The 72,089-nt window shown below is 43.2% G+C and overlaps 1 protein-coding gene across 1 annotated transcript; it reads left to right on the top strand.

Moving 5' to 3' along the window:
- The first annotated feature begins 19,540 nt into the window (after positions 1-19,540).
- On the top strand, positions 19,541-71,447 carry PAX1 (paired box 1). Its single transcript, XM_075341449.1, has 5 exons — positions 19,541-19,649; positions 52,809-53,438; positions 54,861-55,000; positions 55,513-55,726; positions 71,377-71,447. The coding sequence occupies exons 1-5, from the start codon at positions 19,541-19,543 to the stop codon at positions 71,445-71,447; spliced, it is 1,164 nt and encodes a 387-aa protein (XP_075197564.1).
- Positions 71,448-72,089: the final 642 nt, after the last annotated feature.

The raw sequence follows: 72,089 nt of genomic DNA, 5'->3' as shown, positions 1-72,089 counted from the left end.
TCTTCAATAAAAAGGTGCCAGAATCAGAACATGCGTGTACCGCAATATCCAGCACCATTTTATTGAAGACACTAGGGAGACAAATACGGCGCATGCTCATAGTCATCTCCACAGTGTTCTCAGCTAAATTGCGGCGGAGATTGCAGTAAACGCATGCGCCGATTATATCATCATTTTATTGAAGACAATGTCAAAATAGCAATGCACACGCACCATCAACTTTGGCAATGGCAGTGGTGGCACAAAATACAAATAAAGAAAAGGAACCAAGGCAGGAGAAGCAATCATTTCAGAGAACCCGACCCACAAAGTTTTGCACCAGTGCTCAGCCACTGCACCACTGACATCATTTCTGGAGGTTTGATAAAGGAATTTTCTGCAATGAAGCATCTAATCTCTAAACTGAAGGTATGATCTGAATCAGCATCCTAGCGCCAATATAGAGAGAGAGAGAGATGTTTCATTGACCAATAATTAGGCGGGCTTTGCACGTTGCGACATCGCAAGCCGATGCTGCGATGTCACACGCGATAGTCCCCGCCCCCAGTCGCAGGTACGATATCGTGTGATAGCTGGCGTAGCGAAAATTATCGCTACGCCAGCTTCACATGCACTCACCTGCCCTGCGACCATCGCTCTGACCGGCGACCCGCCTCCTTCCTAAGGGGGTGGGTCGTGCGGCGTCATAGCGACGTCACATGGCAGGCGGCCAATAGCGGCGGAGGGGCGGAGATGAGCAGGATGTAAACATCCCGCCCACCTCCGTCCTTCCGCATAGCCGCCGGCGGCAGGTAAGGAGATGTTCCTCGCTCCTGCGGCTTCACACACAGCGATGTGTGCTGCAGCTGGAACGAGGAACAACATCGTACCTGTCGCGGCACCGGCATTATGGAAATGCCGGTGAATGCAATGATGATACGATAACGACGTTTTTGCGCTCGTTCATCGTATCATCTAGCATTTACACAGTACGATGTCGAAAGTGACGCCGGATGTGCGTCACTTTCAATTTGACCCCACCGACATCGCACGTGCGATGTCGCAACGTGCAAAGCCGCCCTTACTCAATTTGTTGCCATTTAGGGCAGTATGTCTCCTCCTAGATCCCTTTTTTCTTGCATATTTATTTTGTACATTTTGGGTTGGTGCCTTTCCCTATATAAGTCATGTACTCCTCCCATCATTCCAAAATGACTTTTAAGTAAAGACTGAATCCTAACTACTTTGAGTTCATTTTGTAGGCCTAGGTGAAAGAGAAAGTTTCAACTTTAATGTTGAGGACCTTTCATGGCAAGGCATATTCAACTATGGTGTTTTTATAATTAATGTGATGTTTTTAAACAAAGTGAACCTTAAAATGTATTGGTTATGTTATCACCACAGTTATAGTTCTTTGGCCTAAAATAATGTAAAAAAATAAAATGGGTCCTCATAATGACGAACAGTAAGGGCACCCAGTGCAGAAATGGTGTTTGTTACCTCCTCCATTTTTTTGCCATGACTTTGGAGACAATTCATCATCCTTTGTTTGTTAATGATGCATTTCCTCTGGTGGAAAGAGTCATACACAGGTTCTCACATCTCATCCTAATGACCCCAAAACATCTGCATTGCCCATCTCTTTGGTTGAGTATTTGCTATGAATGGGATGAGTTTCTGAAGCAAGTAGATCAATGTTTAAGAAGTTTTTAGAAGTTATTAAATTATTCACTATTAAATAAATATAGAATACTGATAACTATTATAAAAGTATGTTTACAAATAGATAGATAGATAGATAGATAGAGTAAAAACTAATGTAACACTTCTTTTATTTATGAAAGAATTTATCAACAATTCCAAGACACACATCCTATTTTCGCAGCCAAGTTTTATCCAAATTTGTATTCCTTTTTAGGCTATATTTTTAGAACAAACATTTAAACTGGTTGTTTGAGATTTTGTTCAGTCTCTGTTATCATATTGTTTTGCTAGCATGCTGCTGATTAGGAAAAGACATAAAATCATTAATGCTATGTGCAGACAGTGTCTTTAAGGTGTCAGCAGACCTGCTTATAGTTTTCTTAGGCAAAACCGCTTCAGTGAAAAGCCTGCTATCTTTTCTTCTGCAGTGGCTTTGTTGGCAGTTTTGCCATTTCTTCTGATAACTGCCTTTTTTCCTAGTAGAAGAATTGTTGCTTCTTTTCAAAAGGGTCTTCATAATAGTGAACAGTCTGGGCTCCTAGGACAAAAAAGGGTATTGGTTATCTCCTCCATTTTCTTGTCTTGACTCCTGAGACAATTCCTTGCCCGTTGTTTACTAATAATAATGGGTTTTTCGGAAACTATCCCAACTGTGAAACACAGTGGTGGCGTGGCAGCATCATGTTGTGGGGTTGTTTTGCTGCAGGAGGGACTGGTGCATTTCACAAAATAGATGGCATCATGAGGAAAGAAGATTATGTGTCAATAGTGAAGCAACATCTCAAGACACCAGCCAAGAACTTAAAGCTTGGTTGGAAATGGATCTTCCAAATGGACAATGACCTGATGCATACTGCCAAACTAGTTACAAAGTGACTTAAAGATAACAAAGTCAATGTTTTGGAGTGGCCATCACAAAGATTGATCTCAAACCTATTGAAAATGTATGAGCAAAGCTGAAAAGGCAGGTGCGAGGAAGGTGATCTACAAACATGGCTCAGTTACACCGGTTCTGTCAAAAGGAATGGGCCGAAATTCCTACCAACTATTGTGAGAAGCTTGTGGGTGGAGATCCAAAATGTTTCACCCAAGTCATACAGAATACTAATGAAATGTATATAAACTTTGACTTTGCAGAAAGTAATGAAAATGCCTTAAAACATTCTCTCTCTATTATTCTAGCATTTGGCAAATATAAATAATTGTGGTTCCTAATTGTTCTAAAACGGGAAAGGTTTATTCTGATTTCATGTCAGATAGTGAGAAAAACATGCATTTGTGTCTTTTGGGCAGCATGGTGCCTCTGTGATTAGCACTGCAGTCTTAGCTAACTGTATAGGAATAAACCAGGAATTCCAGGTAAGGAGTTAACAGAAAACAAAATTCTTAAAATATCAATTTATTAAATATGCATTAAAACTGTCATCGGAATAGGAGCAAAAGGGTGCACAGCCAATATATAATTATAATATATAAATAACCTCCATGCTCACCCGTGCAGTAAGGGGCAAGACAAAATAAGAAGAAAAGTACTGCACAATGGGGAGCAGAGTCCAATAATGTTTATGAAAGACAATTTTATTGTAGCAAAAATATCCATAAAATCATTTAAAATGCAAAAAACACACTAACACGGTATGAGTCTCCCCAACAGCACATAGTAATATAGTGGTATACCATAACATTATATAATAAACAACCAGAGCCGAGATAACCCCTCAATATACATCACAATGATAAAGGAAGAGCCCGGACTGCTGACCCGAAGGGGCTTAAGGGAGGGCTACATGACTAGGAGGGATGCCAGGCCATAGGGTTAATAAGGGGTTAATGGAGAAAGTCAGTTTGGGCGCGAAATTTGGGGGTGGTGCTAAGGGGCAGTTAGGATCAGGGGTCAGTGTGATTGGTCAGGGGGTGGTGGCTATAGGGGGTCGTATATAGGGCAGGTCAGAGGGGGGTGGGCCATTCCTACCTGGACGTGACTGGAATCGTTGTGGCTGGATCCCGAAGATGGAGGACTTCATGGCACAGATGAAGAGGATGGCGGAGCAGCGTGGACAGCGTTGGACGGACGAGCAGCTCCAGCGATGGTCCGGCGTCGGCGAGGAAGATGGGACCCCCCTGCCTCCGAAGCGGCAGCGAAGAACTCGGCCCCCAGAGCGCCTCAGCCCGGAGATGACGCCGAGGAGCCGGCGGCGGAGACGGAGCCCGAGTGGATGTGCGGCGGTGGATCCGGGAGCCGGGACGTCGCGAGGCCCCGGCCGGAAGTCGGGCCGCGGGCGCCAAGGCAACGGGGCGGTGAGCGACACGGCCGGCCTCCCCTCCTCTTCCGGGTCGCGGCGCACGGCAGTGACGCGCGCGTCGCGGCCGCGTGACCCGGCGCGGTCACCTGACCCGGCGCGGTCACCTGACCCGGCGCGGTCACCTGACCCGGCGCGGTCACGGGGCCCGCTGCGCTCGCGTGACCCGGCGTCCCCCTGTGCTCCGGCGGCCTCACCTGACCGAGCGCGCTCACCTGACCCGCCGCGGTCACGTGGGGCGGCGCGGTCACGTGGGGCGGCGCGGTCACGTGGGGCGGCGCGATCACGTGGGACAGCGCGGTCACGTGGGGCGGCGATGTCACCTGACCGGGCGCTGTCACCTGACCGTGCGCGGTCATGTGACCCCGCGTACTCACCCGTCCCGCCGCGTCCTCGCGATCCGGCAGGCTCGCCTGACCCGGTGCGGTCACCTGACCCGCCGCGGTCACGTGGGCCGGCGCGGTCGCGTGGGTCGGCGGGGTCGCGTGGGTCGGCGGGGTCGTATGAGCCAGCGGGGTCATGGGGGCCAGCTGGGTTGCGTGGGCCAGCGGGATCGCGGGGCGCAGATGAGGCCACAGTGGCGGCGGCGGCAAGGTCTAGGAGCAGAGCGGGGCCCATGCAGGAGCATGGGGTCCCAGTGGCGGCGGGGGAGTCCGTACGGAGACGGCCCGGATCAGCGGGGCCCGGCCTGGGATCGCAGCGGAGGGACAACGATGGGACGGCGTCGGGATCAGCTGGAGCACGCGGGGATGCCGGACGGCATGCCCCAGGCGGCGTTTATGTGGCGGAGCCAGCGTCTGGATCGTCGCGGAGGATGGATGGTGCTGCGGGCGGACGGGGCCTAAGGTCGAGTCTGCCGGACGGCGGGCTCCCTGGGCCTGGGTCCAGTGAGGACGAGGAGGCAACCCTGGAGGAGGACGTCGCGGAGGACGGCAACGGGGACCAGATCGTGGAGGTCGGCGAGGCGGCTGGAGTGCGACGCGGAGAACATGTGACGGCTGTTTCGGGATCTTCTCGGAGTCAGCCTGGTAAGACCACGGTTTCTTCTATTTCTCGTGCACCTGGTTTGGCTATGGATGGTGTGTCTGGTGATACGGATGGCGTGCAGGGCGTGAATGTGGTTGGTGGTACGGGTGGTTTACTTGGTGGCCCGAGTGGCGGGCGAGTCGTGAATGTGGTGACGGGTGACGGCAGTGTGGCGTCCGAGTTGTTGAGGTTGGTTAGGGGTTTGTTTGCCCCTGTGGGGGGCCCTAGCTTGGTGTGGCAGGGAGCGACGGGGCAGGAGGTTGCGACTCCTGCGGTTGGAGGGGTTGCTGGTGGCAATGCGGTTGGTGAGCCGGTGGTGGCGGCTCCCGCGGCCCCAGCTGCGGCTCCCGCTGCCGCAGCTGCGGCTGCAGTGGACATTGTTCGATTGGATGACAAGGCGAGAGGGGAAGTGTATGTTTGCTTTGATGGCCCGTTGGGGGCGCATCTGAAGCAGGAGACCAGGGAAAAAATATGGAAGGATGAATATGTTGAAATATTCTCATTGCTTCCGTTGGAAAAGTTTAATCTGGATCGGGTTAAACCGGATGAGAGCAAAAAGGACGAGGAAGAACGGCGGCGTTATCGCCTTATTCCCCGCACTTTTCAGAACTGGTTGCAGGCCTTTGTGATACTGGCCGGTGTGGTGGGGGAAAAGGCTCCGGATAACTGTACAGCGCTTTTCTGTTATCTGGATTCTATCTGTGAGGCGTATAGGACCTATGGGGGGACTGCTTGGCTAAGATATGACGAGCAGTTTCGCCAGAGGAAGGCGGTCAGACCCAGTTTACGGTGGGACCACAAAGAAATTAGTCTATGGATGCGGCTGATGGCTGCGCCGAAGTCGGCATCACAGTCCTTTCCAGGGGGCACCGGCGGGGGATCATTTGGCACCTCGTCGGGGCCCAAAAAGGGCGTTTGCTGGCAGTTTAATGAGAAGGAATGCCGGTTTGGGTCTTCCTGCCGATTCAAGCACGAGTGTTCGGGCTGTGGTGGCGCCCACAGTCACCTTAAGTGCTTCCGGAAGGGAAAAGGAAAGGCCGCGGAGTCTTCGTCAAAAAGGGAGGACCCCGGTGAGGGTAGATCGGATGGCGCCGTTTCTAAGTAGATACCCGGACCGGGGATCGGCGGAATTGTTGAGTGACGGTTTTAGTTTTGGTTTCAAGATACCGTCAGTGGTTAAGACGGGAGAGATTCGTTTAAAAAATTTGCAGTCGACGCGCCTACATGGTGAGGTTGTTGCGGATAAGTTACGGAAGGAGGTGGAGCTAGGACGGATGGCGGGGCCTTTTGATGCCCCTCCATTGCCGGACTTGGTTGTGTCCCCGTTGGGGTTGGTCCCAAAAAAGGAACCTAACAAGTTCCGGCTCATCCACCATTTGTCCTATCCTACTGGCCGGTCGGTGAACGATGGTATTGATCCTGAGCTGGTTTCGGTTTCGTATGTCCGTTTTGATAAGGCTGTGGAATGGTTAAGGAAGTTGGGCTGTGGTTCGCTGTTGGCGAAAACGGATATAGAAGCGGCCTTCCGCCTGTTGCCGGTGCACCCGGACAGTTTTCACCTGTTGGGGTGTTGGTGGGAGGACAAGTTTTATGTAGATTGTTGTTTGCCTATGGGCTGTTCAATTTCATGTTCTTATTTTGAGAAGTTTAGTTGTTTCTTGGAATGGGTAATTAAGGAGGAGGCGGGTCTAGATTCAGTGTTGCATTACTTGGACGACTTCTTGTGCATGGGGCCTGCGGGATCCTCGCAGTGTTCCCTTTTGCTTCGGACAGTGGAGCAGGTTGCTCGCCGGTTTGGCGTTCCGTTGGCGCCGGAGAAGACGGAGGGTCCGGTTACGGTTTTGAAATTCCTGGGTATCGAGCTGGATACGGTTGCCATGGAGTGCCGCTTGCCGGAGGACAAGCTGGTGGATTTGAGGCGTTGTGTTCAAGGGGCCATTGAGGCCAAGAAGATTCGTTTACGGGACTTGCAGTCCCTGTTGGGGAAGTTGAATTTTGCGTGTAGAATATTGCCGATGGGGAGAGTTTTTTCCCGTCGCTTGGCTCAAGCCACCACCGGTGTGTTGCACCCTTTGCATTTTGTGCGTTTGAAGGTGGAGCATAAGGCGGACCTGAGAGTGTGGTCCCGTTTTTTGCAGCTGTACAATGGACGGTCATTGTGGCTTCGTGAGGTGGTGTCAAATGAGGAGTTGGTGCTGTATACGGACGCGGCGGGATCCAGTGGATTTGGCGCATATTTTGGGGGGAGATGGTGTGTCGGCAGGTGGCCTGATTCGTGGCGGGTTTGCGGTCTGACTAGGAATTTGGCCCTGTTGGAACTTTTCCCTATTGTCGTGGCCTTAGAGGTTTGGGGACAGGATTTGAAAGACAGGAAGGTGCGTTTCATGTGTGACAACCTGGGGGTGGTTCAGTGTGTTAACAAGCTGACAGCTGATTCCCCCCCGGTAGTGGACCTCTTGCGTCACTTGGTGCTGAAATGTCTGGAGTTGAACTTGTGGGTCTGCGCTGTACATGTGCCGGGGGTGCTGAATTCTGTGGCTGATGCTTTATCTCGCTTCCAGTGGGACCGCTTTCGAATGCTGGCGCCGGACGCGGAGCAGCAGGAGACCGTATGGCCCGTCTGGTTGTGGGACCTGGTTTGCAGCCGGCCTGGGAATTGATCCGACATTCGGTGGCACCCAGTACGTGGCGCAGCTATAATTCAGCGTGGGACCGTTGGCTCGAGTTGGTTGATGAGGTGGGAGGTCATGTATCTGAAGGTGACAGAGTTTATTTAGTTTTGTTTATGTTGGGCAGGGCTAAGGAAGAAGGCCTTTCGTGGTCGGCCGTGGCGGGCAGGTTAGCGGGCATTTCCTTCTTTTTCAAGTTATTGGGCTGGAAGGACGTTACGAAGGATTTCTGGGTGCGCCAGGTGATGAAGGGTTACCGGAGGGCGGGGGCGCGCCGAGACCTTCGGCGCCCGGTATCTTTTGAGCTGCTGGGCAAGCTGTTGTCGGTGTTGCCTCGGGTGTGCTGTTCGGAGTATGAATGCCAGTTGTTCGGGACCGCTTTTGTTTTGGCCTTCTTTGGGGCGTTTAGAATTAGTGAACTGGTGAGCAGAAACACGAGGAGTCACGGAGGTTTGTTGCTGGAGGACGTGGAATGCGGTATGGATGTGGTGCAGTGTTGCTTGAGACGGTCAAAGACGGACCAGCTGGGTAGAGGTCGGATGGTGGAACTATGGGGTGTACCTGGTTTAGCGGAGTGCCCTGTCAGATGGCTGTCGGCGTTTTTAGAGGTGAGGGGAGCTCGCCCGGGGTCCCTTTTGTCCCACCAGGACGGGTCAGCCTTGTCGAGTTACCAATTTGTCTGCATCTTTCGGAGGTGCCTGCAGTGTTGCGGTCTCAACGAGGCTGAGTTCGCGTCGCACTCCTTTCGGATTGGGGCTGCGACTCAGGCGGCTCGTTGGGGTCTGGGCGCGCAGGCTCTCCGTAAGATTGGACGATGGGACTCGGCCAGGTTTCGATCTTACGTCCGGCCGAACTTGTTGTGAGCTATGGGTGGGGAGGGGGGGGGGGGTCGGGGGCTGTACTGGTTTGGTAATCATTACCCATTTTCTTCCTTGTGCCCCCCCCCCCCCACCCTCCCCCTCTCCCCTGTTGTGTTGTCACCTTTTGTTTTGTAGGTTTCCCATTGTTGGTGTGGGTGCTCGGCCACTCATACGTGTATTGGGGGGCGTTCCGTGCGGGAATACGACCGGACGGCCGCCAGTTGGGGGTTCCCAGAGAAAAGGCTACTGTGCGATGGATCGGGGTCAGGGGCATGCTGTGGAGTGAGGTGTTGCCCACCTGGCGCCACCATTCGCAGCTGGACAGAGCACCGGACGTGGTAGTACTACACGCGGGTGGGAATGACCTGGGTCTCCGGGCTTCCAGGGACCTGATACAAGACATAAAATGTGACTGCCTGCGGCTCCTGTTTTCCCACCCGGGTCTAGTAATTGTCTGGTCGGATATGGTTGCGCGGCTGACATGGCGGCACGCCAGGTCGGTGGAGGCAGTAAACAGGGCGCGAAGTAAAGTGAATCGGGAGATTGGGCGGTTCATTTCCCGGGTTGGGGGTGTCTCTGTTCGGCACCCGGAGTTGGAAGCGGCGTCCGCCGACTTGTTGCGCCGGGACGGGGTCCATTTAAATTCGGTGGGAAATGATATTTGGGCCTTAGGGCTGATGGAGGGGCTTGAGAAGGCTTTGTTGGTGTGGGAGGACTCGCGCGCACAAGGGGTCATGCGAGCTCGCGGTGGCGGAAAGGAGGGGGGTGTCTGAAGGTGGGGGTTTGCACAGAGGAGAGGACGGAACCCAGTGCCGGAGCGGGTTACCTCTAGCGGTGCAATGGTTTGGTAAACGGGTCCTTGCTGGGTTGAGTCTCAGCGGGACGTAGTGGGGGCAACATCTGGCTTGGGCTCTCGAGTCGGTGTGTTGCGGCTGAGGGTCAGGAGACAGGCTGATGTTGCAAAGAACATTTTGGTTAACCTTCAGGTACCCCCCCCTTCCTTTTCGGGTTCTTCAATGAAGAGTTGTATTGTTACATGGCTGATGTTTATGTTATGAATAAATGGGGCTGCTGTGGCCTTTATATTCCAACGTCACACAGTGTTTGTGTTTATTTTAGATAAGAACCCTAGGGGGTAGGGTGTTGTTGGGGAAGGTCACAGGCCTTCAGTCAGACATTCCGGAGTCAAGGAAGAGCCCGGACTGCTGACCCGAAGGGGCTTAAGGGAGGGCTACATGACTAGGAGGGATGCCAGGCCATAGGGTTAATAAGGGGTTAATGGAGAAAGTCAGTTTGGGCGCGAAATTTGGGGGTGGTGCTAAGGGGCAGTTAGGATCAGGGGTCAGTGTGATTGGTCAGGGGGTGGTGGCTATAGGGGGTCGTATATAGGGCAGGTCAGAGGGGGGTGGGCCATTCCTACCTGGACGTGACTGGAATCGTTCCCGCCCGCCCGCCCTAATTGTGGATTCGACATCGATGAAGAAAAGAAGGAAGATCGTATTTGTCGCAGCGGCGGAAAGGAGGGGGGTGTCTGAAGGTGGGGGTTTGCACAGAGGAGAGGACGGAACCCAGTGCCGGAGCGGGTTACCTCTAGCGGTGCAATGGTTTGGTAAACGGGTCCTTGCTGGGTTGAGTCTCAGCGGGACGTAGTGGGGGCAACATCTGGCTTGGGCTCTCGAGTCGGTGTGTTGCGGCTGAGGGTCAGGAGACAGGCTGATGTTGCAAAGAACATTTTGGTTAACCTTCAGGTACCCCCCCCTTCCTTTTCGGGTTCTTCAATGAAGAGTTGTATTGTTACATGGCTGATGTTTATGTTATGAATAAATGGGGCTGCTGTGGCCTTTATATTCCAACGTCACACAGTGTTTGTGTTTATTTTAGATAAGAACCCTAGGGGGTAGGGTGTTGTTGGGGAAGGTCACAGGCCTTCAGTCAGACATTCCGGAGTCATGATATTGCATATACAAAAATGCTTGACCAATGAAAATATACACATTAAATCACAAGCAAGGACATGTGAAATTACACATAGTATGACAATCTATAATAATATCATATAGGATGACAGACCCAAAATAGTAGCAGGGAAGCACTAATGTGGCAAGATCACAACCCTATACATCCTGGCCAGGAGCAAGATGAAGATGGTATGCCATACCAATATAATGCAGGGAATCGTCCACAGTGCAAAGAGATTATCCCAGCAAGGGGTCAGGTGGAAGAGGGGAATCAAGGCTCCACAATGGTAAAGAGGAGGGGGAGAGTCAAAAAGATCCCGTGGGCAAAAACCCACGCGTATCGCTGCATCAGCAGCTTCCTCAGGACAAGTGTGTGCAAATACCAGCCACAACCAAATATAAATAGGTCTGATCATTAATCATAAATAGAATCACCTGTAGGTGTAGAGGTGGAGAGGTCCGGACGGGGAATCCATATGCAACAGCGTGCATGTAGGCAGCCATGGTTCTTCCAGATTCTGGAAAGTCCGCGCATGCGCGGTAAAGTCCAGGAAGGTGCAGTCACCATCAAAAGGGGACAACGTATACGCGCTGAGTACATGGAGGAAATCCTTAGTGAAAGATACAGCGCTGTATAAGAAATGAGATGGTGCAATCACCATCATAAGGAGACAGCGCAACCGCGCTGAATGCATGAAGAAAATCCTTAGTTTTAGATACAGCGCTATATGAAGTAGAATTTAGAAAGATATCAAAACAATTATAGGCAGCCAGAAGAAGTCAAATGCATATCAACCAAAGTGCCACATACATAATTAAATGCCCAATCTGTATGCATAGAATCCATGAAACCAACACAATATCAAAAATATATATATATATATAGCAAGCAGTTAGTGCATGTGTCGTGGGCGGAGAAGGGGACGCCGCGCTCTCCCACTGCTCGGGTCCGGCTTCCGCTGCTGCTGCGGCCTGTCGCTGCTCGGTGGCTCGAGCGTTGGGCCGGATCCCGGAGACTCGAGCGGCGCTCCTCGCCCGTGAGTGAAAGGGGATTGGTTTTTGGGATAGTTTGCTGACCTTGCTGTCACAGTCCGGGGCACACACCCGGACCAACTTCAGGCTTTACTACTCTCAGCCGCCATCGCGTCCCCCTTAGCTTCTTTCCGGCCCCTCCTCTATTGGGGCGTGGTTTTGGCCTTTGCGCCTCTGCTACTCGAGAAGACGCTCGAGCGGGAACTTTTCGCGCCAAAGATGGCGACTTCTGAAATTTTTCAGCCGGATACCTCCGGCGGTCACAAGGCGCACCTCTACCCAACGGCAGAGCGGTAAGATCCTGTTCGTGACGCCAAGTTGTCGCGGGCGGAGCAGGGGACGCTGCGCTCTCCCACTGCTCGGGTCCGGCTGTCGCTGCTGCTGCGGCCTGCCGCTGCTCAGTGGCTCGAGCGATGGGCCGGATCCCGGAGACTCGAGCGGCGCTCCTCGCCCGTGAGTGAAAGGGGATTGGTTTTTGGGATAGTTTATTGTCCGTGACGCCACCCACGGTTGTGGTGATTGTATGGACACCACCGCTGCTCTGTATGGGGATCCCGGGAGCGGTGACAGGGAGCAGCAAAGTTGTTAGTTCTCCCCTCCGTGGGTAGGGGTTGGTGGTCCCGGGGCCCAGTGATGAGGTGGGTGATGAGGGATGGCGGGGCCAGTGCAGGGCTTGGTGGGGTGCAGGGACGCGGGGGCAGCGCTGTGCCTTGCGGCACTGTGGTACTCAGCCTGAGACAGAGACACAGTTCTCGGTAAAACACACGGCTGGAAAGACAGTTCCCACGGACGGCTGCACTTGCTTTTCCCTAGTAGTTGACGGTGACGGTCCCTTTTCCTGCACCCAAGATGATGATGGTTGCGATGGGTTCCCACCGGTAACCCGCTCCCCGACTTGGTTATGGGCCGGAGGAGCCCTACTTTGCCCGCAGGCGCTGGCCCTGAGAAACTGGTGCCCTGGCGGTGGCGGTGTCTCTCTGTTACGGTTGGACTGTTGCCTTCAATCGGGACTTGGTTGTTGGGAGACCCAGAGGTCCCCTTCACTGACGGATTTGGCAAATTCACGGCGACTCCTAGTCTTGCCGGGATCCGAAAGGCCCCTGCCCTGGTGCTGACTGCTCTTCTTATACCGCTCCAAACCGCCGGGCCACCACCCGTCCGCGGGCCTTCCAGCAACCTCCAAGAAGTCACCCCTGCGGACTATCACCGCCGTCTGCTGACCTTGCTGTCACAGTCCGGGGCACACACCCGGACCAACTTCAGGCTTTACTACTCTCACTTCTCTACCACTTCAGCTTTTCTCCTTAGCTCCTCTACCACTTCACTTCCTTCACTAGACTGCCTGTGTTCTCCCGCCTCCAGGGCTGTGTACTCCTCGGTGGGCGGAGCCAACCGCCTGGCCGACCCCCTGGTGTGGACATCAGCCCCTGGAGGAAGGCAACAAGGATTTTTGGTTAGCCTTGGTGTTCCTAACTGGGGTGTAGGGTGTGGTGGTGTTGTGACCCGTGACTCCTGGCTTGCCCAGAGCGTCACATTCCCCCTTAGCAAAATGCAGACCGTCCGCGGGCTGCCCGTCCAACACCGGTTTTATTTTCTAAAAAATATATAAAAGGTAAAACGGTAAACATATAACAACTTATGACATCATCCCACATCGGGAGGTTCAGTACTTAAACGTTGCAAACGGTTTACGGTTACGGTCTCCGTTCTCTCCCACCCAAGTAACCTGGCCCTGATGCTGCCCCTAAAGCCCAGGCAGCACCCCTTGACCCCAGTCCAGCACAAGTTACCCGAGCAGGATCTGTCCTTCCCCTCCAGAGGGTAGCCACTGGTTCCTGTGGTGGCTGGGCCCCAGCCTGCTCTGCTGCGGGCCCTCCCTCCAACCTACCTCTCCGGAGGCAGTAATTGCGGAAACGGTAACGGTAAAACAACTTATTTACATGCCACTTAACGTTTGTGGTTGCCCTGCAAGTTCACGGGCTTGTCCATGAGCAGTTCCTCATGCAACTTTTTAAACGGTCCCCACGGGGACAACGGTGCCGGCAATGGCCGGTTCTCTCAATCACGGTCAGACAATCTGGTAACTGTTCGGTTATCATTTTTGCTTATCATCTTTAAAACTTTCAAACAAAACTCAGTGGTGGTCCCAACGGGGACTGGACAACGGTGCTCCGCTGCCTTACTCAGATTCTTCTGCTGAGGCGGACCCATCCTCTGCCACCAGCATATCAAACATGCACTGACATGCCTGCTGTGACAGGGGTACCCGGTACCCATTTCCACCGGTACGCGAGGTATGGAAAACCATGGGGTCTCCCACATAGCGGGAACGCTCAATCGCCTCTTCAAACTCAGCAGCGGACCCGGGGCTGGGACCGGAGTCATCATCTCTTGTGCCTGCACCAGGCAGGTTACCGCCAGCTGCCGCAGCCTCCTGGCCTCCAGCATCCAGCACATCAGAGCCCTCTGCAGCAGCATGGGGCAGCAGGTCAGGCGAGTTACACTGAGGCGCCCCAGAAGTAACGGCAAGAATGATGCATAGGTCGAGACTAGGCCGGGCCCCTCAGCCGCAGCGGCCGGTCCTGGTAGGACATAGGGACGTGGGTCACCAGTCGGTTCTGCTACATCTGTTCCCCCTCCGTACATCGGGGCAGTTGCAATCAGCATCTCCACCTCATTGGTCCACTGCTCCATCATCCTGAAGATCTGATCCTGCTGACGCTGGTGGAATTGAATCACCCGGGCTTTCATCCAGGCCACGGTCCCGGGCTCGGGGTCTGGCACAATCACTGCCGGGACTTCTGGCACCATGCTGTTAAGGGGCCGCGGTCCTAGCGGTTCCCCCTGGTGCACTTCAGGGACGTCCTGGACGTCTGCAGCCGGCTCGCCCGCCGAGGCGGCTTGGCAGGGTATCGCTACCGGGTGGACAGGTAGCGGGCCTAATGGCGGGGCGGCAGCAGCTATCACGGGTAGCGGGGAGAGAGGCAGGGTGAGCGGAAGCCGGCCGGGCCCCTCAGCACCAATGGCCGATCCCTCAGGAATACAGGGGCGTGGGTCGCTTACCCGCTCCTCCAAATCCTCTTCTACCTCGCGTCTCCACATAGCAGCCACCACGTCTGCCATGTCGGTCTCCCACTCCTCCAGGAGGAGTTGCATATGGGCCTGCAGACGATTACTCAGCGGGATGGTCCAGTCCCTCAACCACGTCGCCGTGCCGGGCGCGGGGGTCTCGCTGTTATTGATTGGAGCGGACATCTCGGCAGTCGTGCTTTCCAGGAACTAGCAACAAGATGGCCACAGGGTCCTGGCGTCTCTGCTTTTATAGCCACCTCACATGCTGCCAGCCGCCATCGCGTCCCCCTTAGCTTCTTTCCGGCCCCTCCTCTATTGGGGCGTGGTTTTGGCCTTTGCGCCTCTGCTACTCGAGAAGACGCTCGAGCGGGAACTTTTCGCGCCAAAGATGGCGACTTCTGAAATTTTTCAGCCGGATACCTCCGGCGGTCACAAGGCGCACCTCTACCCAACGGCAGAGCGGTAAGATCCTGTTCGTGACGCCAAGTTGTCGCGGGCGGAGCAGGGGACGCTGCGCTCTCCCACTGCTCGGGTCCGGCTGTCGCTGCTGCTGCGGCCTGCCGCTGCTCAGTGGCTCGAGCGATGGGCCGGATCCCGGAGACTCGAGCGGCGCTCCTCGCCCGTGAGTGAAAGGGGATTGGTTTTTGGGATAGTTTATTGTCCGTGACGCCACCCACGGTTGTGGTGATTGTATGGACACCACCGCTGCTCTGTATGGGGATCCCGGGAGCGGTGACAGGGAGCAGCAAAGTTGTTAGTTCTCCCCTCCGTGGGTAGGGGTTGGTGGTCCCGGGGCCCAGTGATGAGGTGGGTGATGAGGGATGGCGGGGCCAGTGCAGGGCTTGGTGGGGTGCAGGGACGCGGGGGCAGCGCTGTGCCTTGCGGCACTGTGGTACTCAGCCTGAGACAGAGACACAGTTCTCGGTAAAACACACGGCTGGAAAGACAGTTCCCACGGACGGCTGCACTTGCTTTTCCCTAGTAGTTGACGGTGACGGTCCCTTTTCCTGCACCCAAGATGATGATGGTTGCGATGGGTTCCCACCGGTAACCCGCTCCCCGACTTGGTTATGGGCCGGAGGAGCCCTACTTTGCCCGCAGGCGCTGGCCCTGAGAAACTGGTGCCCTGGCGGTGGCGGTGTCTCTCTGTTACGGTTGGACTGTTGCCTTCAATCGGGACTTGGTTGTTGGGAGACCCAGAGGTCCCCTTCACTGACGGATTTGGCAAATTCACGGCGACTCCTAGTCTTGCCGGGATCCGAAAGGCCCCTGCCCTGGTGCTGACTGCTCTTCTTATACCGCTCCAAACCGCCGGGCCACCACCCGTCCGCGGGCCTTCCAGCAACCTCCAAGCAGTCACCCCTGCGGACTATCACCGCCGTCTGCTGACCTTGCTGTCACAGTCCGGGGCACACACCCGGACCAACTTCAGGCTTTACTACTCTCACTTCTCTACCACTTCAGCTTTTCTCCTTAGCTCCTCTACCACTTCACTTCCTTCACTAGACTGCCTGTGTTCTCCCGCCTCCAGGGCTGTGTACTCCTCGGTGGGCGGAGCCAACCACCTGGCCCACCCCCTGGTGTGGACATCAGCCCCTGGAGGAAGGCAACAAGGATTTTTGGTTAGCCTTGGTGTTCCTAACTGGGGTGTAGGGTGTGGTGGTGTTGTGACCCGTGACCCCTGGCTTGCCCAGGGTGTCACACATGGTTCATGTATGCATAGAGAGAGGGCAAGGCAAAAAAAAAATAGGAGAGTTGTAAACAAGGAATGCAGGGAAACAACCCACCATATGTACAATATAACCAATATTATGCTCAAAAATTATTTTTAATAAAAAAACACCACCATGACACGATAACATCCAAATCCCAAGATTTGGGGAGGAGAACAATTTTATCATGGATCAAATGAGTCCATACACCGCCTAGTCCAAAGGATGTCTGTGGTAACGATAGATGACATATTGACCATAGATTCATCCATATTGAAAATTGAAGGAAGATGGAGCTTCAGGGAGAAGATCCATACTCAGCAGATTTCCATAAGTATATCAATATCCTGAGGGGAAAAAAAAAAAATTAGATGTTTAGCCAAGGAAACCGGTGAATAGTAAATCCTCATTCAAGCCCCTTGGTGCTATTGAATTGAGGTTACAAATCCACCTGGCTTCATTCTGTAATAGCCATTTGTGGCACGAACCACCCCTTCCGTGACCTATGAATTTCTGTAAACCAAGAATGCGTATCCCCGAGCAGGATCCTCGATGGAAAGTCAAAAATTGAGCCGCAACCGGAGTAATAGGAACACCCTTTTCTGTATCGACTGCTGCCAAATTGATGGTAGAGAGATGTTTTTGTGCCCTCTTCCTCAACTCCTGGGATGTCTGGCCAACATAAATTTTGCTGCATGAGCAGATCACAGCATAGATGATGTTCTTTGTTTTACAATTGATGTATGATTGTAACTTGTGTCTAGAGGAGTCCTGGGGATGACAAACGACATTTGAAGTTGCATGCATATATCTACAAACATTGCAGTTTCCGGAGGGGTAAGATCCTCTTAATTGAATACCACGATTCAATTTTTGCCTACATCCTGAGAAGTGGCTCTGAACCAATACGTCCTTCAAGTTAGGTGCTCTTCTAGCTGTAAGAAGTGGATTTGAACTGACCACCTGGGATGTCTGTGTGTCAGCTACTAGAATGCCCCAATGATTTTGCAAGATGTTCTTAATCGTATTCCATTGGTCGTTATAAGTAGTGATAAATCTTATACGACTATCGTTTTTTCGTGATTTTGGAATAACGAGTGACGATTGGGATTCAGGTTTGGCTCGTTGGAAAGCCTTTGAAATGGTTTTCTTGGGATAACCCCGCTGAAGGAATCTATGCATAAGATTTTTTGCCTGTTCTTTAAAATTGTGATCCCCTGTACAATTCCGTCTAATACGCAAAAATTGACCCACTGGTATACCTTGTCTCGTATGAGGTGGATGGAAACTCTGGTATTGAAGGAGACTGTTCGTGGATGTTTCCTTGCGATAGAGGTTGGTCGATATTGAATCACCTTTGCTGGAGACTTCCAAATCCAAGAAGGTCACTGCAGAGGAGGATATAGTATATGTAAGAAAGATGTTCAACACATTGTTATTTAGGAAAGTGAGAAAATCCCGACAGTCATCTTCTGTGCCCCTCCATACAAAGAACATGTCATCGATATATCGATGCCAATGGGAGACCCGGGTCTTAAAATCTGGCAAGGAATAAACAACTGTGGCCTCCCACCATCCAAGAAATAAATTGGCAAAAACAGGTGCACAACGTGCACCCATTGCCACGCCTGAGATCTGTTTGTAAAACTTTCTATCAAATAGAAAGTAGTTATGCTGAAGAATGAAATCTAACAGATCAATCAGGAAGGAGTCATGCATACGGTCAGATCCCACCTGGAGATCCAAAAAATAAGTGACCGCATGCATGCCATCCATGTGCCTAATATTAGTGTACAAGGACTCGACATCACAGGTGACCAGTAGATCACCTGGAGCCAATTTAATATCTTGACAGATACGGATGAAATGAGAGGAGTCCTGTACAAAAGATGGGAGACTGGTAAACAGTGGTTGCAAAAAGAAATCAACATACACACTGGCTTTTTCACACAAACTGACGATACTTGCCACGATTGGTCTTCCAGGAGGTTTAATGATAGATTTGTGAACCTTTGGTAGTAGGTAGAGAGTCGGGATGACAAGCTGGTCCACCCATAAATACTTTTTTTCGGTCTCATTGATAATGCCAAGATTCCAGGCTGAATCCAATAGACGATGAAGTTTAGACAAAAAGAGGGCAGTCGGATCTGATGGAAGTCTGGAATAAAAAGTATTAACACTTAATTGTCTATTGGCCTCTTCCAGATACATTTCAATGGGCCAAATAACGACATTGCCCCCTTTGTCGGCCTCTTTCACCAAGAAATTCTTGTTGTTTCTCAAATTATGAATGGCCGATTTTTCAGCCTGATTGAGATTAGGCGCTCTTGGTAAGTGAGGTTTCAATTTTTGGATATCAGCTTTGACAAGTTCGAAAAATATTCGAACAGCTGGTACCAAGGAAAATGGAGGGTTGGTTTCAGACTTATTCCTATAAGGAAATCTGGGCCTACTCACCTCATTTTCATTTTCTTGGAGAAGATCTAAAAGATCCCTAAAGACCCTCTGTTCGTCTGACATAAAGTGATCCCCTGAAGATGGCTTATTATAGATGACTTGAAAAATCAACTTTCTGCAAAAAAGATAGAGGTCTTTTATCAGGGTAAATTTGTCTAAAGCATGGGTGGGAGAAAAGGTCAATCCCCTTTCCAAAACAGATATTTCATGTGTTGTGAGTACATACTGTGATAAATTGATGATTTGGAGTTTATCCTTAACAGCCTGTGCGTCCACATGTGGGAGGGGAACCATATTCAAGTGAGGTCCTATTTCCTGGACCTCCCAATGTTCATTCGCTGGGGTGGTCAGGCTTTGGATCTGGTAAACATTGATGTGCGGTCGCCTACGGCGACGGCCTCTTCTGGGCCGGTGTCCAGGTCGCTGCCCGTTGAAGACAAAAAATCACTTGAACTGTCTCTTCTCCCTGCTGTTTGACCAGTACGTTGTTTATTATAATTTTTAGGACGCCCAGGTTGTCGGGGATTTCCTCTATGCTTCCATTTGAAAGCTGTCTTACTATCAAAGCCATTTTGATCACGATAGAATTTCTTCTGTTTTTTATCAACAATAGTCTTCTCATATGTGTCCTTAGACTCCTTCAATTTTTGTTGAAAGTTCAGGACACGTGTTTGATCCTCAAGTGTAAGTAGTTTACCCTCAAGGTCTTTAATGTTTGTCTTAGTTGTAGCAAGTAGGGTCCTGTCGTGCTCCAACAACATATTAATTAATATGTTGGAGCAACGTATGAGACCCTGTTCCCAGGTCTCCTGGAACACCAAGGATGGTTCCCAGGCTGGGAAAATTGTAACCCGAAGACCTCTAGGCACAATACCAACACGTAAGTATTCCTCCAAACAACGAATATTCCACCACAGTCTGATGCCAGTCTTGTGTGCTATTGTTAGATATGAAGTCAATAAGGTAAATTCATATTAGATTCAGAAGATGGACCGGGCCCAAACACAGCACCAGACTGTGCCAAGCCACATTAGTGCTTCCCTGCTGCTATTTTGGGTCTGTCATCCTATATGATATTATAGATTGTCATACTATGTGTAATTTCACATGTCCTTGCTTGTGATTTAATGTGTATATTTTCATTGGTCAAGCATTTTTGTATATGCAATATCATTATCATTGTGATGTATATTGAGGGGTTATCTCGGTTCTGGTTGTTTATTATATAATGTTATGGTATACCACTATATTACTATGAGCTGTTGGGGAGACTCATACCGTGTTAATTAGTGTGTTTTTTGCATTTTAAATGATTTTATGGATATTTTTGCTACAATAAAATTGTCTTTAATAAACATTATTGGACTCTACTCCCCATTGTGCAGTACTTTTCTTCTTATTTTGTTTTAAAACTGTCATCGGACAAATAAACAAAAACAAAAAAACACTCCCCTTAAAAGTAACACACAATAAGGACAGATTAGGGAAAGGCAAGGTAGATGTATAGGGCTGCCGGACCAGATCAATCTAATACTTCAGTTGCCCTGCTACTGCCCCTAATGAACCGCCCTACCTGCCCCTAATGAACCGCCCTACAACAACAATGGGGGGTTGTTTGTTGGGGAGCTTTGCAGGAAAGAGAGTGATGGTATTCGTGAAGGCAAGGAGTAGATTATGATACTCGCATATGCCTGCATGCTAGGGGGCTGTGTGAGGAATGGGGTGATGTTACATGTGTGGGGCTACTTGCTGAGCAGGCTGCATGCTGAAGAAGGGGGTGATGTTAAGATGGTAGGGATGCTTGCTGGGGGGCTGTATTGGGAAAGGATTGATGTTACTCACATGGGGTGGCGAGCTGGGGGACTGCATGAGGAAAAATTAGGGTTACTTGCATGGGCCTGTGTGCTAGGGTGGGGCTACATGGGAAAAGGAGGGATGTTATGTATGTGGGGAGGCATGCTGTTACATGTGGGGGAATGAATTCTGGGGAACTACGTGGGGAAGGGGGTGATGTGTGGTGGCTGCGCTTATAACTTCCTCCCCAATTCATTACATGCCCATAGAGCAACCTCCTCATGCCACAATTCATTTTTTTGGCCCTGATGGCATCCTCCTCACCCCAGAATTGATTATATGGGCCTGATATTGTCCTCTACCCGACCATTATTTCAAGCCGATTGTGTCTCTTCTCACCCCCCAATTCATTTTTAGGCTATTAGGGACTTATGATGAATTATGTGAGAAGGACACAGGATAAAGACTAAGGGCGGCTTTGCACGTTGCAACATTACACGTGCGATGTCGGTGGGGTTAAATCGAAAGTGACGCACATCCGGCGTCACTTTCGACATCGTAGCATTTAAATTCTAGATGATACGATGAACGAGCGCAAAAGCGTCGTTATCGTATCATCGGTGTTTTCTCCGACATTTCCATAATGCCGGTGCCGCGACAGGTACGATGTTGTTCCTCGTTCCTGCGGCCGCACACATCGCTGTGTGTAAAGCCGCAGGAGCGAGGAACATCTCCTTACCTGCCGCCGGCTGCTATGAGAAGGAAGGAGGTGGGCGGGATGTTTACATCCTGCTCATCTCCGCCCCTCCGCCGCTATTGGCCGCCTGCCGTGTGACGTCGCTATGATGCCACACGACCCGCCCCCTTAGGAAGGAGGCGGGTCGCCGGCCAGAGCGACAGTCGCAGGGCAGGTGAGTGCATGTGAAGCTGGGGTAGCGATAATTTTCGCTACGCCAGCTATCACAAGATATCGTACCTGCGACGGGGGTGGGGACTTTCTTGTGCGACATCGCAGCATTGGCTTGCGATGTCGCAACGTGCAAAGCCCGCCTAAGGCTGTGTGCACACATTCAAGATTTGCAAAAAAAAAATCTGCTGTAAATCTTGATCTATTGGGAGTTGTGACTGTAAATGTCAGGATCCGTGCGGTTTCAAAAGTATCCGGGTGCGAACCCGGGCCCAGAGTTCTCAGGGTACTCCGCCTAATGATCGGCAACTCTGGAAATAAAAAAATAAAATAAAAATGAAGCAAGTGCACTATACCTACCGAGTCTCCAGTGTAGCTGTAACTGCTTCCGAGTCGCTCACTCTTCTTGCCTCAACCATATTGAGTGCTTCACCCACCCAGTGGCAGTCCTAGTGTGGAGCCTAGGAGTGCATTACCTTCAGGGTCTTCAGGGACTCCACGTGGAGGGACAGTCTGGTCACAGGTAGGTAACCTTCAATGGGAATTCATGACGCCACTCTCGGTATTGCGGTCAGGGTGACCGCCACTGCAGATTAGGGGATGCCTGGGGCTGATGTTGCTTGCAGTTAGATGTAGTGGCCTCCCAAGAGTGAGGCTGGCCCCAGGGCCCGGTGTAGGTGTGTGGAACCACAGGTCGCAGAATGACTCACACGCACAACCAGAAAGTCTTTCAGGGTTTTTACTCACGTCAGGTTCTAGGGTGAGTAACCCGGGCATAGCTGTGATGCACAAAGTAGGGAACCAGGCTCCTTCAGGCTGACTTGTGAGGATGGCTGCTAACTTGCCTTCCTAGCCCTTGTGTTTTTGTGGTGATCCAAACTTGTAGTCCTACGGGGTCATCCAGGGAAGTTGCTTCTGCCTGTTCTCCCCTTTTTCGGCCCATCTGCTTGTAGCCTGGACCAGGTCACTCCAGCTGCTTGCCTCTTGTGAAATATGGGCCCTCTCGTTGCTACGTGGCTCCGGACTCTGTGGTGTTATGGTAGAGGGTATGAAGTACCCCCACCTGCAGGTTTGGCAGGCCAACTGAATGGGACCCTGCGCTGGCGACCTATAACCTCGTGTGGCCTGGTCCTCTCCTTGCAGTCCCCGTACTCAGCCGCCCCTTTGCACTCCAGCCTTGGTTGGATTTCGGGCGGCACTACCAGGTGACCGTTCTCCTCCGTCAGTAACCACTGCACCTGCGGTGTCTGACTAGTGACAGCCTCCAGGTCTCCTCCTTGTGACTGCTCTCCCTGAGCTTCACTTCAAACTGGCTCACTACTCCCTCCCCTCTGTGTCTGCCTCCGCAAATTAGCAACCAGGCTCTCTACCACACCCCTTGAGTGGAAATGGAGGCCGCGCCCTCTCCTGGATTCCCCAGGGGTCCCTTCAAAGGTCAATGTGGGAGACCTGATTACTATGCGCCTGTGTAACCACACCTCGGTCAGCCTTCTGGATTACCTGTGTTGTACTACCCCCAGCATGGGTGCAGTACTCAGTGGTGCCTGACCAGGTCATGGGCGCCACACTAGCATCTGTGATTGGTTGCAGTCAAACACGCCCCCATGCTGTGTGACAGCGTCTGACTGCAACCAATCACAGACCCTATCTGTGAGTCACTGTCGTGATATAAAAATAAAAAGATAAATTGGCCCAAGATAAAAATAATATGAACATATACCCTGCTGTAACTAAATAAAAGCATAATGCATATAAATAAACATAGGGTACTTAGTAAATACTGTTTTGATCAAAAAAGCGTAAAGCCATCCCACCGCAACAAGGTGTACCCAATTGGGACAGCACCTACACTCTCTAATATTAAAACCTGATCATGAGTCAAAACAGGCTTTATACATTTTTGATCAAAACAGTGTTTACTATGCTATGCACCCTATGTTTATTTATATGCACTATGCTTTTATTTAGTTACAGCAGGGTATATATCCATATTATTTTTACTTGGGTAATCTTTATCTTATGGCCAGTGTGAACATGAGCATACAAGTTGCTTTTACACCAACTCATACTCCGGCTCCCTTTTTTGTTTTTTTTGTAGTCTCTTGTACTCAGTACAAATAGGGTGTGACCACCTTTTCATTGAGCTGGGCATTTCATCTAGTGCTTCCCATGGCTGTGTGTCCAGTTGAGACCCAGCCACTCTCTGCCCTTAATTAGACTAAGGCCTGTTTTGACAAATGGTAAGGTTTTAATATTATAGAGTGTAGGTACTGTCCCAATTGCGTACACCTTGTCGCGATGGGATGGCTTTACGCTTTTTTGATCAAAACAGTGTTTACTAAGTACCCTATATTTATTTGTATGTGTGACGCCCTGACCTATCAGGTCATCACAGGACATTGTGCAATCTGCCCTTCTGCATGGTGTCCATCTCCTCCTTGGTTACGGGTCCCTGGCCTTTGGTGTTGTTAAGAACGAGCCAGTCAAAAATCCTAGAAACACTCTGCACCACACCCACCAGACACACCAATGGGTAACCTGAAGGGAATAGGGGCGCCCACTTGGGGGGTTGGTTAGGGAGGGTCAGGAGTGTCAGGAGTAATCAGTCGAGTGGTGACTCTCGTGAGGAGAGGTCACAAGTAGTTGGAGGAGGTTAGGAGCTGGGCTCCCCAGTTAATAGGTGGCAGATATTGGTCTGGGCCTGGTAGGAACTGGAACCCCGGTCGCAGGGATCAAGTCAGGGGGCACGGAACTGCCGAGCAGGGCAGCCGGCGGCCTTGAGCTATCTCCGGGCAGGGACCAGGGCATGGCGGGGTACGTGGACCCTAGGCCGGGAAGTAGCTTCAAGCGTCTTGGTAATTTACCCGACGAGGGAGAAGACTTCATGATTCATCCTCCACCCGCTCCAAAATCAGGGTACCAGCGCAACGAGGGGGACAGAACTTTCCCAATACATAGTCGAGAAAATCCCAAGCGTGAACCCTGGGAGCGAGCTCACTCCGTTAGCCATATGGGTGAGCGGGACCCGACTAGTTTCACACTACAGGGACCAACCAATAAAGACAGTGCCAAGGAAAAGGTCACAGGCTAAGAAGCAACACCATCGGGTATGGGATCCCAGCGTGCTCCCTTCCGGCTATAGAGGTGCTAAGAATTCCGTTTTACAAGTTGTCGGTGTCAGCATTATTGGACTGAGTGAGTACGCAGTGACCCTTTCCTCCACAATGGAGCTCCCCTATCACCATCATCAAGCCCCGGGGCACTCTCCCCCTACCCACAGAGGGGTTAGACACCTAGCTGCCATACCATCGCCATTGGGCGCTCTCCACAGCAGCGGTGGTATTACAACTTACCACACACCATGGGTGGAGTCACAAACTCTAACAACAATACCCCTTGTAAATATCCCCCTTTTATTTCAGGTGCCTGCGCGGCCCCTCATGGGTCTGGAGATCCCTCGAGCCACCGTGGATCCGGATCCGAGCAGCAGCCCAGCTGCTGGCGCTGGGGCGGTCATATGCATTATGCTTTTATTTAGTTACAGCAGGTTATATATCCATATTATTTTTATCTTGGGTTTTCTTTGTCTTATGGCCAGTGTGAACATGAGCATACAAGTTGCATGTACACCAAATCATAGTTCGGCTCACTTTTTTGTTTTTTGTAGTCTCTTGTACTCAGTACAAATAGGATGTGACCACCTTTTCATTGAGCTGGGGATTTCATCTAGTGCTTCCCATGGCTGTGTGTCCAGTTGGGACCCAGCCACTCTCTGCCCTTAATTAGACTGAGGCCTCTTTTGACCCATGGTAAGGTTTTAATATTATAGAGTGTAGGTACTGTCCTAATTGAGTACACCTTGTCGCGGTGGGATGGCTTTACGCTTTTTTTATCAAAACAGTGTTTACTAAGTACCCTATGTTTATTTGTATGCATTATGCTTTTATTTAGTTACAGCAGGGTATACGTCCATATTATTTTTATCCTGGGTTTTCTTTGTCTTATGGCCAGTGTGAACATGAGTTTACAAGTTGCATGTACACAAACTCATAATCCGACTCACTTTTTAGTTGTTTTATAGATAAATTGGCACAGGGTTCCCCCGTTTTATGATGCCCAGCACAGATAAAATATACGACTACAGGCTGGAGCCCCCACCTTGGCTGTGTATCAAAATAAAGGGAACCACATGCAACTTTTTTTTTTTTTTTTAATATTTAAATAAATAATTTAAAAAAATGGTGTGCAGTCCCCCTGAATTTTGATACCCAGCCATGATAAAGCCTGACAGCAGGGAGCTAAATTCTCAGACTGGGGAGACCCTTGCTTATTAGGCCCCCCCCAACCTAAAAATAGTAGCTTGCAGCCGCCCAAGATTGCTGCAACCATTAGATGTGGCAATCCCAAAACTTTACCCGGCTCCTCCCGATTGCCATGGTGCGGGGGGGGGTTAATCACAGCCCACAGCTGCCACTAACCTCTAGATTAGTAATGGGAAGTTCCTATGAGTATCCCCCCATTACTAATCTGTAAGTGGAAAGAAATAAACACAAACACCAAAAAAATCCTTTACTTGAAATAAAATTAAAAAAAAAATCTCCCACTTTCACTAAATTATTGACCTCAAAAACACCCAGGTCCGACATAATCCACACAAGGGTCCACGATGATTCCAACGCTGCTACATCTGAAGTGACAAAGAGCAGCCATAGAACATGATCGCCCGCTGTAACTTAAGGCAGAGACTGAGCTGCAGTGAGTGGACATCAATCAGGTTATTTACAGTCACAGCTGGAGGTTCCCATGGCCCGCCACCTGTGATCACAGGTAACCTGACCTGAATTCACAGACCTGCATCTCCTGGCAGAGAACCACAGGTTTTTTGCAAGGAGGTGCAGATTTGGTGCTGAAATTTCAACAGCATATTCCTGCACCCAATCTATACCTACTGGCAAAAAAAAATGCATCACTACCACATCATACCGCATGTGGTTTTGATGGGGTTTTTTGCCAGGAAGTATAGATTGGATGCAATCTGGTGCAGACATTTCAGCACTAAATTTATATTTCCTGGCAGAAAACTGCACAAAACCTGCTCAAAACAATTTTTTTGCATTTTGGGGCCAAGAAATGCTAATTTGGTGATGGAATTTTTATGCCATATTCATGCACCAAATCTATACATCCTGGTAAAAGAAAACACACCAAAACCGCATAAGGTATGATGCGGTAATAATGCAATTTTTTTTCTTGCCAGGAGGTGTAGATTGGATGCAGGAATATGGTGTAAAAATGTCAGCACCAAATCTGCATCTCTTGGCAAAAAAAACCCAAGAGATACAGGTCTGAGGTAAGGTCAACTTAGGCCAGCTTACCTGTAATCACAGGTGGAGGATCGTGTCAACCTCCAACTGTTACTGCAAATAACCTGAGTGACATCACCGCTCATCATGCAGCTCATTCTCTGACTGAAGCGCACAGCAGGTAGCCACATTCTATGGCCACGCGCTGTGCCTTCAGATGTAGCAGAGCTTGAATTCTCATGGGACATCGTGTGGATTACGTCGAACCTGGGTGCTTTGGGGTTAATTAATTCATGAAAGATGGTGTTTTTTTGTATTTTATTTCAAATAAGAGATTTTTGGGGTGTTTGTATTTATTTCTTTTTTCTTACAGATTATTAATTGGGGGTGTCTCATAGACGCCTCCCATTACTAATCTAGGGCAGCAGTGGGCTGTTATTAATCCATTATTACCCTGATTGCAACCACACCAGGGCTATCGGGATGAGCCGGGTAAAGTTCCGGGATTGGAACATCCAATGGATGCAGCTATCCTGGGCGGCTGCAGGCTGCTATTTTTAGGATGGTGGGGCCCAGCCTGATAATACCAGTCCCCAGAGTATAAAAATTTGGGAGGACCGCACGCCATTTTTTAAAATTATTTATTTCAATAATAAAAAAATAAAAGCTGCATCCAGTTCCACTTCTTTTGATAGGCAAAAAAAACGCAGAGCTGGGGGCTGTACCCTGCATACGTATGATTTATCTGTGATGGGTATCATAACATGGGGGGACCCTACACCAATTTATTTATTTTATACCACGATATAGACCAGCAGACAGGGTTTGTGATTGGTTGCAGTCAGACGCTGTCCCACATGTTGTGGGGGAGCCAACTATATCTGCTCCCCTTCTATATTTGTTGGCTTGATCCTTCCTTCTATGCCAGCTATAGTTTATATTAGCTGGCCTGATGAGGTGTTGTGATCCAGACTATCTGGTGAGTGTAATACTTGTTGAGTGTGGTTGTGACGTTAATCCTTGTTGCCTTTTGTTGCTACCTTCCTGCTCTTGTTTTTCTCCTGAGTGTGTATTCCTGTGAATGTGCAGAGTATTTGAGTTTTGGTTCCCCTTGTCTGTGTTTATCTGTGTTTCCATCTCACTCCTGCCCCTTCCTTCGATGGTGGGAGGGAAAAATTAGATTAGTTCTGTTCAGGAGCATAGCCAAGCATGAGACTCAGGCATCTCCATCATCAGGAGTAACCCTGAGGTTAGGGATAGCCTAGGGTCCCCTAGCATGAGGGAAAGCATAGGAGCCCTTGTGACAAGTGTATAACTTGCAGTAATGCTGTTATTTGTTAAATTCTTTAGGCCACATTCTCACATTTGCGTGATATGTCCATGTGCTCCCTGACTTTTTTTTATCAAGGACACAAGGACTCATAGAGTTTCATAGATCCATTCACATGTGTGGGAAAATTACAGAGCCAAGAATGAGATCTGCAAGACCCAGAGCATGTGCTATTTTGATTTCCTTATGAGGAATAAGACATACTCAATGGGTCTGTGCGCTGTCAGAGAAAAAAATCAGGCATCACACTGACACTTCACATGGATATAAGAATATAACCTTATTATGTATAGCACTGTCCATTAGTATTTAGTGCACTCACTATCTAAATTGCCATCCTTGTGTACACAGTTTCCTCTTGTATGACACTGTCCCTTATTAGTATCCTCTCTAGTTATGTATGCTGCTGTCTCTTATTATATAGCATCCTCTCTTGTTATGTATAGGAACATTTTCTACATAGCGTATCCTTGTTATTTTGTTATTCACAGCACCCTTTCTTTATTATATAATCCACTCTTGTTAGATATAAAATAACCAAAAGACCAGTCCATCAGCTTCTCCATTAGTGAAAAAGTTACTGAAAAAGCTTTACCATGTTCCATCAGCAGTCATCATTTTATATCTAACAAAGGAGAATGTTAAGAAATAAAGACAGAGTGCTAAAAATAACAAAAATAACAAGATTATCTGATAAGTAAGGGAAGTGTTGTACATAACGATAGAGCACTATCTATATATATAATTGCCTTATTCTGTCTGTCTGTCTGTCTGTCTGTCTGTCATGCTCCAAAATTGTGTCCTTACGGTGACATTGTGTCCTTACGGTGACACAAAGCTGATTGGCCGCTGGGCTCGCCATGGCCCCGCCCCCCCACACGGATTGGCCGCTCGCCCAGGCTGCGCCCCCACACGGATTGGCCAGCCGCTCGCCCAGGCTCCGCCCCCCACAGATTGGCCTCTCGCCCCGGCACCCTGCAGGCATTGGCAACTCGGCCACGCCACGCCCCACCCCCCTCACGCAATGCACGCTAGCTCTGGCCCCGCCCCCCCCGCGCATTCCCCGAACTGACACGGGAGCCACGACTCCCAGGTGAGTACTGTACTCCCCCCCCTCCCCCCCAACGGGAGCCCACATCAGCGTACGCCGCCAACCCAGCCGACACTGACCCTCGCATTGCTGGCCTTGCCGCCGTATGCTGGTGTGGGCTCCCATGCGAGCGGGGTACGGGATACGTTGGTAACCATGCTAGCATAGTTACCAGCTGGTAACCATGCTAGCATAGTTACCAGCACATCAAGGTCCTGCAGCGGCGGAAGATCCACACGCACACACATAACAGCACACACACACACATACACACACATCAGATCACACTCACTCTCACAAACACCTCACACACACCTCACACACATCGCATCCACACACTCACAGCATCCGGCGATATAGCTTGCTTCTCGGCCTCGATACTGTGCTGTTGTGACCTTCCAGGACCTGCCGGAGGATCACATGGCCAGAAGCATGTGGTATCTGCGGATGTTGTGAGTATGAGCGCGTATGTGCAATATCATCAATGTGTGTGTGCGTGAGTGTATGCGATCGGGTGTGTGTGAGTGTATGCGATCGGGTGTGTGTGAGTGTGTGTGAGTGTATGCGATCGGATCTGTGAGTGTCGGCAGAGGAGCATGGCGTGCTGGAGGAGGCTGGGAGGAGAGAGGCTGATCCTGGGGAAGGCTGGGATGGGGAGGCTGATGCTGGGGACAGAGAGGCTGATGCTGGGATGAGAGAGGCTGATGCTGGGATGAGAGAGGCTGATGCTGGGGACAGAGAGGCTGATGCTGGGGACAGAGAGGCTGATGCTGGGGACAGAGAGGCTGATGCTGGGGAAAGAGAGGCTGATGCTGGGAGGAGAGAGGCTGATGCTGGGGACAGAGAGGCTGATGCTGGGGACAGAGAGGCTGATGCTGGGGACAGAGAGGCTGATGCTGGGATGAGAGAGGCTGATCCTGGGGAAGGCTGGGATGGAGAGGCTGATGCTGGGGACAGAGAGGCTGATGCTGGGGACAGAGAGGCTGATGCTGGGATGAGAGAGGCTGATGCTGGGGACAGAGAGGCTGATGCTGGGATGAGAGAGGCTGATGCTGGGGACAGAGAGGCTGATGCTGGGATGAGAGAGGCTGATGCTGGGGACAGAGAGGCTGATGCTGGGGACAGAGAGGCTGATGCTGGGGACAGAGAGGCTGATGCTGGGGACAGAGAGGCTGATGCTGCGGGGAGAGAGGCTGATGCTGGGGACAGAGAGGCTGATGCTGGGATGAGAGAGGCTGATGCTGGGGACAGAGAGGCTGATGCTGCGGGCAGAGAGGCTGATGCTGGGAGGAGAGAGGCTGATGCTGCGGGCAGAGAGGCTGATGCTGCGGGTAGAGAGGCTGATGCTGGCGCAGCATGGCGGATGGAGCACGTTTGGGAGTGCGCAGCATGGCGGATGGAGCACGTTTGGGAGTGCGCAGTATGGCGGATGGAGCACGTTTGGGAGTGGGCAGCATGGCGGATGGAGCACGTTTGGGAGTGCGCAGCATGGCGGATGGAGCACGTTTGGGAGTGCGCAGCATGGCGGATGGAGCACGTTTGGGAGTGCGCAGCATGGCGGATGGAGCACGTTTGGGAGTGCGCAGCATGGCGGATGGAGCACGTTTGGGAGTGCGCAGCATGGCGGATGGAGCACGTTTGGGAGTGCGCAGCATGGCGGATGGAGCACGTTTGGGAGTGCGCAGCATGGCGGATGGAGCACGTTTGGGAGTGCGCAGGAAGGGAGATGGAGCACGATGGGGGGTGTGCAGCATAGGGGATGGAGCACGTTTGGGAGTGCGCAGCATGGCGGATGGAGCACGTTTGGGAGTGCGCAGCATGGGGGATGCAGCATGATGGGGAGTGCGGAGTATGGCGGATGGAGCACGTTTGGGAGTGCGCAGCATGGCGGATGGACCACGTTTAGGAGTGCGCAGCATGGCGGATGGAGCACGTTTGGGAGTGCGCAGCATGGGAGATGGAGCACGATGGGGGTGCGCAGCATAGGGGATGGAGCACGATGGGGAGTGCGCTGCATGGGGGATGGAGCACGATGGGGAGTGCGGAGTATGGCGGATGGAGCACGTTTGAGAGTGCGCAGCATGGCGGATGGAGCACGTTTGGGAGTGCGCAGCATGGCGGATGGAGCACGTTTGGGAGTGTGCAGTATGGGGGATGGAGCATTATGGGGAGTGCGCAGCATGGCGGATGGAGCACGTTTGGGAGTGCGCAGCATGGGGGATGGAGCACGATGGGGAGTGCGCTGCATGGCGGATGGAGCACGTTTGGGAGTGCGCAGGATGGGAGATGGAGCACGATGGGGGGTGCGCAGCATAGGGGATGGAGCACGATGGGGAGTGCGCTGCATGGGGGATGGAGCACGATGGGGAGTGCACTGCATGGGGGATGGAGCACGATGGGAAGTGCACACCTCCCCCCAACACACACACACACACACAACACACCACACACACACACTGGGAACCACAAACAATTGCCCTACACAGACACCCACACACAGACAACGCTGCACACACAAATATACGCACATACCGCACAACACCCACATTGCACAAAACATACCTCCCCCCAAAACACACCACACACACAAACCGCGCAACACACACACAACGCTACAGACACACAGCGCTCCACAAACAACGCAACACACAAACAACACCGCTCTCACCCCCCATCACACCCAGACAACACCCAGAACATGTACAGCGCCCTACACAAACACTTGGTAACTACACACAACAACATCTATATATATATATATATATATATATATATATAACAAAAATCATACATGAACTACACAATACGTAAATTCTAGAATACCCGATGCGTAGAATCGGGCCACCTTCTAGTGTAATATATGTATCTGTAGCTATCTCACCATAAAAGGAGGGGGACCCAGGTATAATTTCTTGCACAGGGGCAACAAGCTGTCAGTGTCCGCCCCTGGGAAAGACAAAACCAAACTGGAAATGTTTGGTCATAATTTCTTGCCATATTTAGAAAAAAGCAAAACCAACTTGTCAGCACAAACACCTCATACCAACTGCCAAGTCTGGTAGTAGACAGGAGATTGTTTGGGTTTGTTTTGCAGCCACAGAACCTGAAAACTCATTTAAATGACCATGAATAATAATAGAGTCAAGTGTAAGGCCATGTGTCCAAATGCTAAAGCTTGGGCAAAACTGGATCTTCTGACAGGACACTGATCCTAGCAGCACAGTGGCAAATCTACATCAGAATGGCTAAAAAAAAATAAAAAATAGAATTAAGGTGTACAGTGACCCTGTCAAAGTCATGACCTCCTGTCAACTGACATGCAACAGCAGGAAATTATGATAACTGTGCATAAACGAATCTCCACAAACCTCAATGGGCTTAAACAACTTTGATTGCGCAAAAGTAAGCAAAAGTAAGCCAAAATTCCACAAGAATAAGGGGAGAGACTGCTCAAGTCATGCAGAAAATGATTACTTTAAGTTATTGTTGCTACTGGTGGCTCCACAAGTTACAGTATATACTCATGAAGGGTACTTAACTTTTGAGATGCTATTTCTGGATATTCTACTTTTTGTTAAATATATAATGACACTGTGTAATTTGTTCATTAAAAGAGGCTTTCTACTATTAATGTGACCTTCATTCTTTTAACCTAATGCTGGGTTCACACATAGCGACGCAGCAGCGATCACGACGGGCGACCTGACCTTATCAGGATCGCTGCTGCGTCGTTCCATGGTCGCTGGTGAGCTGTCAAACAGGCAGATCTCACCAGCAACCAGTGACCAGCCCGCAGCCAGCAGCGACGGGTGGAAGCGGTGCTGCGCTTGGTAACTAAGGTAAATATCGGATAACCAAGGACTTGGTTACCCGATATTTACATTGGTTACCAGCGCACACCGCTTAGCGCTGGCTCCCTGCATGCCAGAGTACACATCGGGTTAATAATTAGCAAACCCTTGCTTATTTACCCAATGTGTACTCTGTCGTGCAGGGAGCAGGGAGCCGGCAGCACAGGCAGCGTGAGAGCGGCGGACGCTGGTAACGAAGGTAAATATCGGGTAACCAAGGAAAGGGCTTCCCTTGGTTACCCGATGTTTACCTTGGTTACAGCTTACCACAAGCTGCCAGAAGCTGGCTCCCTGCTCCCTGCTCGCTTCAGTTCGTCGCTCTCTCGCTGTCACACACAGCGATGTGTACTTTACAGCGGGAGAGCAACGAGCAAAAAATTAAGCAGGACATGGGAAAATGGGAAACCACTGGGGAAATCAGACATGGAAAAAGACTTAGGCATCTTAGTCAAAAAGAATCTAAATTGGAGTGCCCAGTGTCAGGCAGCAGCCACCAAAGCAAATAGGGTGATGGGATGCATTAGAAGAGGTCTGGGGGCACGAGATGAAAACATCATTCTCCCTCTGTACAAATCACTCGTCAGACCACACTTGGAGTATTGTGTGCAATTTTGGGCACCGGTGCTCAAGAAAGACATTACTGAACTTGAAAGGGTTCAGAGGCGGGCTACTAAAATAATAAATGGAGTGGGTGCATTACAATACACGGAAAGGTTATCAAAATAAGGTCTATTTACTCTAGAAAAAAGAAAACTTAGGGGAGACCTAATAAATATGTACAAATATATCAGAGGGCCATATAGAGATCTCTTCCATGATCTGTTTGTACCAAGGACTATGACAAGAACAAGGGGGCATTATCTTCGATTGGAGGAAAGAAAATTCCTATATCAGCATAGAAGAGGGTTCTTCACGGTAAGAGCAGTGAGGCTCTGGAACTCTCTTCCTGAGGAAGTGATGATGGCCAACTCACTGAATGAATTTAAGAGAGGAATGGATGCTTTTCTTGATAGCAAAAGTATAGAAGGTTATAAATAGCATAATCTTACAGGTAGATAGAAGAGTGACCTAGATTATTAGAGGAATGGGTGGACTGCAACACCAAAAGAGGTTATTAAACTTGGGGTTATTTAGTTTGGAAAAACAAAGGCTTAGGGGGGATCTAATCACAATGTATAAACATATGAGGGGACAGTACAGATACCTTTCCAAAGATCTCTTTACACCTAGGCCTGCGACAGGAACACGGGAGCATCCGCTACATCTCGAGGAAAGAAGGTTTAATCGTAACCACAGACGAGTATTCTTTACTGTACGAGCAGTGAGACTATGGAGCTCTCTGCCGCATGGTGTTGTAATGAGTGATTCACTACTAACATTTAAGCAGAGCCTGGATGCCTTTCTTGAAAAATATAATATTACCAGTTATGTATATTAGATTTTATGACAGGGTGTTGATCCAGGGAACTAGTCTGATTGCCGTATGTGGAGTCAGGAAGGAATTTTTTTCCCCATTGGAACTTGTTTGCCACATTGGGGGGTTTTTAGCCTTCCTCTGGATCAACATGTTAGGCTACAGGTTGAACTAGATGGACTTAGAGTCTCCCTTCAACCTTAAAAACTATGAAACTATGAAACTATGACATTCAGCAACGAGCAGCGACCTCACAGCAGGGGCCAGCTCGTTGCTGGATGTCACACACAGCGATAGCGTTGGGACGTCGCTGCTACATCACAGAAAATGGTGTGCCGTCGCTGTGTGTGACACCACCTTAACTCTCCTTATATAACACTTTCCTAATATACTTCTATTATCTACTCTGCTCCTGTAAGCTTATCTCTTATCTCTGAGGTTTGTAAATACCTTAATTAATGTTGTAGCTTTGATGCTTCCAGCTGCAAACCAGATTCGGACAAACGGAGCTGGCATGTCACTGGTGGTGGTGGGTCTGCCTCTCTGTGAGTGATAGCAGTCTGGGCAAACATGCCCAGATCACACTTCACTCTCCTCTCAGCACCAACCAGTGATATACCCTGCTCTGCTTGTCAGATTCCGGTCTGCAGCTGGAAGGATCAAAGTTAGGGGTACTTCTCACATAGCGAGATCGCTGCTGAGTCACAGGTTTTGTGACGTACCAGTGACCTCATCAGTGATCTCGCTGTGTGTTACACTAAGCAGCGACCTGGCCCCTGCTGTGAAATCGCTGATCATTACACACTGTTCTGGTTCATTTCTTGCTCGATGGTCTCCCGCTGTGCAGCACACATCGGCGTGTTTGACGGCGGGAGACCAACGAGCACCTACTCTGTGTAAGCAGCGTACACTGGTAACCAGGATAAATATCGGGTAACTAAGCAAAGCGCTTTGCTTAGTAACCTGATGTGTACCCTAGCAACATATGCAGGGAGCCAGCGCTGGCAGCCTGTAAGCGGTGTACGCTGGTAACCAGGGTGAATATCGGGTAACCAAGCAAAGCGCTTTGCTTAGTTATCCGATATTTACCCTGGTTACCAAGCGCAGCATCGTTACACGAGTCGCTGGTGGCTTGTGGCTGGTGGCTGGTCGCTGGTGAGATCTGCCTGATTGACAGCTCACCAGCAACCCTGTAGTGACGTACCAGCGATCCTGACCAGGTCGTATCGTGGTTGGAATCGCTGGTATGTCGTTTAATGAGACGGTACCCTTACAACAACAATAAAGATATTTACAAACCTCTTAGAGAGAAACTTACAGGAGCAGAAAAGATGGCAGTATACGAGGAAAGTGTTAGTTAGGAAGAGTTATGATAAAAGAAAGAAGTTAAGGGTTAGGTTTATTTACCTAGTATTAAGATCATCTAAAGAAGCAGCATCAGCAGAAACAGCAGCAGAAGCAGCAGCAGAAGCAGAAGCAGCGGCAGAAGCAGAAGCAGAAGCAGCAGCAGCACAATGACTCACTGGTTTTGCTATTGCTTTGCAGCACTGGGGTCCTAGGTTCAAATCCAACCAAAAACATCTGCAATAAGTTAGTATTTTCTTCCCATGTTTGCATTGGTTTGTTCTGCGTTCCCCAGTTTCCTCTCACACTCCAAAGACATAAGATAGGGAATTTAGATTGTGAATCCTAATGGGGACAGTAATGATGATGTATGTAAAGCGCTGTGGAATATGATGGCGCTATATAAACAATGCTAAATATGTAAATAAATTGTATCCTGATAAGTAAAACCATAGAATCCAACGAGGATGTACTTAGTTTTTCTCATGACAGATTACATTAAGAAACTAGAATAGCTGGAATAGATAATCAATTATGTTTTAAATAGTAGCAGAAAATCTTGTCATTGTATATATACTACTCAAATAAATAAAGGGAACACTTAAACAACAGAATGGTATTTTAGTCTTCCCTTTATTGTTTTGAGCAGTATATACAGTCATATGAAAAAGTTTGGGCACCCCTATTAATGTTAACCTTTTTTCTTTATAACAAATTAGGTTTTTGCAACAGCTATTTCTGTTTCATATATCTAATAACTGATGGACTGAGTAATATTTCTGGATTGAAATGAGGTTTATTGTACTAACAGAAAATGTGCAATCCGCATTTAAACAAAATTTGACCGGTGCAAAAGTATGGGCACCCTTATCAATTTCTTGATTTGAACACTCCTAACTACTTTTTACTGACTTACTAAAGCACTAAATTGGATTTGTATGCTCATTGAGCTTTGAACGTCATAGGAAGGTGTATCCAATCATGAGAAAAGGTATTTAAGGTGGCCACTTGCAAGTTGTTCTCCTATCTGAATCTCCTATGAAGAGTGGCATCATGGGCTCCTCAAAACAACTCTCAAATGATCTGAAAACAAAGATTATTCAACATAGTTGTTCAGGGGAAGGATACAAAAAGTTGTCTCAGAGATTGAAACTGTCAGTTTCCACTGTGAAGAACATAGTAAGGAAATGGAAGAACACAGGTACAGTTCTTGTTAAGCCCAGAAGTGGCAGGCCAAGAAAAATATCAGAAAGGCAGAGAAGAAGAATGGTGAGAACAGTCAAGGACAATCCACAGACCACCTCCAAAGACCTGCAGCTTCATCTTGCTGTAGATGGTGTCAATGTGCATCGGTCAACAATACAGCGCACGTTGCACAAGGAGAAGCTGTATGGGAGAGTGATGCGAAAGAAGCCGTTTCTGCAAGCACGCCACAAACAGAGTCGCCTGAGGTATGCAAAAGCACATTTGGACAAGCCAGATACATTTTGGAAGAAGGTCCTGTGGACTGATGAAACAAAGATTGAGTTGTTTGGTCATACAAAAAGGCGTTATGCATGGAGGCAAACAAACTCGGCCTTCCAAGAAAAGCACTTGCTACCCACAGTAAAATTTGGTGGAGGTTCCATCATGCTTTGGGGCTGTATGGCCAATGCTGGTATTGGGAATCTTGTTAAAGTTGAGGGTCACATGGATTCAACTCAGTATCAGCAGATTCTTGACAATAATGTGCAAGAATCAGTGACGAAGTTGAAGTTACGCAGGGGATGGATATTTCAGCAAGACAATGATCCAAAACACTGCTCCAAATCTACTCAGGCATTCATGCAGGGGAACAATTACAATATTCTGAAATGGCCATCCTAGTCCCCAGACCTGAATATCATTGAAAATCTGTGGATGATTTGAAGCGTGCTGTCCATGCTCGGCAACCATCAAACTTAACTGAACTAGAATTGTTTTGTAAGCAGGAATGGTCAAATATACCTTCATCCAGGATCCAGGAACTCATTAAAAGCTACAGGAAGCGACTAGAGGCTGTTATTTTTGCAAAAGGAGGATCTACAAAATATTAATGTCACTTTTATGTTGAGGTGCCTATACTTTTGCACCGGTCAAATTTTGTTTAAATGCGGATTGCACATTTTCTGTTAGTACAATAAACCTCATTTCAATCCAGAAATATTACTCAGTCCATCAGTTATTAGATATATGAAACTGAAATAGCTGTTGCAAAAACCGAAATTGTTATAAAGAAAAAAGGTTAAAATTAATAGGGGTGCCCAAACTTTTTCATATGACTGTATATTGGTATCCTGAATTAAATCTGATGCATGTCATCTAAATTTGAATTAAATAAAATTCCCCAAATGCATCCCCCCTAATTATACTACTGTCATAATATGAAATAAAATTAATAACAGATCAATTTTCTTGAAGTACGATTAATCCATTCTAAAGCCAATAGAAACAAGTAGGTTGAACAGCAGCATTGACATTATACTTTTATACATAATATAACATTTAACGATTGACTCTTACCTAGGATATAGAGAGATGTCCTTCTGGATAACTTTACACTCTTTCATAAAAATGAAGTCCTACATTGTTATAGGTGCTATGTGTGTTGAGAAGTAGATTTATTAACTACCCCTATTGAACTAGAACAAACTATAAAATAATACATTCATCATGTGTCACCTTGTGACCCCAGGTGCAGAAATATATAAGGCACTGAAAGAAAGCTCGAGCCCTTGCATTCAATTAAAGCCAAGCCTGTCCGTGGACTTGATGGAGTTTTGCAGCATCTGAAGGAAAAGTGTTTTTCTTATTTCCCTACAACTCATGTGCTTGTGAAATGTGACTTTCATCCACTTGTGTGTGAATGGGCCTCCTAACTGTCCTTTATCTACAAGACATCTTCTTCATTACAGCTGGTTACACTTAAGTGAGCGCTGATAACCTGTGTTACCGAGACAGGACACATATGATTTATTTGCCGCCTGCATCTTTACTCGAAACACAATAAGGGCTCATTCTGTATAGATTTCAATAACAACGTGTTCTTGGTAATGAACTAGAGTCTTATGACAGGTAGATGAAATGTAATCTATGTCAAATAGGGAGGTCTTCCCATTGTACCAGTCAATAGTCAGTGTCCTTTTGTTTTTTATTTTATTTTAATTTAAAATTTAATTTATTTTATTTTTATTTTAATTTATTTTAATATTCTACTATGTATTTTTGTGTATTTATTTATTTAATTAATTACCTTCATATATAGCATTTTGTATACAGAAGATAATGATAAATACTGTTGCTATTAGTTGCATTAGTAGAAGGGACTTTTAACTATATACAACAGTAATATCATTACAACGTAAGCTTTGGAAGAAAGTTTTTTTAGATGTAGCAGAGTTAAGTTTATTTTATTTAATGAATTGTGATATCAGGATGTGTGGTGAGCCGGTATTAAATAAGGTTGCAAGTGGACTAATAAGGCTGGGGCCACACGGGGACTACTGCGATCCCCTTGCATGAGACTCGGCTCGTGCTGGCAGTACAGCAGAGCCGAGTCTCATGCTTGTGTCCTTGCAACTGAGGTCCGTTCGTGCGAGCAGACCTCAGCTGCAGGGGGCGGGCCGGCACTCAGGAGGGGAGGGAGGGATTTCTCTCCCTCTCGCCTGTGTAGCCGGCTATAGACATTCTCGCTCTGCACGCACGGTACACCGGTGTACTGCGAGTGCAGTGCGATTTTTCTCTCGCCCCATTCACTTGAATGGGTGCGAGAGAAAGAGTCTCGGATTACAATCGCAGCATGCTGCGATTGTTTTCTCGGTCCGATTAGGGCTGAGAAAATAATCGCTCATGTGTGCTGTCACACAGGCTAGAATTGGTCCGAGGGGAATGCGATGTTTTATCGCACTCCACTCGCACCGATTTTCTCGCCGTGTGGCTTAGGCCTTACATTATTCCTTCTTAGAGAGCTAAAGAAATCATCTAGTGAAAAAAAAACCAACTATTTTTGAATACTTTAGTTCGGAATTCCCAATCAAGTCCCTTTAAAGCGTCTTCTGGGATTTTTTAAAAATTAACAAAGCTTATGAAACAAACTAGAATAACGCTATAAGTAAATGAACTAAAATAAAGGTAATCTATAGGGATGATTGAATACCTCAAATAATCTGCTTCGCGAATATTTTCCGAATAGGTCCCAACTATGCGAATATTCGATGCGCAATGTAAGTCTATGGGAAGCCCAAATAGTTCTGAATAGTTGTTATTCAGGTTTCTCATAGACTTACATTATGCATCAAATATTCATGAATAGTTGAATAGCGGCGACCTATTCAGAAAATATTCACAAACCGAATATTTGAGGTATTTGATCATCCCTAGTAATCTATACTTTGGATCGATTCTCCTAAACCGTCTATATCGGCTTATGGCTCATAGAACTTTGAATAAAATGATACCTTGAAATCTGTAATCCAATGTTTTATTTCAGAAAAAGCTAGATTTTTCTTAATACATAAATGAGCTGTTAAAATCTTTGTGCCAAACATAGATCTCCCTGAGACTCTCCCCCAGAGCTTATTTTATTTAAAAAAAAGGACATTACCAGTGTGAGACACGTATGTCAGGAGAGCAGGCTGTCAGTCATTACATGTCTCACAGTGGTAAAAACTCCTTTTATTTAAAATAAGCTCTGGAGGAAGATTCTCAGGGAGATCTACGTTCAGCCCAGAAATAGTAACAACTAATTTAAATATTTTGAAAAATCTGGAATAATCTGGAATAAGTTATAATCAAGTCATCATTTTATTCAGCCTCCTATGACCTACATGCCCATATAGATGGCTTAAGGGCCCGTTACATGCTACGATATATCTAACGATATGTCATCGGGGTCACGTCGTTGGTGACGCACATCCGGCATCGTTTGACATATCGTAGCGTGTGACAGCTACGTGCGACTGTGAACGAGCAAAAATACTCACCTTATCGTTGCTCGTTGACACGTCGCTCATTTTCAAAAAATCGAACGTCCTTCTGTGCGCCGGTTGTTCATTGTTCCCGAGGCAGCACACATCGCTCCGTGTGACACCCCGGGAACGCTGCACTGCAACTTACCTGCGTCCTGCCGGCAATGCGCAAGGAAGAGGGTGGGCGGGATGTTACGTCCCACTCATCTCCTCCCCTCCGCTTCAATTGGGCGGCCGCTGTGTAACGTTGCTGTGACGCCAAATGTCCCTCCCCCTTCAGGAAGAGGATGTTCGCAACCCACAGCGAGGTCGTTTGGAAGGTAAGTACGTGTGATGGGGGTTACCAACTTTGTGCAACACGGGCAACAAATTGCCCGTGTTGCACAAACGATGGGGGCAGGTGTGATCGCACATGTGATCGCACGATAAATTGCCGCGTGTAAAACGGCCTTTAGGCTATGTGCGCACGTGTGCGCTCTGCACCGCACCGAAAATGTGCGCTTCAGAGCGCAGCTGAAAAGCTGCGTTCTGAAGCGAATGGTGCCGGCAGATTCGTGCGCTCTGCATGCTGCCTCTCCCTATAGACAGCATGCAGAACGCACGAAAGAAGTGACATGTCACTTCTTAGAACGCAGCGATTCGGCAAGCAGCCGAATCGCTGCGTTCTAACATGCCACGTGCGCACGGCCCCTGCACAATCTCCATAAATTGTGCAGGGGACGCAGGACGCATGCAGTTATGCTGCGGTGCAGAACGCAGCGTAACTGCATGTAATACGCACACGTGCGCACATACCCTAAGGATCTTTCATCCTACTGACAGATTCTAATGATCCCCATCAATCACTGGCCTCAGCAGTCAGGTGCCAATTCCAGCTGAAGCACTGCAATCCTCTATTCATTTCACATTTAGGCATCATGTGGGCACCCATGATTTATATATGTTATTATAGTCTTCTCCTCCACAGTGATGAACACCACAGGACTCCTCTCAGCACTGCCTGCTGCACCATTTAATTATTTAACCATCTAGACTCCAGCTACGACACCTGCACTATAGCAAAATTAAGCCATGCGCATTGATGAAGGTCTTGTCAGACCAAAACGTCTGTGTTATTGCTGGTTTAAAAAATTCACCTAAATAAAACTTCAAATCACCATATGAGTGCCAAGCTTCTCTATATCTCATTATAGTCTTCAGTCATATTCATACACCTGCTGGGTTCTTTTTTTATGGATGGTATAATGTCTGTTTTTGATCCGATTTTTAGATAAAATTTGCCTATTCTAGTGATTGTGGCGGTGAAAACATGGATAGCACTTGGGATCCATTTGTGTATCATTCAATGGCTGACCAGCTTTTACTGTTGTCTTGGTAAAAGGAAGCCCTCAGTCCAGTAGACCACTGCGCAACCAGCTCTGTCCTCACCTATTGTACCATCACCCATTCCCTGTAGACTGTGAGCCCTCGCGGGCAGGGGCCTCTCTCCTCCTATACCAGTCTGTTTTGTACGGTTAATGATTGTTGTACGTATACCCTCTTTCACTTGTAAATCGCCATGGAATAAATGGCGCTATAATAATAAATAATAATAATAATAAAAGAAACCTTTTTTTTTCTTAGATGAGAAAAAGGGGTGAGACACTGATGGTGCAAATTGACACATGAATAGAGATGAGTGGACTTTGGATGCTCGGGTTTGCCGGGTTTGGCCAGACTTTAGTTAAAACTTTGTTTCGGGACCTTGACTTGAATCTGAACTTGTTTCCTGACCCCGAACCCAATTTAAGTTAATGGGGACCCAAACTAATAGGCTCGACTCGAGTAACGAGTAAAATGGAAGTCACTGATGGATCACTGGAAGGGCTCTGCGCCCACATACAGCCAGACATAAAAAGAGCATATCCGGGAGAGGGCGAGGTTTTGGGGGGTTTTAGACACACAACATCCGGACATGTTGGTATTACCCCCAGTTAGAGCAGTTCAGAGAGTGCAAGTGGCTCTCACTGGACAGAGCACTGAGCGTACCAATGCTTAATCGAGTGGTTAACATACATGGAGCACCCAAACACGGACACAGACTTGTTTTTTAAAAACGTGTTCGGATTCGACCACCGGGCACCCAGAGAATTATATGAACCCCAACCATTACAGTTCAAGATTGCTCATCTCTACACACGAACCAAGAATAGATTAAAAAAAATGGAATAGGCACGCTAAAATGTATAACAATCTATTTTATCATATGTAAAAAAAAATTTAAAAAACGGAAATCTGAATGTTGAGATCGTAAATCGTAAAACTGTCCTACCCAACAAATGATGCATGAGGACAGTCCTATTTTGGTGTCACAGGTATATTGAAGCTCTACTGTCACCTCCTATTCATCAAAACAGATTATTTTTTTTAATTGCAATGATATAATACTGAGAGCTGCTATTTATTTGAAATTGGGACCAGTGCACCTTGTATCATATGATAAGTATAAGGAAAATTACACAGACATGGGCTATAGGCTGAGAGCAGTTATGCTCATGTAAGGGTTAGGTACCACTCTTTGGATTTTCTCTAACTATATCAAACCATTATGTGAAGCCTGGTGAGATATGACATGTGGTTAAAAGTAATATTTCCCTTTTAGTAAACTGGTGCACTCTACATCTCCTAATGTCTTAACCTTGTCTAATTTTTTCCATACTGGTCTATGAGATCACAAACTCACAAACACTAAATCAAAATCTGAGCACCATAGATCTACAATAAAACCAAAAGGGCCTACACAAGAAAATTAAAACCATCTCTCCAGGTCAATTCACTCTAGACATTTGGACGATGGAGAATCTATAATGCCAAATAATTTGGTTCAACTGTAACTAACCTCAAGTTGTAATTAATTTGGAAGGCTTGTGGTAATGAATAATAGGGCTGGTAATGAAATGATTGACGGCCTGCCTATCCAGAAGAAAATATATATATATTTTCTGATAAGTCGGTGTACTTTCATTAGAAAAGCTCTAGTGACCACAAACGCATACCATAAACTAATGTAGCTCTATCAAATACTTATTTCATGTGAACGGTTAGATTCTTAAGACCACATTCCCACGATGAGCTTTTGGTCAGTTTTTGATGTTGCAGAATTTCTGCACTTATTAAGTAAATTAAGTTACTTGCGTTTTTTCAATGCGTTTTGTAATGCGTTTTTTACATACATTTTTATCATGTTTTTGACGCAGCGGCTTATGTCTACTGACAATATGTCATGTCATAGCTACTTTTGTTTTAAATACTTCCTGGTATTTGATTTTGACAAAAGTTCATCGATCCAATAATGTGCAGGTTATGTGTATTTTGATGCGTTTCCACAGCGGCAACTCGCTAAAAATGCATATGTGTTTTTAACCTGCAGATTTGCAAATACATGGGACAAACCTGCAACTAAAACATAGTGCACTGCAAGAGAAAGTGACGTTGCACAATTGAAACGCACTGTAGATCAGTTACCGCTGTATAAAAAAGAAGCACAGTGAGTATGAGATGTCTATAAATCCCATCCACCTTGCTGCAACTGTAACATGCTGTTTTTTTAAATCAGCAAAAAAACACATCAAAATCTCACAAAACAATTGTGGGCACACAGCCTAATAAACACACTCTTTATTGACAATTCATTAAATTAATACTCAAAGTGCTAAGTATGAAAAAAAATGTTAAATACATAAAAAAGCATATACAGGTAGATAAAAAATAATGGAATACAATAACAAGAGATATACAATAGATAGAAGTGTAGATTTTTTTTTTTTTTTTTTTTTTTTTTTTTTTTATTCATTTATATAGCGCTATTAATTCCACAGCGCTTTACATACATTGGAAACACTGTCCCCATTGGGGCTCACAATCTAGAGTCCCTATCTGTATGTTTTTTTTGGAGTGTGGGAGGAAACCGGAGTACCCGGAGGAAACCCACGCAAACACGGGGAGAACATACAATCTCCTTGCAGATGTTGTCCTTGGTGGGATTTGAACCCAGGACCCCAGTGCTGCAAGACTGCAGTGCTAACCACTGAGCCACCGTGCGTGGACAGAAAAATAGGTAGATAGACAGATAGATAGACAGATGGACATAGACAGATAGATAGATAGATAGATAGATAGATAGATAGATAGATAGATAGATAGATAATAGAATAGATAGAAAAAAAAATGCTACACAGACATAAAAAAAAGCATATACAGGTAGATAAAAAAATAATGGCATAGAAAAAGCTGAGATAGTTGACAGATAAAGACAAAAATTGGCGGGCAGCATTCCACAGATTTTTAAATTACTTGACCTTTATTGGTCACATAGGTGCATAGTGATGTTTTGGTACTCACTTGAAGCTTCTTCTGATAGTTGACAGATAGATAGATAGATAGATAGATAGATAGATAGATAGATAGATAGATAGATAGATAGATAGATAATAGGTAGATGATAGATAGTTAAATAGATTGATAGATAGATTTATAGATAATAGGTAAATAAATGATAGATAAATAGATAATAGATAGATAGATAATGGATAGATAGATAGATAGATAGATAGATGATTGATAGATAGATAGATAGATAGATTGATAGATAGATACATGCTATACCCACATAAAAAATCATATACAGGTAGATAAAAAAAATGCAATAGAGAAAATAGAGATGATAGATAGCAATAGATAGATAAATAGATCGGTAGATAGATAATAGATAAATAGATAGTTAGATAATAGACAGAAGGATACATACATAGATAGATAGATAGATAGATAGATAGATAATGGATGGATAGATAGATAGATAATAGACAGAAGGATAGATAGATAGATAGATAGATAGATAGATAGATAGATAGATAATAGACAGAAGGATAGATAGATAGATAATGGATAGATAGATAGATAATAGACAGAAGGATAGATAGATAGATAGGAGATAGATAATTTCCTTAGTTTATTTTCTACTTCTCCTTTATGTAGGGCACATGTGACTGTGATAGTGATCATACCAATAGATTGGGCAGTGATTATCTCCCCGATCGTGATAATAGTGGTTATTGTGATTTTCCTACTGATGGTGATGATAATGATGTGATGATAATCGTTGGAGCTAATCAGTGATAAGTGCTGCCTCTGATAGTAATGACGGAACCGCTGCTGGTGAGCTGATAACACGGACATGATGGGGCTGGCAGCTTTCATGATGTGACTGTTGTATTTAACAGTGTTTAAAAAAAGTGATAAAAAGTGCGACATAAATCAGATTGTGGATAGTGCGGTCAGAGATTATTGCGGTGAAATAAATTGCTCAGTAATAATTACCTCCAGTGAATATCGCAGATATTCTGTGTATTTAGCAATAAGATTTTTTGGACATCTATATTTGGGGTCGAGCTACACACTGTATGCAGCCCCCACCCCTCCTGCACACTGTTCTGAGCCTGAACCCCTCCTTTACACTGTCCGCAGCCCCCCCAATGCACACTGTCCGCAGCCCCCCTGCACACTGTCCGCAGCCCCCCTGCACACTGTCCGCAGCCCCCCCAGTGTACACTGTCCGCAGCACCCCAGTGTACACTATCCGCATCCCCCCCCAGTGTTCACTGTCCGCAGCCCCCCCTAGTGTACACTGTCCGCAGCCCCCCATGCACACTGTCCGCAGCCCCCCCCAGTGTACACTGTCCGCAGCCCCTCCAGTGTACACTGTCCGAAGCCCCCCCCCCAGTGTACACTGTCCGCAGCCCCCCCAGTGTACACTGTCCGAAGCCCCCCCCCAGTGTACACTGTCCGCAGCCCCCGTGCACACTGTCAGCCTTGTGCCATGTGTAAAATATAAATATGTCCTTATCTCTTCTCATATGTTATCAGTTAACGAAAAATTGAAAGATTTTATCAATATTGAACCCATATTCTATTTGATCTGGGCCTGTAGCAGTTCGGCGCAGTTTTTTGCGACATTTCAATGCTGCGGTTCCTGCGGTGTTCCTGGAGTTTGCAGCCACTGACTATAATAGAGAACATGCAGGTCTGAGGCCCTGATTTATTGGTTTAATAAGTCGCCATGAATACGGCTCATATTGCCGGTTATAGGGGATAATAAGGAGCAGCTCCGTCTGGGAAGAGGTAATGGGGTCTGGAGACGGCAGCTCTGTACTCCGCTTGGGTCTGTGCGGCCGCCACTCAGGTAAAGAGGAACTGAGATTCAGCGCTAATGAGTCAATGAGGAGCAATGGGCACAGGGAGCAGGAGCTCAGCACCAGGAATGGCCGCAGATTAAAAGAGATGTGTGTGTGTGTGTGTGTGTGTGTGTGTGTGTGTGTGTGTGTGTGTTTATATGTATATGTATATATATATATATATATATATATATATATATATATATATATATATATAATATATTTTTTTATATATATATATTTATGTGTGTGTGTGTGTGTGTTTATATGTATATGTATATATATATATATATATATATATATATATATATATATATATATATATATATATAATATATTTTTTTATATATATATATTTATGTGTGTGTGTGTGTGTGTGTGTGTATGTCTGTGTGTGTGTGTGTGTGTGTGTGTATAAGTGTGCGAATATATAGTTATAGTATTGTAAATTTGTATGTATACGAGTGTGTGTACCTATGTGTGTGTTTGTATATATGTTTACACATATGTATATAATATATACATATTATTTATGTATGTGTTCACACACGCACACACGAACACACACGAACACACACACACGAACACACTCTCTCTCGCTCCATATAGAGACGGACAGATAGATAATAAGAGAGAAAGAGAGAGAGAGAACAGATATGTACAAAAATCAATGAATGCTTATTTCGAAAAATATAGTTTTACAGTCATATGATAAAGCTCTGTAAATGTTTTCATTTTGCTAACATTATGTGCAACAAAAAACATTTTATATTTTAATATCTAATTATTAATTCATAAATATATTAATATTTATATATAGATATAGAGAGTGAGACTTTGCATAATCATAATATAACCACACACCTCATATAACTCTCCGAATTTGATAAAGGAAGCAGGTCGCACATATGATATATGAAATATATATATATATATATATATATATATATATATATATATATATATATATATATATATATATATATATATATATATATATTGTAGAAGACGAACCTGATCTACTATGACCCCTGATGAATGCCCCTCAGCCTCTCCTACCCACCATGCTGGGGTTTTTGCCTCCTTGCTTTCTTACTCTATAATCGCATGTGATTTAGATAAAAGAATTTACTGTGCTTTTTTGTTACTAATATAATGCTTCTTTGCTGAAATAACATAGTATCGTCTCTATAATTAATTAGTTTCCTGCTTCTTTCTCAGTATCTCCTCCTAAGTGTATCTGCAGACACTGTGCTTATCCACATACACAAATAGGAAGATCTCTTCTATCCCTAATACCTGCTTAGTGATCTGCTCAGTCCTCCCTGCAGAGTCTCTGCTGTTCTTACCTCTGTGCTTTATTCTTCCTCTGCCTCATTCTGCTTTACTTTCACACTCATCTCTATTGGCTTTCCTGGAGATGCAGTGCCATGAGTCGCCGACAGAGGGCGCCCTTCTAGTCTCTTCCAAAGACCTATCGTTCTGATCTGAATTTATGGATGATGACATCAAGAACAAGAAATATTAGTGTCAGATATTTGACAGAAAATCTGATCTGAAACAGTTTGCTTATAAAATCAATTATTAAATTGTCCCTAAAAAGATTTTCTTTTAACAATAGTCCTTATTAAATAGTTGTCATTATTAATAACATACATTTTCAATATTATGATATTAATTGGTGTGTGTGTGTGGGGGGGGGAGGGGTGTGGGGTGTGTGTGTGTGTGTGTGTGTGTGTGTGTGTGTGTTATAAATATGTCTTATAAGTCTAGATTTTAGTAAGTCTGACCTCCTTAATTTGGATAATTCTACCTTTCGAAGTAGAAAGGAAGCTCCATCTTCCAGTACACAGCATATACAGGTTTGAATAAAATAGACAGGTTAATAAATCTGTGTATTAATCAAGCACATTTATATGTAATATACGTTTCTCTATTCACCTAGCAAGCTAATATTTATCTGTGTTCTATCCGGCTACTTGTCTATATAGAGAGACAGAGATAGAGAGGCAGAAACAAAGAGACAGAGAGAGATAGAGTGAGAGAGAGATACAGAGACAGAGAGAGAGAGAGGTTGACAAAAGAGAGAAAGAGATAGAGACAGAGACTGAGAGGAAGCCAGAGACACAGACAGAGAAAGAGACAGATCTCCCAGCTCCGCACACACACGATCAGTGTAAAATCTCTATAAAGAAATAAATGCAAGCAATAATACTGCAGATTCATTATTCTTACTTCATGTATGAAACTAAGACGAGAGACAAATAAGATGCCAAGAGAGGGTTAAACCTCGGCTGTATCTCCACTGTCATATGTAAGTAGTATTTCCCTCTAATGGAACGAGAATCGACACAAACTCCAGTATATATAATGGAGTTTGTGTCTATTGTGTCTATCTATCTATCATCTATCTATCTATCTATCTATCTATCTATCAATCATCTATCTATCTATCTATCTATCTATCTATCTATCCATTATCTATCTATCTATTATCTATTTATCTATCATTTATTTACCTATTATCTATAAATCTATCTATCTATTTAACTATCTATCATCTACCTATTATCTATCTATCAATCTTTCTATCTATCTATCTATCTATCTATCATCTATCTATCACCTATCTACCTATCTATCATCTATCTATCTATCCCTCTATCTATCCCTCTATCTATCTATCTATCCATCTATCTATCTATCTATCCCTCTATCTATCCCTCTATCTATCTATCCATCTATCCATCTATCCATCTATCTATCTATCTATCTATCTATCTATCTATCTATCTATCTATCTATCTATCCATCTATCCATCTATCCATCTATCTATCTATCTATCTATCTGTCTATCTATCTATCATCTATCTATCTATCAATCAATCATCTATCTATCTATCTATCTATCCATTATCTATCTATCTATTATCTATTTATCTATCATTTATTTACCTATTATATATAAATCTATCTATCACTCTATTTAACTATCATCTACCTATTATCTATCTATCATCTATCTATCTATCTATCTATCCCTCTATCTATCCCTCTATCTATCCCTCTATCTTTCTATCTATCTATCTATCCATCTATCTATCCATCTATCCATCTATTTATCTATCTATCTATCTATCTATAATCTATCTATCCATCCATCTATCTATTATCTATCTATTATCATCTATTTATTCTATTTATCCATAGTCTGTAGTTAGATACTCTGCGATCTTGTGTGTATTCTCTCTCTCTCTCTTTCTTTCTCTCTCTCTCTCTCTCTATACAGTATATATAATTCCTTTTGCTGATACATTGCTACAATTATTTACAAATAAGTAATGAATTTAAAGCAAAGTCTAAACTGTAAACAGATACAGTAAATTCACCCTAATATCCAGGATACCTGTGGATTGGTGTCCTGTATTAGACTCCGCGCCTATGAATCCACCAGCACATGTGGTGTACTGTACACTCCTGATATTATTAGATGTTTTTTCTAATGAATCAATTATTGATTCTGCCTCTATTAAGATTTGTTGCTTTTATCCCATTATCTAAGCCTCCAGCTTTTTGTTATTAGTCTGTGTTAATGGTAAACACATTTGGGAAGTGCAGCTATATTTCTATATTTACAATAGCAGATAACGCATCGCCGGCACTTGCCACCTGATCTGTGTAAACATCCTCCTATGGGGAGAGTGTTTGCTATCCGATCATGAGAAGCCCCTACCTGAATACGTGGGAAAATGGTCTATCTGCTCCTCTGATCAAAACATATTCCGTCTTCTCCTTCTCCATGTACTCACATAACATCATTGCTCATTATCTCCCCCAATAACCTCGCCTGACCACCGCACCAGAAAGCCACCATGTGCCAATATAACTCATGATCTGTATTTTAACAGGTGCCATCCAGCTGAATTGTTTGGTACATGCAATTCTTTTCTTGAGGAGACCATTTTACTTCTGCAAGTCTTCATTTGCAATTCAAAGAACATATACAATGTAATGATTTCCAGATGCAACAATTTTGAAGGCAACAAAAAATGTACTTTGTAAACTGTGTGAATATAAAATGTTAATGTTTCAAATGAAGGAAAAAAAAAAAAGACAAGACCAGATCCTATTATGCTTTAGGATGTACCATACAAAATTATATTGTGGCACCCTGTCAGCCATAAAATCGAAGTAAATACTTATGCCCCCCTAAAGATGACAAAAGTATTCTAGGAGGAATAATACATTTATTGGTTTATCAGATTTTTTTTTTAAGGTTAGTCAATAAATATAATACTTTTGGGGCATAAGTATTTTTATAATGTTATGTTTTAGAAAAAAAAAATCCCTATTCATGTCTGATACAGGTAAAATATATCTTTGTAACGTGTTAGCCAGTAGAGATAAAAAAAAAATGTTTAAAAGAACTGAAGTCCTCAGTGGTTGATACCTTTTAATGGCTAACTGAAAAGATGGTAATAATTGCAAGCTTTCCAGACTACTCAGGTCACTTCTTCAAGCTCAATATAACACAAAATAAAAAAAAAATAAAAAAAGATTTTGTGTTATATTGAGCCTGAAGAAGAGACCTGAATAGTCTGGAAAGCTGCTATTATTACCATTTTTTCAGTTAGCCATTAAAAGGTGTCAACCACTGAAGACTCTCAGTTCTTTTGAACATTTTTTTATTCATGTCTGGGCATTTATAAGAAAATGGTCTTGAAGAACAGAAGACATGATGGATAGGGCTGCCAGGGATCTCTGAAACCCTTTTAAGATGGCAGTTAGTGTTGTTTTAGGATGAGTAGATTGAGACATTCCAGCAGAAGACAGGGCTAGGGTTACACTACAAGAACTAGAAGGAAAATCTCTGCCTATTTAGGATGACGGTAACCAATGGGATGTCCTCAGTGGCTCCTGCAGCTTGTGACCACCAAGATTGACGTGGAGGACACGTCAAAGTGAGATCTGAATCCACTCCACTTGTAGATAATAACTGCAGTCCTCCTGCCCATGGGATGAAGATCACCTTGAGCTTTTGTTCTCCTGCCTGAGAGAAGTTTCTGAGCAAACACTGCAGAGCACAGTGAGGGGAGGAAGAGCCTGGGCGCAGAACCTCCTCCTCGTCCAGCTCATTGGAGAAGACCGGCCTCTGTCTCCCTCCATGTATCTCTGGGTTACATCTGTTTGAGTTTCCTGATTTTCTGGGTAGAACTTGTTCCTCTCATTCTGTTCTTGCGGGATGGGTAAGCAGCCTTTACTTCTATCGTTTCTACAGTCATTGAAACAGTGAAGTGTTGGAGAAAAACGCATTCTTCTTCCATTATTGAGCGCAATTGCGCGCAGAGAAGATGCCTGATTGTGATTAGTTTGTCGCTGGATGATATTGTTCACATATCAGTCGAACATGGAGCAAAAGTAACTTTTCTTTTTATATATATCTATTTTTATATATATATATATATATATATATATATATATATATATATATATATATATATATATATATATATATATATCAGAAAAGTTACTTTTGCTCCATGATCGACTGATACGTGAACAATATCATCCAGCGACAAACTAATCACAATCAGTTGCTTCCAGCAATGCATCTTCTCTGCGTGCAATTGCGATATATATATATATATATGTGTGTATTACCATTTTTTGTTTATACTTTTATGTCGTATGGCATAATAATTATGGTTAGAAAGTATGAGCCGATTATTCTCTGTAGGAATGGTCATGTATAGTATTGTAAATATCAGCTACATAAACATTGCTATGATGTATTTTCTTACTGTGCAGAACAAGCTTATGGAGAAGTGAACCAGCTGGGTGGTGTATTTGTCAACGGAAGACCCCTGCCCAATGCCATCAGGCTGAGGATAGTGGAGTTGGCACAGCTCGGAATCAGGCCTTGTGATATCAGCAGACAGCTACGAGTTTCTCATGGATGTGTTAGTAAAATCCTGGCCAGATACAATGAAACAGGATCGATTCTACCTGGGGCTATTGGAGGGAGCAAGCCCAGAGTCACCACTCCTAACGTGGTGAAGCACATCAGGGAGTACAAACAAGGAGACCCCGGCATCTTCGCTTGGGAGATCAGGGACCGTCTTCTGGCTGACAACGTCTGTGATAAGTACAATGTGCCTTCTGTCAGTTCAATCAGTAGGATTTTAAGGAATAAAATTGGGAACTTGTCTCAACCTAGTCAATATGAGAGCACAAAGCAGACGACTTCACAACCAACTTTACCATATAATCACATCTACCAATATCCTTATCCAAATCCAATATCACCTGGCTCTGCTAAGATGGGCAGCCACCATGGAGTGCACATGCCACCTGGACATGTCAGCATTGCCAGATCCTGGCCGTCAGCTCACTCCGTCAACAACATCCTGGGCATCCGCACCTTCATGGAACAAACAGGTGAGTTGGTGGAAAGTGCTAAACTGGGTGTCAACAGATGAGCTTTCATGCGTGGGGGGTTTCACACTGCAAATAATAACAATTTCACAGCATGGTATTGTGACTGTGTAGAAAACAGAGACCAAAAATCCACCAATGTCTAAAATTACTATTTTGGCTCATACATAAATATATTTGGGCAACTAAGGTTTGGTTAAATAAATGGCTTAAGTTATAATATAGGTATTATAGGATAGCTAAACCCATACAATGTGCTGTCAAATATTTACCCATTGATGAGAGACAAGATGCCAACATCCAGCTACCAGTGACATGAAGTTGTTTTTGTCCCAACTAAAAGCAAATAATATATCGTTTTAACTATAAGTATGTGTCATTAAGTAAAAAAACAACTACACAGAAATAACTAAAGTATATTATTACAGAACCTAAATTGAAGTTACGTAGATGCAAATTTATACACAAGTATCAATATAATGAATTATTGAAATATACTATATCCTGTATGAATGAATGTTTATTGAAGCCATTTTCATTAAATATTAGGAAATCACATAATTACTCTGCATATATCAATTACACAGAGAGACAAGTCAGAGCAGGTCAGATATAGAAAGTGAGATGTAGGTATTTCATAGTCTAAAAAATAATCAAAATAATAGGAATAAACTGTAATTTATTGTTACACTTTGCAGTGTAACAATAAATTATCCTGAAATATATATATATATATATATATATATATATATGTATATATCAATATATATATATATATATATATATATATATATATATATATATATATATTTATTTTACAGGATAATTGTTGGCTTTTACACACACACACACACACACACACATATATATATATATATGTATATATATATATATATGTATATATATATATATATATATGTATATATATATATAAACCAACAGTCAACAATTACTCTGTAAGCATATAAGTACATATATATTAATATATGTAAAGGATAATTGTTGGCTTCCTAAATATAAATATAGGGTGATTGCTGTTATAATATATATATATGTATATATATATATATATATATATATATACATATATATATATATATATATATATATATATATATATATGTATGCACTTTAGTTCTTTTCTTTCAAAGATATATATCTATATATATATATATATATATAATATATATATATATATATATATATATATATATATATATATATATATATATATATATATATGTATATATACATATATATATCCTCTGGATTACATAAATAAATGACACAGTGCCCACCTACCAGGCTACCATAGTCAGGAGAATTGAAACTAAAAGTTCTGATACGGGTACAACATAATCTTTTACATTTAGTTATATTGATTAGAATAAATGGCTTAATTGGTCTATGTGTATGTTGGTTTAGGAGCTATTGCTGGTGCAGAAGGTGCTGTGTATTCCCCCAAAATGGAAGAGTGGACAAGCGTTAACAGGACAGGGTTCTCTGCGGCCCAGAACATCAATGGAATAGAAAAATCCATAGAGCCTGATATCAAATACCAACAGGTAACTGCAATAGTCCAGGGGTGGTTTTATATATATATAAATAAATATATATATATATATATATATATATATATATATGCAGGTTTACATACGTTTATGTAATAACATATATGAATGACAGAGAAAAAAAAATGACAAAGAGAAAACCCCCCATATAGATGCAAATATGCACATGGTACATATAATAAATATAGATAAATATATATGTATATATATATATATATATATATATATATATATATATATATATATATATATATATATATATATATATATATATATTATAGCCAGTATATACACAATACTATAAACAATATTAGTAGTTACTATCTGAAAAACGTTCTTCCTCCATTGTACTAAAATGCCCGGTAGTTTGGCCTATTGCAGACGATCTCCGGAGTAGGGATACCTCCCTGTCAGCTTTATTATTCCCAGTAGACAGATACATTTCCAACAATAACTAAACGTGTGAATTGATTATCCTCCTTCTTCTGCTCTTCCCTCCTGTCCAGGCTGCCTCCAGTCTCTCCTCTGTGGGGGGCTTCGTCCAGGCCTGCGCCTACCCCTCCACCAACCAGTATGGGGTATACGGGGGCCCCGGAGCAGGGTATGTCACCCCTGGGCACCACTGGCAGGCACAGGGAGGCCCCCTCGCCCATCATGGTCCGGGAGTGACTGTACACGGAGGAGACATCGCTGCACCCATGACCTTCAAGCACCGGGAAGGTAGGTGACATGTCAGCTCTGTGTGGACTGGGGGGATACAGGGTGGGCACTGACTGCGGGGTGGTATACATTTTTCTGCGAGTCTTCAAAAAAAGAAGTAAAATCGTATCTCTGTGCTACTTTAACAATTCTATATTTACATTAAGAGAGTCAGGAAGGGAGAGGAAAAGGGTAAGTGGCAGATAAAGGGAAAGAGAGAAGAGAAAAGAACGCTGAAAGAAAAAATACAGAACGCAGAAAGAAATGGCAGGGTTTGTGGCAGAGGAGAAAGAAAGTGGGAGAGAAAGAAAAAGAAAGAAGAGTGAAGCAAATAGGGGGAGGAAGAATAAGCACAGACAATTAGAAGCGGTAATTCGCTGTTAGCTGTCAGGGTTTATTACAGAGCAGATAATCGACTATTACAGGAAAATCAGCGGGAAACGACAGCAGCCCCGAGCAAAATGTCAGTCCCAGGTAAAAAGACTAAACTACAGACGTAGCTCAGCAAAGAGCCCCACAGGAGAGGAAATATAGAAAGCATTAGAAAAGAATTCAAATATAGAAAAATAACTAAACAAAAATAATAAAATCAATATCAAGGTCTGTATTTTTCCGCAATGAAAATGAAATAAACAAGAAATACAAATAATCAATACAAAAATCAGTATATCAGACACATTGGTACAATGATAGCTATCTGTCTATCTATCTATCTATCTATCTATCTATCTATCTATCTGTCTGTCTATTTATGTATCTATTTTTTTATATAACTAGCTATTTTTTATCTATTATCTATCTTTCTATCTATCTGTCTGTCTGTCTGTCCGTCTGTCTATCTACCCTTCCACACAAATATATATGTATGTATACTGTCGTGCACAGAAAATGCTTCACAGAACATTACTATGCCCAATATTTCATTTAAAAAATTCCCCTTTCCCCCAGATGTGAGGCGATTGGAGCCATTCACTTCTCACGCTACCAATATGCACAATGTAGACACATCCCTTTTCTTTGCCTTTATATAAAAGTAGAGCTCGGATATTGGGTGTGCGTATATATATATCTATATATATATATATATATATATATATATATATATATATATATATATATATATATATATATTCATGTATATGTATAAAATTTATCTTAATTATTCACATTCTCTTCCATATGACTACATGTATTGCTATAACTCATATACACTCCACATGTACTTAGACCTAAGTTTGTCCTGTGCTGAAATTTCCAGCTCTCAAATGTATATAGCACAGGGTATAAATACAACACTTTAGCAGTCTATATCTGAAGGGCTATACTATTGCATACTATTCATGGGGCGTGAATTAGTATGCATGAATCTATCTATCTATCTATCTATCTATCTATCTATCTATCTATCTATCTATCTATCTATCTATCTATCTATCCATCCATCCATCCATCCATCCATCCATCCATCCATCTATCTATCTATCTATCTATCTATCTATCTATCTATCTATCTATCTATCTATCTATCTATCTATCCCTTTATCTATCTATCTATCTATCTATCTATCTATCTATCTATCTATCTGTCTAGAAAAATGGAACAGCACATTAGAAAATGAGAGATCGATGTAAGGCCTCTCAGAATACCGTATATCCAAAGGTATGTAATATATTAGAAAAAATAACAGGCAGCACTCCAGAAAAAAATAATGCCTTTTATGTTTTCTAATATCTATCTATCTATCTATCAAATCAAGTCAAATCAAATCAAATCAAATAGGCTTTATTAGCAGGACCAAAAAACTATTAGCATTGCCAAAGCAAAAAAGAAGTGTGAAAGGGGAGTGGGTTAGGGCTGTGGGGATGGGGTGTTGGGGCCACAATTTAGGGAGTGATGGCCCATTTGGAGGTCTTTAGTACCCTTATCTATCTATATCTATCTATCCATTATCTATCTATCTATCTATCTATCTATCTATCTATCTATCTATCTATCTATCTATCTATCTATCTATCCCTCTATCTATCCCTCTATCTATCCATCTAGCTATCTATCTATCTATCTATCTATCTATCTATCTATCTATCTATCTATCTATTATTTATCTAGCTATACATCCATATATTTTCTATCTATCTATCTATCTATCCATCCCTCTATCTATCTATCTATCTATCTATCTATCTATCTATCTATCTATCTATTATCTATCTATCTATTATCTATCTATCTATCTATCTATCTATTATCTATCTATCTATCTATTATCTATCTATCTATCTATCCATTATCTATTATTTATCTAGCTATACATCCATATACTATCTATCTATCTTTCTATCTATCTATCTATCTATCTATCTATCTATCATCAATCTATCTATTGTATCTATCCATTATCTATCTATCTACCTATCTATCTTTCTGTCTATCTAGCCATATATATCTATCCATTCATGTCATTTATCTATCTATCTATCTATCTATCTATCCATTATCTATCTATCTATCTATCTATCTATCTATCTATCTATCTATCTATTATTTATCTAGCTATACATCCATATATTATCTATCTATCTATTATCTATCTATGTACCCTTCCATCCATCTATCTGTCTCTCTATCTATCTATCTATCTATCTATCTATCTATCTATCTATCTATCTATCTATCTATCTATCTATGTATCTGTCTGTCTGTCTGTCTGTCTGTCTGTCTGTCTCTCTATATGTGTTTATCTAGGATTGTGACTTCTATAATTGGAAACTGTGCTTGTCATGATGAGGCTTTTATACTGCTCATTAGTGGCTTTTTATAGACGGGGATACTAATTTACAAGGGGTTGTCCATAGTAAACAATCTGCTCTATAAAACTTAGTAAAAGAGCCGATTGTCCTACAGTATGTGAGATACTTTTACGACCTGGAGACATTTTATAAGAATCAGATGCTGTGATGGAAGCCAGAAGGTCTTGGGTTTGGACACTGTTATCATTCCTGGAACAAATGGAAGTTCTAAACCAACAAGACAAACACATCCAAAACTATAGTCCAGGGCATTTTAATAGTGAGGACATTAATGTATATTATAGAGGGCAGCATGCTGGACAAGTGCTGGCTCTAGGGACAGGTGCATGTGTGGGGCCTGGAGCTGCACATGGTGAGACACATAGGGAAGCTGCATAGGTGATGCTGCTAATCAGTGCCATTTATAGTCTGGAAATCTTTATATTTATACATGAGCTACACTTATATAACATTCAGTGCAAAGCATTTTATATATTTCCTGACATGCTGTAATAAGTGTGTCATGTGTAGTGGAATGTTTTTGTTTTAGATATAATTAATTTCCATACAGTACCATCCAATAATCAGACCTAATACTTGTGGAAAGTGTCTGTTATATATAGTTAGCAATAACAAGTAGTTGTAAATATTAAGACCAAATTCTATTGCTGTTTAATTCTTTTGACTTGTTGAACGTCTAATGGGAAAATGTAGGGATCATATAATAAATGTTATAGGACTCATGAAAGGAGTGAATATGTGAGGAAAATTTACTAATATATTTCTTTTTTTCTCTACCTGGTGTAGGGGCATAGTCTGATCATTATTTTTAGGGTGTAAGTTTTTAGGTGATGAAAAAGATGTATGACTTGTATCCAATATTTTCTCTATTGATTTATTTGTTAAAAATCGTAACATAAGGAAAAGTACATTTTTGTAAAAACATATGCTTTTCCCATTTTTATATCTTTTTTACATTTTTTTTAAATAACATTGAGGTCAAAGTAGAATGGGTTAGTTAACTCATGGCAAAAATATTTCAATTGTGAATTCCCATATAAAAGCATTAGCCTTAATGTACCTGGTGTACCTTTATGTAGTCTCAATAAACATATGTATGGTTGTCTAGTGAAAATGTAAAGAATTTCTTCCAATTTTCTATGACATATTAAAAAATATGTTGGTGATATGCAAATAGTACGATAAAAACAATAAAGCAGTAAAAACAATAAATATGACAATAAAAACATTAAAACATTAAAAACAATAAATCTTACAATAAAAAGAATAAAAGAGTAAAAACAATAAATATGACATAAAAAAACAATAAAACTATAAATACTGCAATAAAAATAAAACAGTAAAAACAATAAATATGACAATAAAATTAATAAAACTATAAAAACAATAAATATTACAATAAAGACAATTAAACAGTAAAAACAATAAATATTGCAAAAAATAAAACAATAAAAATAATAAATATTACAGTAAAATCAAGAAACTAAAATAATAAGTATTACTATAAAAACAATAAAATACTAAAAACATTAAATATTCCAAAAAAGAATAAATATTACAGTACAAACTACAAAACAGTAAAAACATTAAATGTTAAAATAAAAACAATAAATAAAATAGAACGGTAAAAATAATAAATATTAGAATAAAAACATTAAAAACAGTAAATATTACAATAAAAACAAAATGTTACATAGAGACCCTCTTGGTACATGACCCACATTATACCTTTATAGCAAACAAAAAAAAAAATAAAAAAAAATAAAAATATCTATATCTATCTATCTATCTATATATTTATATATATATATATATATATATATATATATATATATATATATATATATATATATATATAAATATATATATATAGTTTATCTTATAGTTTATTATATTTATGGCTAACTTCTATTAGTTCCATATCAATCTAATTATCATTGTAATATAAAAAGTTTTCGCTACAATGTTACAGTGGCCATGCCAATAATAATTTATTCGTCCAACAGCTAAACAATATATTATTAACAATAATCTCATGTTTTCTGTAGATTTAAAATAAATAAATACATAAATAAATAAAAAAAATAAAATATATATATGTCCTTGAAAAGATAATTTCAATATTCTTTATGATTGAGAAGGAATCAGTGGCGGTTATGTTCAATGTGTATAGACTGTGTATAGAATGTGTATAGACTGGATGAATATGGCCACTAAGTACATGTAGTATATGATGAGAAAAAAATAAAAATTGCAATTAATAAAAAAATGTGATAGGTGTGGTTTACGGTTGTGACGTTCCCATGTATGTAAATATTATTTTATTCATAATCAAGGCCGTTGTTTAGTTTTACAACCAGCTTTAACAGTTGTTGAGCAGGTTGTGACTGTATGTTTGTGTATGTGTGTGCTGATGTGAATGCTTGTGTGTGTGCGTGAGTTTATGTGGGTATGTCTGTACATATGTCTGTTTACATAGAATAGTAAAATGAATGGGAGGACACAGGACCCCTGAGCAAAACTGTATAAGGGCCCTCTGCAATCCAATAGTTTATCATAATTTACTATTTTATGTGTCTTTGACAAATGCGTTTTTCAGCTTTTAGGTTGGGAGTGGACCCTATACCTTTTGGGCTGAACAGGTTGCACCACTGATATGACCACCCCTATAAATTGTTAATGGATATTGTAAGTCATTAACCCTTGACTCAAAGTGATCCAATGCAGATGGGTAAAACTACTGATTTTTTTTCATGGTACCAGACAAGGGTTAAAGCGATAGTTATACAGCTTTGTTATTGCTCAATACAAATTTATTGGTTCATAAAGCAATAGTTGAATAGCAATAGTTAAATTGCTGCTAGTGAGTTTTCGGACCATATACACCATATAGTTCTTTGGAGAACTCACTCATGCAGGAAATTAAGCCAATCCATTACCATGGCACCATTTTCTTGTGAGTAATGGATTATTATTATTAATTTTATAGCACCATTGATTCCATGGTACTGTACATGTGATGGAGTTTACATACAAAATCTCAATTAAAGTGACCAAACTGACAATCACAGATTGGATCAGAGGAGAGGGGGCCGTACATCTGAAAAACCATTTTATTCATTTTCATGGGAGTCAAACTAAGAGCAACAATCCACATTGTTCTGTCGTGAACATTTTTTTTTAATGATTTATCTTTTTCTTTCCTTGGTTGAGATAAAAGATTAAAAACTCTGTTCCCATCACTTTGATAAGGTGAAAATAGTTATATTGTTCAATCAAGATAATTGGCATACTGATTAGAAGCATATGGAAGGGGATCTAATATGACTGTCATTTTGTTCATAAATCATGTAAAAATGTAACACTTGACACCCATGCAAAATCAGTATTAGATGAGATGCACAGCTAAAAAAAGAAATCTGGACAAAACCCACCAACTCGAAACCATCGCTGTGCTTTATCATAAAGCCTTACAATGCAGATTTATAAAAACTGACTAATAGAATAATTGACCGTGTTATTCAAGGCATGCAATCAGAACTCATCTTACAACTTTTACATTGCCTTGAAGGAGTGAATGCTGCACTGTGATTGGTTGTTGTGGAATATGAGGTCCATTTTTATTTTAGTTTGGATAAATCCCCCACAATGTCAGGATTTTAACCTAAACGAAAAAACTGAAGGGGGAAAAAGCGCAATAGGGTGTTATCCAACAAACATGCAAAAATTATAAGGGAATGTGCTCATCTTATGGGGTTGAGTGTCACAGAACCTGATTCAAACCATGTAATCAGCTGCTGTAGAGTCCATGCGCTTAACAAGCCGAAGTAGATCAGGAAGAAAGGGAATGTGGCGCTAATACTGAGCTGCCGAAGATATGACATAAATCCAAAGATGATGAAATGAATGTGGCTTTATTCTACGCGTTTTGAAGTGTCTCCCCCCTTCTTCATCAGGATTTCCTGATGAAGAAGTGGGGAGACACTTCGAAACGCGTAGAATAAAACCACCTTCACTTGATCATCTTAGGATTTTAACCGGATATAATCGAAAAAAATCCAATGATTTTAATATTTAGTTTTGAATTTCTTTACATTAAAGGGGTATTCCAATTTCCAAGATCATATCCCAATATGTAGAAGGCCACAATTATTTCTGAAAGAGACAAAGAAGGCGGAGATGGTGTTTTATCCGAGTGGAAAATAAGATAATATGCACAGGAGCACTCACCTAGAGTAGTTGTGAAGGTCACAACTACCAACTAAGCAGAAATGATCACCACAATGGCTGCCGCAGACCCAGGAGATGAATCAGTGTATGTAGGGTGAAAGGGTTAATCCATGCTGCCTTGTAGATCAGTGATTTTGTGTCCTGAAGAAAGAGTTGTATAGACTCTGAAACACATTGAATAATTAAATCACAAAGATTACTTCTCCCAAGTGATTTCCTTTTTCTACAAGGAAGCACGGATTAACCCTTTCCTTTCACCCCATGTATACTGATTATGTAGAAGGTGTAATATTAATAATATTAGCAAATACCTCCAATTAGAAATGTAGTATAGCTCTCCTGATATAGCCAGGACTCTTATCTGATGTGTAGGGCATGGCCTAATATAGTTCTTCTAATTGACTGTGTTGCTTACCTCATGTGCAGGGTATTGCAGCTTAGGTATCCACAGTTACAACTATTCATATAGTGACAGTTAGTTGCTTGTGTTTGTAACCATGGATACCTAAGAAGCAATGCACTGCACATGAAGTAAGTGACATAGTGAATCAAAAGAACTATACTTTGCAATGCACTGCACATGAGGTAAGAGACATGGCTCTCTCAGGAGAACTACACTACATTTATAATTGGAGGTATGTGCTAGTATTATTATTATACCTGCTACATAGTGGGATAGGATTTTGTAGTTGGAAATACCCCTTTAAGGCCAAGTTTTTTCAATGAGTCTTTGCTGTGGGTTTGTCTTAGGCTATGTTCCAATGATGAGCTTTTGATGAGGTTTTGACACTACGTCTGACTATAAGATTAAAGAATGCAATAAAACTAGCACAGATAAAGTTAATCTAAAACAGATTTGTGGTAAATAATGAGACTCATTAGGCCTGATATTGCCAGTTATATATAATTAGTAATATGTAATAAGTAATTTCCTTGTGATTTTAGTGACAGTAAGGCCGTGTTCACACAATGAGCTTTTGGTCAGCTTTTGACACTGGGTATTTTTGCTGCGTCAGAACTACAGATTCTTACTTTTCCAGCAAAGTGGATGGGATTTATAGAAATCTCAAGCCCACTGTGTTTTTTTTTATTGTATACTGTGTAGTGACCTGCGGCGTGTTTCTGACATTTCCAACATGTCAATTTCTCTTGTGGTAAATATATCTTTGTGAGTTTTCTCCGTAGACTTGAATAAGAAAAAGAAATTCAGAGGTTATTAAACGCAAATGCATTTTTACTGCATTTCCACAGGATAAAAGCACAACAATTGTATGTAGTCAAGCACATGATTTTATTAGTAAAGTTTTATTTAAATCTATGAAACAAGAAATAGCCAAAACAGCTTTATTTAAAACATTACATACAAAGAAGAGACATAAACTGCAGCTGAAAAAAAATGTCAAAAACGTAGAAAAAATGCAATGAAAATAGGCAAGTAACTAAGGCCATGTGCACATGATGAGTATTTGGTGAGATTTTACCTCAGTATTTGTAAGGCCGGTGCCACACTTGCGAGTGCCTCGTGTGTATCTCGCGCGAATCTCGTGGTGCATCACCCGGCACGGACTCACACTCTCCTCACAGGAGTGGATCGGTTGCATGCATCTCTATGCAGCTGAGACGCTCTTGTCCGGACAGCGTGTGGCCGTGACAGGTGATGCAACACGAGACTTGTGGAGATACACGCGAGGCACTCGCCAGTGTGACACTGGCCTAAGTCAAAACCAGGAGCGGAACAATCAGAGGAAAAGTTTAATAGAAACACGTCACCCCTTTGTTACCCACTCCTGGTTTTGACTTACAAATCCTGAGGTAAAAACTCACCGAATATTCTACGTGTGCACGTGGCATTAATAATGATACTATATATGCAATCTAAGGACACGTGCACACGTTCAGTATTTGATGAGTTTTTTACCTCGGTATTTGTAAACCAAAACCAAGAGTGGGTAGGAAATGCCAGACGTGGTGCCCGTGTTTCTATTATACTTTTCCTCTGATTGTCCCACTCCTGGTTTTCAGTAACAAATACGGAGGTAAAAATTTACCAAATACTCAACGCATGCACATTATCTAAACGTCCATGTCTGAACCAGTAAGGCCACATGCACACGTTGAGTATTTGGTGAGTTTTTTACCTCAGTATTTGTAGCCAAAACCAGGAGTGGGTGATAAATACAGAAGTGGTGCTCATGTTTTTATTATACTTTTCCTCTGATTTTTCCACTCCTGGTTTTGGCAACAAATACTGAGGTAAAAAACTTACCAAATGCTGAATTTGTGAACATGGCAGAATTTCTGTACCTATTATTTAAATTAGGCCACTTGCATTTTAATTATTGTGTTTTTGTGTGTATTTTTTACATGCGTTTCTATTGCATCTTTTATGCTATGTTTTTTGTTTCTTTTTGCTGTGTCATGCTGTCAATAAAGCTGCTTTGTTTTTGATACTTCCTGGTATTTGGCTTTGACAAAACTTTATTGATATACTTATGTGTGTTTCTGATGCATGTCCACCATGGTAACACACTATAAACACATGATCGTTTTTTACCTTGTGATTTCCCACATCTAATGAAAGTTTATGGGGAAAATCTAGACTTAAACTCAGCATGACCACAAGAGAAATTGAAATGCTGCGGATTTGAAATGCACCGCAGGTTAGTTTACGCTGAGTAAAAAAGAAGCACAGTGGGCAGGAGATTTCTATAAATCCCATCCACTTTGCTAGAACCGTAAAGGGCACTTTACACGCTGTGATACCGCTATCAATATCGCTAGCGAGCGTACCCGCCCCCGTCAGTTGTACGTCACGGGCAAATCGCTGCCCGTTGCGCACAACATCGCTTACACCTGTCACACGGACTTACCTTCCCTGCGACGTCGCTGTGGCCGGCGATCCTCCTCCTTTCTAAGGGGGTGGTTCGTGCGGCGTCACAGCGAAGTCACACGGCATCCATCCAATAGAAGAGGAGGGGCGGAGATGAGTGGGCGGAATATCCCGCCCACCTCCTTCCTTCCTCATTGCCGGTGGACGCAGGTGAGGAGATGTTCGTCGTTCCTGCGGTATCACACATAGTGATGTGTGTTGTCGCAGGAACGACGAACAACCAGTGGCATGCACCACCAACCACATTATGAAATTGGAGCGACGTGTCAACAATCAACGATTTTTGATGTTTTTGCGATCGTTGATCGTCGCTCCTAGGTGTCACACGCTGCGATGTCGCTAACAACGCCGGATGTGCGTCACTAACGACGTGACCCCGATGATATATTGTTAGCGATGCCGCAGCATCGAAAGCACCCTTAAGAGACAAAAAAGAAAGACTTACGTGCCAAAGCTTGCAAAAAAAAAATATAAATATTTTTTGAGATGTATTGCATATTAGAATGGCCATTCTCATACCTGCCCAGTAGCCACGTCACAGCAACCTCATTGTACTAGGTCCTACTCTATATTACTACCTCTTTCATGGTTTAAGAACCATATATATTTGGTAAAATAGAGACCCACCATTAAAGGATAAAAACACCTGTGGTTAAAGAGGGAGCAGGGCCTGGAAGCACGGTCAGTCAATTGGACATAATCCACAAATATTATATCCAGACAAAAAACAAGACTTACATGCCAAAGCTTGCAACTAAAAAAACAAAAAAGCAAAAAAAAATTCTAAATATTTTTACACCTCAAAAAATATTTAGAATGGTTTTTTTTTTAGAATTGTAAGATGCTGTGGTTCTGACATAGCAAAAATACTGTGTCAAAAACTCACCAAAAGCTCATTGCGTGAACGCGGCCTTACTGTCACAAAAATCACTTTTTATCTATTATCAATTATATATAAATGCAATATCTGGCCTAATGAGTCTCATTATTTACAATCTGTTTTAGATTAAGACTATCTGTGCTACTTTTATCGTGCTTTTTAACCTTATAATCTGCGATTAGATGACTGAGTTTGCCTTTCCTGGGGTATCAGAATAAGTTTTCTTGTATTTAAAATGATCATAACGGGAGTCAGAACTGTATCAGTTGTGTGGGTATTGGTACCAGTTGTCTGACTATCGGTACCAGTTGTCTGGCTCTTGGTACCAGTTGTCTGGCTATTCGTATCAGTTGTTTGGCTATTGGTACCATTTGTCTGCTTATTGGTAATAGTTGTCTAGCTAATGGCACCAGTTGTCTAGCTAATGGTACCAGTTGTCTGGCTATTGGTACCAGTTGTCTAGCTATTCGTATCAGTTGTTTGGCTATTGGCACCATTTGTCTGCTTATTGGTAATAGTTGTTTAGCTATTAGCACCAGTTGTCTAGCTAATGGTACCAATTGTCTAACTATTGGTACCAGTCATTTGGCAATTTGGTAACAGTTGTCTGGCTATTGGTATTATTGTCTAGCTATTGGTAACAGTTGTCTAGCCATTAGTACCAGTTGTTTGGCTATTGGTAATAGTTGTCTAGCTCTATTGGCACCAGTTGTATGGCTCTATTGGCACCAGTTGTCTGGCTATTGGTACCAGTTGTCTGGCCATTGGTAACAGTTGTCTGGCTATTGGTATCAGTTGTCCAGCTATTAGCACCAGTTATCTGGCTATTGGTAACAGTTGTCTGGCTGTTGGTACCAGTTGTTTGGCTATTGGTATCAGTTTTATGGCTATTGGTAACAGTTGTCTGGCTCTATTGGCACCAGTTGTATGGCTCTATTGGCACCAGTTGTCTGGCTATTGGTACCAGTTGTCTGGCCATTGGTAACAGTTGTCAGGCTATTGGTATCAGTTGTCTGGCTATTGGTACCAGTTGTCTGGCTATTGGTACCAGTTGTCTGGCTATTCGTATCAGTTGTTTGGCTATTGGCACCAGTTGTCTGCTTATTGGTAATAGTTATCTAGCTATTAGCACCAGTTGTGCTAGCTAATGGTACCAATTGTCTAACTATTGGTACCAGTCGTTTGGCGATTTGGTAATAGTTGTCTGATTATTGGTACCTATTGTCTAGCTATTGGTAACAGTTGTCTAGCCATTAGTACCAGTTGTCTGGCTATTGGTACCAGTTGTCTGGCTATTGGTATCAGTTGTCCAGCTATTAGCACCAGTTATCTGGCTATTGGTAACAGTTGTCTGGCTGTTGGTACCAGTTGTTTGGCTATTGGTATCAGTTTTATGGCTATTGGTAACAGTTGTCTGGCTCTGTTGGCACCAGTTGTATGGCTCTATTGGCACCAGTTGTCTGGCTATTGGTACCAATTGTCTGGCCATTGGTAACAGTTGTCAGGCTATTGGTATCAGTTGTCTGGCTATTGGTAACAGTTGTCTGGCTACTGGTATCAGTTTTCTGGCTACTGGTACTACCGTAGTTGTCTGGCTCTATTGGCACCAGTTGTCTTGCTATTGGCACCAGTTGTCTAGCTATTGGTACCAATTGTCTTGTCTGGCTATTGGTAACAGATTTCTGGCTATTGGCACCAGTTGTCCGGCTATTGGTAGCAGTTGTCTGGCTATTGGTACTCGTTATCTGGCTACTGCTATTAGTTGTTTGGTTATTGGTATCCATTGTCTGGCTATTTGTAACAGTTATGAAAATATGGAGCTGAACTGAAACATGAAGCATTTTTACATATTCTCTTTGTAGGGTCCAGCACAACAACTAATGCTCGGTTGAATGAATAAGATCTCATAGAAAACTGAAGTATCAGCTCCTACAATAATTTCCCTTCAACATTTTTAAAAGCAGCCCTGAGGACACCCCCCCAAATGGTCAGATACAGTGAAAAAAATTGTAATCAGTTAGAGCACATCCTTACACTTTGGCCTCATCGTTTATATTTTGGCATAGGGAAAAAAATAAAAAATTTTCATCAATGTTCTGGATCTGATTTTTATTTATATTTGGTTTGTGTGTCCATTGTTATCATCATTGTTACATTCGTTTTTATCATATGCAAATAATGCAAAAAAGAAATAAAAATAATTCAATGCTTCTATTGTCCAATAAAGAGTAAAAGACTGACAGCATAAGGATGATACATAAATAACATCCATATGTGTACTTGTTTTTATTATGTATACCCCTTTTCACATGTAACGCAACATGGCACTTAAATAATAATAATAATAATAATAATATAATGCCATTTTTTTCTTGGGTCTAAGGATTTTAATGGGCAGGTTTTATCTGTGATGCAAATAAAAAATTAATATATCTCCTTTTATTTTTGCCGCTGCTCCTTGGAATAAAAACATGGACAGGTGACCATCCCATATACTATACTATATGCAGTATGCTGTCTATATGTGAGCAGCATGAACATGTGACTATATTCATGAAAAATGGAAGAGTCATTGGAGCTATGCAGTCAATACTGTTGTGTGACAGGAGGTTCCATTAGGAGAAATAATATGGTGTCACCCAATGATACTGTGACCATAGGTTACTGTAGGGCTGCAGGTGGTCTCTTGATAGTTACTCTCCTATTTATTTCAATATTAGACTGTTTTCTCATTGGAAGTGCCTGACCTTTCCCCAATTACTGATGGGAACTCCGTTTCTACAGTGTGAAAAGATAGTCAGGGTTCATAAACTTGTATGACAAATTTTGCATTAAAGACTCACCAAAGTGGCCTGCTCTTTTGGGCATGACTGGGAAAGGCCCGGAAAGGATAATTATTATTCATCCTGTATGTTTTTGCTGGACTACGTGGTAGACTTTTCGTTTTTTCACTACTGCGCGGTATCATTAATTTTCATAAATGCCTGCACATGACATAACATGGCCTAATAATCTAGAATATGCCTTGTTAATACTTTTGCTATGAATCATTATGAATAATTTAATGCTATTGGTGTGGCTAAATCTCACGCTGTTCCTAAGTTAATTAGGCTTAAAACTACTGGGTGGACGGTGGATTCCCTCTTTATTTTGCAGTCCTTTTTATTCAATATTTATATAGTTAAGAATAAATATTTATGAATTTATATAGCAGTATATATATATATATATATATATATATATATATATATATATACGGTATATATATATATATATATATATATATATATATAGTGCTGTACAATGTTGTCTCAGGGAAGAAATACAGGATATATAGCGTTTAAATGAATTAAGAAGGAGCGAAAAACAGCCTAGGAGACCATCTACCATGTCTATGGCACAATAAAAAAAATATTAAAATTGTCAACATTAGGTATAAACACTATAGTGTAATTTTCATTATGTCCCATTCATGCCTTTGTATACAATTTTCTTAGATTTTTTTGAGAACTGTGAGAATTTGTTTCTTGAGTATACTTGGTTATTGGGTGACTTTTTCGGGGGATTGTAACTTTGTAAATGGATATTGATTATTATGGACTTGAATTTGCCACCAACTAAACTTGATGACCACTAATAAATAATCTGTGTTTGCACTAGCATTAACTTAGTCTTTATGGATCCTATGATGGATATGAATTATTTCTATAAAAGCTAAGATAATGCCAAAATAACATTAGATGGAATATTCAGTACTAATTCTGTCACAATCATTTTTTTATTGCGTAAAAATTGGAGGCTGTGTATGTGGGTTCAGATCCCAAAGTTTAAATTGGGGTGAAAATTTGTTTATCTGATTATACTTGGTCATTGGGTGACTTTTTTGGAATTATAGCTTTGTAAATGGAAATTGATTTGAATAAATTATGGACTTGAATTATTTGCACTCATTATTGTAAGATTAGTTTGCCACCAACTAAACTTGATGACCACTAATTAGATAATCTGTGTTTGCATTAGCATTAACTTTGTCGTTATGGATCATATGATGGATATGCATTCTTGTTATAGAATCTAAGACAATGCCAAAATAACATTAGTTGGAATAGTAAGTACTAATTCTAGTATCATAGTATCATAGTTTTTAAGGTTGAAGGGAGACTCTAAGTCCATCTAGTTCAACCCGTAGCCTAATTATTTTGTCACAATAATTTTTTTATTGGGTACAAATTGGAGGCTGTGCATGTGGGTTCAGATCCTAATGTTTGAATTGGGGTGAAAATTTGGCAAACATTGTCCAATATTATTATTTAGCCAAATAAGTTAACATTTATGAAAATCTAAATATTTTGAAAAAAAGTTTAATAGAACTGAGAGTCCTCAGTGGTTGATACTTTTAATGGCTAACTGAAAAGATGGTAATAAATAGCAGCTTTCGAGACAACTCAGGTCTATTCGTCAGTCATGGTATAACGCCTAATTTAGATCTATTCCCTTGTTTTCCTCTCCAAAAGGAAGATACAACTTTAACTTATTGTGAAATTAAAAGGCTTAAAATAGATGAACTTAAAATTTTATTGTAAGACACAAAAGAAAATATTTTACAATCTCAAACTCTTATTAAGAAAAAGGAATAAAAAGAAAAACAGCAAAAATTAAAACGGCTTCATAATTATCAAATCTGGTTTCTATTTTTGTCCTAACAAGTGAATGATTTCAAATTTGAATTAAAAAAACAAACAAAATAGACTGTTATTGTATCCCGTCCTTGTGATGGGCTGTGTAAGACTATTATAGGCATCTAATATCATTTTCAGTGTGTTAAATGAAATTTATTATATTTTCTCTTTCCTCTTTCAGTGATGAATAGGAAGCCAAGCAGTCCCATCATTAAACATCAACATCAGGATGCCTTGAGCAGTGTACATTGAATTTTAATACCTTTTTCATCAATTTAACAAACTGAGGCAAGGGAAGACTTTGACTTAATTTTGGCTATAGAGACATTGATGTAGTCACATGCCCTCGGCCTCTGGCTAAACTTGGTTCCTAAAGTGAAGGTTGACTATGGGACATGTCCATGCAGTCACAGACTAAAACTTTTTCAGAGAGGACTAAGAAAAGCAAGACAAGGTGAGGATCGATTTGGACATTGGATGAGCTGTTTACTTTAGAAAAATGATGCTATTGCTGAAAGCTCTTTCCTTCTCCTTACTATTTGCCGTCCACTCTTTTTCCTTACGGCCCATTGTATTCCCCTCTTGTTAACACCGTTTTTGTCTCCTAGAATTTACATTCTGAATTGATAACAGGATGTTGTATTTTCTTTTGCCTATTCTGATATTTAATTCATATTAGGGGAATATTGTTGTTATTTTTTTTTCCAAATGGTTGGAAGAAATTTTATGATGTGAAGCAATCTTTGTGAGTGTATTGTATATCCTAGATTGTAAATGTACAAATTAAATAACAGCATTTTATTTTATATTTTTATAACTCTAATTATCAGAAATAAATGGACTAAAACAGGAATGTCTGGATCAAATTGTAATTTTTTTTAATTCAATCTTGCC

Source organism: Anomaloglossus baeobatrachus, chromosome 3, assembly GCF_048569485.1.
Source record: "Anomaloglossus baeobatrachus isolate aAnoBae1 chromosome 3, aAnoBae1.hap1, whole genome shotgun sequence".
NCBI lineage: Eukaryota > Metazoa > Chordata > Amphibia > Anura > Aromobatidae > Anomaloglossus > Anomaloglossus baeobatrachus.
The sequence above is the reverse complement of the archived record's forward strand: the minus strand, read 5'-3'. Positions and strand labels throughout refer to the sequence as shown.

What these genes read in the sequence shown, in the direction of transcription:
- PAX1 (XM_075341449.1), top strand. Translation starts at nt 19,541, where the DNA reads ATGTTGGAGCAACGTATGAGACCCTGTTCCCAGGTCTCCTGGAACACC. An exon ending in CACCTTCATGGAACAAACAG is followed by an intron (nt 53,439 to 54,860) that starts GTGAGTTGGTGG and finishes ATGTTGGTTTAG; the next exon opens with GAGCTATTGCTGGTGCAGAA. An exon ending in GACCTTCAAGCACCGGGAAG is followed by an intron (nt 55,727 to 71,376) that starts GTAGGTGACATG and finishes TTCCTCTTTCAG; the next exon opens with TGATGAATAGGAAGCCAAGC.